Source organism: Heloderma suspectum, chromosome 1, assembly GCF_057233095.1.
Source record: "Heloderma suspectum isolate Gila_16-S chromosome 1, 16-S_ref, whole genome shotgun sequence".
NCBI classification, from domain to species: Eukaryota; Metazoa; Chordata; class Lepidosauria; order Squamata; family Helodermatidae; genus Heloderma; species Heloderma suspectum.
The window spans coordinates 266633692-266705780 of record NC_139458.1 but is presented as its reverse complement, the minus strand read 5'-3'; the positions used below and the strand labels follow the sequence as shown (position 1 = coordinate 266705780).

General features: G+C 43.7%; 1 protein-coding gene across 1 annotated transcript; it reads right to left on the bottom strand.

The window, feature by feature from the left end:
- Nucleotides 1-43751: 43751 nt before the first annotated feature.
- Nucleotides 43752-71729, bottom strand: SDC1 (syndecan 1). The gene is made up of 5 exons (XM_084826559.1): nucleotides 71460-71729; nucleotides 48644-48725; nucleotides 47849-48444; nucleotides 47442-47583; nucleotides 43752-46087 (listed from the first exon to the last, which is right to left on the bottom strand). The coding sequence occupies exons 1-5, from the start codon at nucleotides 71517-71519 to the stop codon at nucleotides 45921-45923; spliced, it is 1047 nt and encodes a 348-aa protein (XP_084682685.1). The 5' UTR covers nucleotides 71520-71729; the 3' UTR covers nucleotides 43752-45920.
- Between the last annotated feature and the right edge of the window lie 360 nt (nucleotides 71730-72089).

Genomic DNA, 72089 nt, shown 5'->3' with positions numbered 1-72089 from the left:
TAAAGTCTGCACTATAACAACAAGTTCTTAGGACAGCTTGATATAAAACAGAAGCAAAGTAAAAATTCAGTAACAGCAACAATAAGAATCAACCCATAAATATGATGCCACGCAGAACTTCAGTAAAACTCAATAGACATACTTGCATGATCATTTCTAATCTGTGTTTAACATCTCTTCATCTCTCCACCCCCAAAATGGTTCTCAAAGTGAAAGCAATGCACATTGAGTAAAGCAGTTCTAAATATATAACGCCTAAGCAGAAAAGGTCACAGCTCCAATTACAATCAAGAACGCTTAACAAAACTGAACATTAAAATATGGATCCCATATATAGAAGGTATATCTTGTATTTAATCAGTGTGAATGCACAAGATAAGTTCAAAACAAAAAGGCATCCATTCCTTCAACTTTACTCGTGGGACCCGACTCGTACAACCCATAACATTCCAGGAGTCGCTCATTGCTATCATAACTCTACCAAAGTTCAGAGCATTTCATTGTTGGAAAAGGAAGCACTTGTTTCAAGGGGGAGAGCAGTGCCTGACTGCTAACTGGACTGAGTAAACCATCTCTAGAAAAACAGAGGAGAAGGCTAAGAAAATTGGGATGCTTCCAGTCTGATACCTTTTAGGACCACCCAATAATGGCTCTTCCACTGTAAGCTACCTGTGGAATTGCAATTGGTTTTCCACACTTCAGGAGATTATCATGTATCTGGGGTGTGTTCATCCCCATATGTGCCATCCACAATGGGTTGGTACATGGCTGGGACAGTTCACTGGGCATACCCAATTTTTGAGCAATTTTAAAAATAATTTTTAAAATGTGCGCTGAAGAGCCTTCTAAAGGTCAGTGCTATTGTGCAAATTACTTCAGTAATGTTAAAGAGTAGAGGAATAATAAATAATTTCCAAAATCATGGGGGTAGGAGGGAATGGTGCTGACTGGAAAGGCAGATTTTTTTAAATCAAAATTTTAATTTGCAATAAATGACATCTGATTAATTCTAAAGTATCCACTTGGGCAAAGTGTAAGCCATGCTTTGTAACAACCATGCTTGTTGCTATTGTGTTGTGTTATGATGCTAGAATAAACCAATTCACAAAATATTAAACAATGAAATAAAATGCTATTTTCATTGTGCAAATATTTCAATGTTTTTTTAAAAAAATAGACAAAAAAGCAACAATGAAGAAACTGTTTTTAAAAAGAGATCCAGCTAAAATGACACTGACAAGAAAGGTAACAGAGAAGGTTTTCCAGCTTACAGGTATGCAGCAATAGACTCAGCCACATGATACATCAATGCATACATTAAAGCCACAACCCTTAAAAAAAAGGTGGAAGAGTAGCACTGAGGAGATCTACACCTCTGGAAAGTGCAATATGCTGTTCTTTCCGCACATACACAAATCAGATTTTAAAAATTTAGAAAAGGTGGAAGAGGCACAGGAGGAAAACAGTCAGTGAGCAAAGATGGCTATCCACAGTAAACACCTTGTATAAAAACATTCTTGGACAGCACTCTGGTATTATAGAAGGGTTAGCTTAACCCTTCAAGGCCCTCCAGACGTTGTTGGACTGCAACTCCCATCATCCTTCACCATTGGCTATGGTGGCTAGGGCTGATGGGACCTGCAGTCCAACAACAACTGGAGGCCCACACGTTCCCCCACCTCTGGCTTATATTTTCCTCCTGGTCCTTTGAGGTTGCAATCCTGTGCACATGTACATGGGAACAAGTCAGTGGGCCTTACTTCTGAGTAGACGTAAGAGGAGTGCAGTGTGAGTGAGCAGATTGTCTCATCCTAGTGAATTCAGTTCCCTTCACTAGTAGAGCTACATATGTCTGACCTAACTCATTTGCTCCATTGGGTGAGGTAGCTCTTATTTTTCTCTTCTAGGATCTTTCCTTATTGCAGGTCCCTCACCATTTTTAGTGGAGATACCTAAACTTGAACCTATTTCCATATTCAGAAGAAGATTTGCAGGCTGGCAGGGTGAACAGTTAGTTTCACAATGCATCTGGTCCATTAAAATATGTTACTTCATTATTTTGACAGAATGGAAAACATTTCTAGTTGACAATGAAGAACTGGTCTGAAATGGCAACAGTGACAGAGACAATAAAAGTTATAAACGTGTTTCGGATCACATCCTGCTCCCTTGGTTGATTATTCTCATCCTCCTTAGGAGACACTTGACAAGTTGCTCATAAAACCACAATAGCTGAGGGGCAGGAATCAACCAGGACTCATTTCTTTTGGCACTGACCACAATGTACACCTGGGTGGATATAGGTTAATTGCAGCCCAGACCTTCAAGCAGTTTCCAAGTGTCAGCAAAGACCAGCCATATCCTTCTCACCACCAATGAGATAGCAAAATGCTTTGGGGATAAAAATCGTTCACTCATTAATTTGAGCTGCTGAGCTGAGCTACCAAAACCATATGGTTGCAGTGTGCAAGGCCCCAGGTTCAGTCCTGTGAAAAGCATGCCAGTGATGCAGGATGAGGCAACAAGGCAAAAACATCTCCAATCTGGTCTCTCCAGATATTTTGGATGACAGCTCCCAGCTTTCCTGACCATTGGCCATGCTGGCTGCAGCTGATGGGAGTGGCTGTCCAAAATATCTGGTGGCAGGGCCAGCTCAAGACATTTTGCTGCTTGAGGCAAAGAACAAGATGATGCCCCTGCCCGCTCCACCTACAAAAGCCAATTGGACTGGCAGGTTACTCTGTCTTCAGCAATGAGGATGGGACAGCTTCCTCCACTGCACCTGATGGCAGCAGGCTAACTTAGGGGGTGCAGAACAGGCCACATGACACACAGGTCTCTTCTCCAACACCTTGCTGCCACCTCCCAGCATCTGCCACCTGAGGCAACTTCTTCACTTTGCCTAATGGTAGGGCCGGCCCTGTCTGGAGAGCACCAGACTGGCGAAGGCTGGTCTATGTAAATTGCAAACTCTTTAATTCAATTATGAATCTGTCTATAAACAAGACTGAAAAGGTAGATTATAATCTTATATATATAATTCAAAGTCAGAAGTTAGTTTGTCATCCCTTTTTAACTGCCTTCCCATTGACTGATTCTCATGAACCACACTTCATTGGAAAGCTCTTGACAAGCAGGTTCCATGAATAACAATGGCTTTCACTGTAATTCTAAGTTGGGAGTTTACTTATGTCCATACAGCTTGCTTTTCTTTTCTTTTTCTTTTTTAATAATTAGGCTATTTTTAAATATATTTCTATAATAATGTACTATAAAGTTTTGTTTTAAATATCAAAAAAGTCAAGTATATTTAAACAAACATAACTAATTTCAAATTGGAGCAAAATGAAATATGAACACACAAGAAGTCTCTGTACACCTTTATAATCACTAGTGCAAACCAAAGTACAATGATATGCCAGTAATATACAGCCTGTAAACAAATAATGAAGGGATTAAGAGACACCTACAGTTAAAAGTAACCCAGTCAAATTTTGCTGCACATCAAGAACATGGTATTTAAGGAAGTTTTGTAAAGATAAAAGATAAAAACACTTTGAATGTTTCAATAAATGCAGTTAGTTAAGTTAAACCTTTCATTAGATTTGATTTTTCAACATAAACTTTCATTAGATTTGGCCGTAGAATCCCTGTCCAAATGTCTGGAGATGGTGCGTGGCTGGATGGGGAGGAATAAGCTGAAGCTGAACCCTGACAAGACCAAGGTACTTTTGGTGGGAGACAAGAGGAGGCTAGGGGATGTTGACCTGGTGTTGAATGGGGTACAGCTACCCTTGAAAGACCAGGTCCGCAGCCTGGGGGTCATTTTGGACTCCCAGCTGTCCATGGAGGCTCAGATGTCAGCTGTGAGCCTGACAGCACTGTATCAACTCCATCTGATATGGTGGCTGCGCCCCTTCCTTCCCGACCATCTGCTCCCATCGGTAGTACGTGCCCTGGTCTCCTCTCGTTTAGACTACTGTAATGCGCTCTACCTGGGGTTACCCTTGAAGACGGTTTGGAAACTGCAGCTGGTACAGAACGCGGCAGCTCGCCTGATTAAAGGCAGCCGCCGGCGAGATCACATCACTCCAGTGCTGAAGGAGTTTCACTGGTTATCAGTTGTTTTCCAGGCCAAATTCAAGGTGTTGGTTTTGACCTTTAAAACCCTATATGGTTCCAGCCCAGCCTATCTCAATGAGCACCTCCAGTAGCACCAGACAGGCCGCTTAACAAGATCAGCCTCGGATGGCCTTCTCTCTGTTCCATCAGCCAGGACAGCTAGACTGGTGGGGACAAGGGAGAGGGCCTTTTCTGTGGTGGCCCCCACTCTGTGGAACTCCCTCCCTAGGGAACTCCGTCATGCTCCCTCTTTAATGAGCTTCCATCGTGCATTAAAAACGTGGTTGTTCAGGCAGGCATTTGGGGTGGGTTAGGGTATTTTAGAAAATGTTTTTATTGTAGAATTTTATTGTTTTAAACTGTTTTATTGTCTGTTGTACATCGCCCAGAGTGGCTGGGTGACCAGCCAGATGGGCGATTAATAAATTTAATAATAAATAAATTAATATTTTTTTCTCTGCAAATTGTGTTCGTGGGTAACCAACCAGTATTATAAATAATTATGTTGCCACATTTTGTACTTCCCAGCTCAGAAATATGATTTTTGGTGACTGCAATGAATTCTTCTTCAACTTGGATTTTAATCTGAGCTGGAGAAGAAAGTAACTCCTCCCAACTGCCTCCCTCCTATCCATCCACCAGCTTCCCCCACCCATCTGTTAGTCACATGGGGAAAGCTACATTTCTTAGTATCCCTGGAGCCTGGTTCACAGCTGCAGCTGCATGCCAGGTGCTAGAGGAGTGGGGAGGGGGCACAGACCACCTTCCCTGCCTCCATTTCACTGCTGGACAGCCAGTCAGGTAAAAGGGGGTGGGAGGCAGGCAGTGTCAGGAATGAATCTGAGCTGCCAGACATCTCCACACACTCAGATTCATTCCGGACAGGCAGGTTGGATACTTACGAGTTGAGCGCGCATGACCAGACCATGTCACACTCCAATTGACATAATTGTGGGGGAGTAAAGGTCCAATTTGCTCTGAATTTGATATCAGAATAAACTGAAATATTTTCCCCATTTGGGAGGAAATGGTTTGGTTCTCTGAGCATTATTCTGAAGCTGACCAGAGCCATTCACCCCATTGCTAATTATGAAGCCCTTCAGTCCACAGTTGGAGCTCAATGAAATTAGGTAGATCAACCAGCCAAAGCTTTTGCTGATTAATCAGTGAAAGCCAAATATAATTGGCAAGGCCAAATTTCACCCCATTTGGACCACAAGTTGAAGGCACTTTTTATTTGCTGTGGCTGTTTGGGTTACTGTAATAGTGAATGAAAAAGATAAGACTCCCTTTCCATCTCACAATGAGTGATGCCTTTTGTTTATTAAATTGCAAACTATCTCAAAAAAGCATCTATACTGACTGTTTGATAATATGAAAATTGTAGTAAGATACAATTTAAATTGAAAGGCCAGCATTGGATTAACAAAATTCACCCGGGAACTGGGGAGTTAGAGTCAAAGGAGGCCAAGGGCTCCTGGGCTTTGAATAGTTATGCCAGAGACAGGATTTCAGAAGGTGCAGCATTTCTCACCCTTGCATGACCAGCAGCACTTGCAGAAATTCTCGCTTCTGTATTAAATAGACAGGAGCCCCCGCTCTTCTTTGTATGTGACCACCCTATCCAAAGACCTAGACAGAAACTACTGGTAGATTAAACAAAACAGCCACTAAAGACTGCAGCCATGCATTTCATTCCCCCCATTCCCACCTGCCAAATGACTTCTCGGAAAACCTATTCATGTCCTGACATTGTGCATTTGTTAATTTCCCCTCTCGCCCAGGTCCACCAGCTAAGGAGGCGGGTCTGTGGTGGAAACATACAAAACCCTGAAATAACTAGACACAGGTAAGTTACCCTATATATCACTCTGTGTGTGTGTGTGTTGTGTAAAAAAATGAAAGATACCATTTGGAGCAGTAACCATCTGCTTAATGTTACACGGCTCCCTCTTAAGCGACAGGCTGTTTGTAAAGGGTGCTGCCTTCTGCAAGCTATTGCTAATTGAAATGAGCCTGCCTTGCTGCCAGAGTAGGCACACCCGGAGCATGTGTGGGCTTCATCAAGGAAGAGACACAAAGAAAGGAAGCAGGGAAGGAGCCCAGATGCACTGGGATATAGAGGTTAGCAATTAGGTCCATGCAAAATTGCAAGATGTTTGAAAGTAGGCTCACTTGAGGGCAATGCCCCAGACTTTGCACTGTGTGGTCCTGGCAGGCAGAACTAAACAGTCATTTTCCCTGTGTACCTTGGCTCCAGTCATACAATTATCTCAACAGTAAGTGCTATAGCAACAGCCTCAAACACACACCCATTTGCCTATATGAATGCTTCCGAGTGCAATTCAAGGTGCTGGTTTTAATCTATAAAGCCCTCCATGGCTTGGGATCACAATACCTGATGGCATGCCTCTCCTGAAATGACTAGGGTTGGCAGAGAATTTCTCCCCGAAACTTCGGGGGGCCGAGCGCCAACGTGTTCGGCCCCCCGAAGAAGTTTTGGGGAGAAATTCTCCGCACCCCCCCGCCCCCTGCACACCCCCCCCCCCCGGGATGGGACTTACCTTTCCCGAATGTCCCTCCCGGCGGCGGGTCCCGGCAGCGGTTCGTCGGGTCTTCGTCAGGGGCAGGGGCGGCAGCCAATCTTTTGACCGGCTGCCGCCGCCGCCATTCCAATAAAACTAAAAAAAAAACCACGCCCCCGTGATAGGCTACATGACGATTAACGTAGCCTATCATGGCTAGATTTGCAAAGTCAGCCGTGATAGGCTACGTGACGATTCTATGGAAAGTGCAAAAGGCTGATGAGTCTCATTGATCTTATGGCAGTTCTGGATCAGGTGAACCTGGCCAGGAGCCAAGATCAAATCAATGAAAATTATGTAATGAGTCTTCCAACCCCTATGATTTACCAAGCAAGCAGGAGAGATGGCAGGTATATCAGGCTTCTATGGAGAGTTCTCGGAGACCTGATTCACACATAATGTTAACCCATGGTTTATTTAACCCATGGGTTGTCTGGCAGGTGATCAAACAAGCCCTGGTTTGTTTTTTCAATCCCTGGGTCGTTTGTTTCCCTTGTCCTTAGCCTGCTCCCTCCCTCTTATTCGAAATGCCTACAGTGCTGTAGTATTGACATATAGAGCAGCTGGGTTTTTTTTTTTTACCATTCTTGCCCGCCATCTCTGTAGCCTGGCGAAACAGCCAATGAACAACTCACAATTCTGGGTTCACACATAATGACAACACATGGTTTAAACAACCTATGAATTCACAACAAACCATGCCTTCTCTTTCTGGGTTGTTTGTAGTTAACCAACTATGATTTGTTAGCCTGGCTGGGTTCGCACACCACAACAACCCAGAATTCTCTCAGGCATTTGGCAGCATATGATAAGTTTTAATTAGGCCCTGGATCATCTTTGGCTGATGGTTTAACAAATTGTTTTTAGATATATGTTGTCTCTCCTTGTGTTATCTGTTTATATGGTTTTTATGTAAATACTTTTTTGTACTTTGTATAATGTGTTTTAATGTTTTTTTAATTATTTTTGTGAACCGCCCAGAGAGCTTTGGCTATGGGGCAGTATAGAAATATATGAAATGAAATTCAACAACCAGTGAGTTAAAAAGAAACCATGGGTTAGCGTTATGTGTGAACCAGGTATCGTTTATAATATATGTGTGCTTTGCAATCTCTAGAAAGAGCAGGCCACTGCCACCATTAGCCATACTGCACTGGATAGGTCCAGCATCCTCCATGTACAAATGGCCATCTGTTTGTCAACATTTCTGGTCCCTCCCATATGTGTCAGCCTTGCCATGCTGATTTTTCCATTTTCCTTCCACGTGGGAACATACCCAGCATACCAACTTCTCATTCTCTATAAATCACTGATAACAATCTTCCATTTATTCTCAAGGGAAATCCGCAGCTATCTGAAGCAATCACATCCCACAGCCGTATCTTCCCCTGAAGAATAACCTACACATAAAACATGTTGGAATCCCCAGATGGCTTTTACATCAGAAAAGACAGAGCAGGAATTGACATGACACATTGCCACCAGACATTTCAGAGAATATTGTGGCTGCCAACATCCACAATTTATCATGAGAGTTTGGGGACTCAAAGGACAGTGGCTGCTGAAATTTCATTCTGAGAAGAAACTACACTTCCAAGAGGAATGCACACCAGAGCGGAGATGTAGGCCCAAGTTAAAGGGAAGGGACTGAGTGGATCCCCCACTCCCTAGTTTACCGTTACCTTCCATGCTGGGAAATATTTATTTATCACTTCCATTTATTGGATGGCTTATAAAAGAGATCATCCTGGCATCATACATGTCGTAAAATCAAATAAAACATAATACCATAAAATCCAACATGCAAATCTTTTTTAAACAAATCTTAAGACTTGGCACAAAAATACAATTATCAGCACAATAGCTAATACACAAATCACAGGAGCTAAATGTAGCATCTTGAAAGTGGTCATTCTCAGTAGCAGTGACCACCTTCTGGAACACCCTCCCTGGCACAGTTTGGGAGGCAGAAAATGTGATGTATTTTAAATACCTCCTGAAAACTTTGTTTACACAGGCTTCCCTTGGCTTGTATCATGACGCTACTCTGTTTTATTGTTCCATTTTTGTTTATTTATCTTTGCTGTTGTAGCTGTAATTGCTTATTGAAAGTGCTTTATAATATTTTGTTTATTATTTTATTTACAGCCTTTATATACTGCCCCATATGTAGACAGATTCCGGAGCAGTGAACAATAAAAGAATAAAACTCCATGTTAAAAAAATATTATTCTTTCTTTCTCTTTCTTTTTTAAAGAGAATTCCAATAAAAAAACATGGCTGGTCTGTCAAAGAAGGCTTCCTGAAATAAAGATGTTTTCAGGAGGTGCCGGAAACAAAACAGTGTTGGTGCCTGCCTGTCATCCAGAGACAGGGGTCCCATAGAAGGAACTGCTGTATGTAAACCACTTAGAGTGCAATCCCATGCATGTTTAGACAGAAAAAGTTCTTACAACTCCCAGTATTCCCCAGTCAGCATGGCTGGCTGGGGAATGCTGGGAGTTGTAGGACTTTTTTCTGTCTAAATATGCATAGGATTGTCCCTTAGAGATTTTATTAGATAGAGTGTTATTCAAGTATTAATAATAAATAAATAAACCAGCATATAACAGGAGCTAAAACCACAGAGGCAAAGAAGATGAATCTACAGCCCATATGCACTGTATGCAACAGTGGCAGACTCACATCTCAGAATACAAGCCTGCCTCTCATGATACCCAAAGCAAGGGGTGGAAGGCAATTATTATGTTGCAAAGGGAGTGTCGGCAGGTGCAACTGGTCATACAAGGGTGAGAAAAGCTGCACCCACTGAAATTCCCTGTTCCACACAAGTCTCAAAAATATAAGAGCCCCTGTCCTCCGTTGCCTCTGGTCAATCAAATAATGTCCTGGTAAAGATGCAAACAGATGAAAAAGTGGGTGGCTAAGGGTACAATCCTATGCAGAAATAAGTCCTACAATTCCCAGCATCCCCCAGCCAGCAATGCTGGCTGGGGAGTGTTGGGAGTTGTGGGATTTACGTTTGTCTAAGCACACATAGGATTGCACCCTAAGTTTGCCAAAAGTACAGGAGCCCCTGTCCCTCTTTGCCTCTCGCCAAACAAATGATGTCCCAGTAGACACCAACAAGATGCAAATGGAATGAATACGTGGGTGGCTAAGCTTGATTTGCCAGAAGCATTCGTCAACCCGTCCAGCCCTCTCCTCATTACCTTACCTCACCACTTTTACAAACCCTGAAATTAAAACAGGGAGAACGTTTGGCAAGAATTATATCCAGTCAGCAGGCAAATGAAGAGAGACTTCAAAGGTCCCAACGATCTGTACTTACACTATGCTTGTAACGTGGCAGGCCATCACTGAGGAAACAAGCCGTATGGGAAGCCATTTGGGTGAACTGGTTCTGGCCATTCTTAGCCGTGCCAGCAAAACTGATCTCCAAAGAAGGGTCTTCTGGATGCAGTTAAAATCACCCGAACTGCATGGGCAGCTGGCTCTCACACACGTCTTGCCATGTCATCGGGAGTCCATGACGTCTGCGCTCTTCTCAGCTGCAGCCAACAACGGGCTGTAAGACGACACAGGAAACGAACAACTCCCCCAAACCAGCTAAGCCATCCTAACTGTGAGTGCCTCCACCTGCCCCCATCTTGCCCTCATTTATCAAAATACTTATATTTAACCCTTCTTTTGTGAAAAAGACTGGTGACAGATTTAAAAGTGAACAAAAAATCATTTAAAGACTGTAATGATGAGGGCATGTGCTCCCAGCCTCCTGTACTGTAGGACAGGCTGCAAGGCAGTTTTTATGTATGTTATCCATCTGGGAAGGGGGATAACTTTCCCTAATGGGAAAATGAGCACTTGGAGATTGAGAGCAAAACAAATGGGTAGCCAGTGGAGATGAAGAAATATCAGAATAATATGCTGTATACATCTTGCCCCAATTAATACACTGGTAACCAGATCCCACACATTTAGGGAAGGGCTATTCCTTTGTGCTGCCTCTCTTCCTTCCTTTTACAATTAGGAATTCTGCAAATGTCAGATTTATTTCAGCTCCAGTTGGGCATGTGAGTTTTTGTTTCCGGCAGGAAGAGCCCACAGCATGGTTGTGTCACTCAGTCGGAAATCACATAAACTGTCCTGACAGGCTGCACCCTTTATAAACATGCTTTAGAAGCATTTGTTTTGATGGGGAAGGTTCCACAATAACCAAGATCTCATTTTCCATTACGCTATGCATTTTAACTGGGTGCCATCATCCATCAGAGTTTTATGACTGATTAGGGTATCTGGTAGAACCCTTGGGATATGAGGAGACAAGGGCTGCTTCCACACTAGGCATTTACTGTGGAATAACGATCCTTTGCTCACTCATTTTTTACAGGGCCTCGATGAGATGTCATCATTTCCCCGTGATCCTTCCATCTTTTTTTTAAGACCACAGAAAATCTGACTTCAGGGGTAAAGAATATAAGAGTATCGTGATCTCTGGCAGTCTTTCTGTTCTTTAACCAGTTCCAGATCCCACAGAGGCCCTGACCTCGTATCCCATGTTTGCTAAGTTTTCTTAGGAGTCTTTGGTGAGGGACCTTGTCAAATGGCACCTAAACAAAATAAATATTTACACACACACACACACACACACACACACACGGTGGCATAGTCATGCGCATTGTCCCTTCCCTGCCCACATGGCTATGCCATGCCCACTCGTGGAGCTGGAACATAGCAGGATGAATACAAACACACATGCTATGATGCCCTCCAAAGTACAGAGTTGTTGTTGTTCAGTCGTTCAGTCGTGTCCGACTCTTCATGACCCCATGGACCATAGCATGCCAGGCCTTCCTGTCCTGCGCTCTCTCCCAGAGTGTGCTCAAGTTCATATTCATTGCATCGGTGATGCTATCTAGCCATCTCATCCTCTGCCGTCCACTTCTCCTTTTGCCTTCAATCTTTCCCAGCATCAGGGTCTTTTCCAGTGAGTTTTCTCTTCGCATTAGGTGGCCAAAATATTTGCACTTCAGCTCCAATATCTGTCCTTCCAATGAGCAGTCGGGGTTGACTTCCTTTAGGATTGACTGATTTGACCTCCTTGCAGTCCAGGGGACTCGTAAGAGTCTTCTCCAGCACCACAGTTCGAAAGCATCGATTCTTCGGTGCTCAGCCTTCCTTATAGTCCAGCTCTCACAGCCATACATTTCTACTGGGAAAACCATAGCTTTGATTAGACGGACCTTTGTCGGCAAGGTGATGTCTCTGCTTCTTACTATGCTGTCTAGGTTTGCCATAGCTTTCCTCCCAAGGAGCAAGCGTCTTTTAATTTCATGGCTACAGTGACCGCCTGCGGTGATCTTGGAGCCCAAGAAAATAAAATCTGTCACAGCTTCCATTTCTTCCCCTTCCATATGCCAGGAAATGATGGGGCCAGATGCCATGATCTTAGTTTTTTTAATGTTGAGTTTCAAACCAGTTTTTGAACTCTCCACTTTCACCCTTTCAACAGGCTCTTTAGATCCTCTTCGCTTTCTGCCATTAGGATGGTATCGTCTGCGTATCTGAGGTTGTAGATAATTCTCCTGGCAATCTTAATTCCGACCTGTGATTCATCCAACCCGGCGTTTCTCATGATGTACTCTGCAAATAAATTAAATAAGCAGAGCGACAATATACAGCCTTGTTGTACTCCTTTCCCAATTTTGAACCAATCGGTTGTTCCATGTCCGGTTCTTACTGTTGCCTCTTGACCCTCATACAGGTTTCTCAGGAGACAGGTAAGGTGGTCTGGTACTCCCATCTCTTTAAGACTTTGCCACAGTTTGTTGTGATCCATACAATCAAAGGCTTTAGCGTAGTCAATGAAGCAGAAATAGACGTTTTTCTGGAATTCTCTTGCTTTTTCCATGATCCAGCGAATGTTGGCAATTTGATCTCTAGTTCAACAGCCTCTTCAGAACCCAGCTTGTACTTCCGGTAGTTCTCGGTTCACATACTGCTGAAGCCTAGCTTGTAGGATTTTGAGCATAACCTTGGTGGCATGTGAAATGAGCGCAACTGTACGGTAGTTTGAACACTCTTTGCATTGCCCTTCTTTGGAATTGGCATGTAAACTGACCTTTTCCAGTCTTGTGGCCATTGTTGAGTGTTCCAAATTTGTTGGCATATTCAGTGCAGCACTTTAACAGCATCATCTTTTAGGATCTTAAATAGCTCAGCTGGAATACTGTCATCTCCGCTAGCTTTGTTGTTAGTAATGCTTCCTAAGGCCCACTTGACTTCACTCTCTAGGATGTGCAGCTCAAGTTCAGTGACCACACTATCATGGCTATTAGGGACATTAAGATCTTTCCTGTATAGTTCTTCTGTGTATTCTTGCCACCTCTTCTTAATCTCATCTGCTTCTGTTAGGTCCCTGCCTTCTTTGTCCTTTATCATGCCCATCTTTGCACAAAACGTTCCCTTGATATCTCCGATTTTCTTGAAGATATCTCTAGTCTTTCCCATTCTATTGTTTTCTTCGATTTCTTTGCATTGTTCATCTAACAATGAAAGGCTCTCATTGTTCATTTAACAATAAGAGCCCTTGTCTCTCCTTGCTATTCTATGGAAATCTGCATTCAGTTGGGTATATCTTCCCCTTTCTCCCTTGCTTTTCGCTTCCCTTCTTTCCTCAGCTACAGCCACTTGGCTTTCTTGCATTTCTTTTTCTTTGGGATGGATTTCGTTGCTGCCTCCTGAACAATGTTACGGACCTCCGTCCATAGTTCCTCAGGCACTGTGTCTATCAGGTCTAATCCCTTAAATCTATTTGTCACCTCCACTGTATATTCATAAGGGATATGATTTAGGTCATACCTGAATGGTTTAGTGGTTTTCCCTATGTTCTTCAATTTAAGCTGAAATTTTGCAATAAGAAACTCATGATTTGAGCCACAGTCAGATCCAGGTCTTGTTTTTACTGACTTCTCCATCTTTGGCTGCAAAGAGCTTCTCCATCTTTGGCTGCAAAGGACATAATCAATCTGGTTTCGATATTGACCATCTGGTGATGTCCATGTGTAGAGTCACCTCTTGTGCTGTTGGAAAAGAGTGTTTGCTATGATCAGCATGTTCTCCTGGCAAAACTCTTATTAGCTTTTGTCCTGCTTCATTTTGTGCACCAAGGCCATGCCTGCCTGTTATCCCAGTGATTTCTTGACTTCCTACTTTAGCGTTCCAATCCCCTATGATGAAGAGGACATCTTTTTTTGGTGTTAGTTCTAGAAGGTGTTGTAGGTCTTCATAGAACCGATCAACCTCAGCTTCTTCGACCTCAGTGGTTGGGGCATAGACTTGAATTACTGTGAAGTTGAATGGTTTGCCTTGGATTCGTACTGAGATCATTCTATCGTTTTTGAGATTGTACCCCAGTACTGCTTTTCCCACCCTTTTGTTGACTATGAGTGCCACTCCATTTCTTCTAAGGGATTCTTGCCCACAGTAGTAGATATGATGGTCACCTGAATTAAATTCGCCCATGCTTGTCCATTTTAGTTCACTGATTCCCAAGATGTCGATGTTCAATCTTGCCATCTCATGTTTGACCACCTCCAGCTTACCTTGATTCATTGATCTGACATTCCAGGTTCCTAAACAATATTGTTCTTTACAGCATCGGACTTTCTTTTCACCACCAGACACATCCACAGCTGAGTGTCCTTTCGGCTTTGGCCCAGCCACTTCACTCTTTCTGGCGCTACTTGGAAATTCCCTCTGCTCTTCCCCAGTAGTATATTGGGCACCTTCCGACCTGAGGGGCTCATCTTCTGGCGTCATATCTTTTAGCCTTGTGATACATTCCATGGGGTTTTCTTGGCAAGAATACTGGAGTGGGTTGCCATTTCCTTCTCCAGTGGACCACATTTTGTCAGAACTCTCCACCATGACCTCTCCGTCTTGCGTGGCCCTGCATGGCACAGCTTATGGCTTCACTGAGTTACGCAAGCCCCTTCACCACAACAAGGCAGTGATCCATGAAGGGGAAAGTACAGAGAGTCAGTTGCAAATCTGCACGTAGCTTACAGCGGAAGAGCAATGATTGGGTAGTGCTAAGAGTATGGAGGCATCGATGGTAATCAGATGGGGGAAGGGGAGTGTTCCAAAGGGTTGGTCCTCCACTGTCAGAAGTGACCACAAGCTTGGAGACTTCAACTTCTTCTCCATAGCCAAGCAGTTTTAGCTTAGGTCAGCTGGACAGTCTATGGCAGCCTGGGAATTATGGGAGTTGTTGTCCAACATATCTGGGGCACACCAGGTTGGAGAAGGTTGGTCTACAGCCGAGGTGGGCAGAAGGTAGGTCTCCAGATGTTTTGGACTTCAGCTCCCAGAAGCCCCTACCAGCATGGCCAATGGTCAGGAATGCTGGGAGTTGAAGTCCAAAACATCTGGGGATCTACTTTCTTGCCAGCCTTGGTCTATGTTGGCAGATGCAGAACAGTTCCTTCCTGCCAGATTGTGCACTCTGGAACAGCAATATTTCAGGCAGGAAGTATTGTAAGCTTCTTCTCCCCCAAGCAGAACCAAAAGGCAAGCTGAACATATGAGAGGCCCTGATGGATCAGACTGAGAGTCCACCAAGTTGAACATCCAGTGGCCAGAAGCATGAGCAGGGCAGGCAGGGAGGCCATAAACTTTGCCAGCTGTTTCCCTCCTCCCTAGCCACTGGCATTCAGTGGCATGCTGCCTCGGAACACAGGTTCAATTGGCTATCATGGCTAATATGGTAGGGTGGGCGAGCAGAGACGAGCCTTGGAGTTGAGATGTCGCACACAGGTTGTTTTCTCCATGCCCCAAGCCCTCCTTCAAAGTGCACAATTTGCAACTTTGGCTACGTAGTCACTCATTTTAGTTAGCCATACTTTAAAACAGGGGTGGGCAGAAAATATACCTCCAGATATGTGGATTTCAGCTCCCAGCATCCCTGGGCATTGGCCAAATCCCAAACATCTGGCGAACTCCCTTCTGCCCACCCCTGCTTTAAAACGCCGCAGTAGTGGCAACCTCTGCTTCATGCTCAGTGTGCAAAGGGGCCTTCGGCTGCCCATCCCTGCCCCCCACATAATTTGAGCGCAGCAACAGGTTTCCATGGCAGCCAAACATCTAAAGCTTTTCACAAGACTCTCAGGAGGTGCTCGGCACAGCAAAAAATAGATCGCTTGTTGACTCACACAATTGATTTGTTCACTCCCAGCCTTGCATACAATGAACACACGCCATTGTTTATTAATAATTCGTTAATAAGCACTCGAGGGTAGGCCTGTAGTTCTCCTCCTACTCATCTCTGGCTGTGTTTGCACATATTTTTCTTGACTTTGGATTTCACACAAGCTGTTCAGTTCTCCCAGCAGCATTCGTAGATTCCCTGGATGGTGTTCTGCTGTAAGAAATCCAATGTTTGAGAGCGCATCTCTGCACTATACATTTAAGCCAGCTAAAAATCTGGTGTTAGCAGCCATGGGACCGAGAAGTGTTGTAATTTTCTGAGAGTGCTGATAGTTCTTTCTTAGAGACCTATGGCCACTAGAAAGAATTACTATTCGCAGGCTTCTCTGAGATCTTTTAGAGCTGCCTTCCCCAACCTGGAGACCTCTAGATGTGTTGGACTACAAATCCCATCATCCCCAGTCAGCATGGCTAATTACTGTAATGGCTGGGAATTATGGGAGTTGTCATCCAACACATCTGGAGGGCACCAGGTAGAAGAAGGCTGTTCTATAGCAATCCTGTGCATGCCTATTCCAACGTAAGTCCTGTTAAGTTCAACAGGACTTATTCCCAGGTCAGCACATTTAGCATTGCAGTTTCCGAGGTAAGATTGCCAGGCTGTAACCTGGACATTTAGGGCATTTCTACATGAGGCTTTTATCCTGCTCCTTTACCGAGGCTTCTGCTTCTGGATTATTTGCGGGACTAAGATCAGCTCCTTTACAAGTGCTTTTTTCTGGGGGGTTTCTTTCTCTGCCTTTCTATATGTTTCATTACACAACCACTAGATGGTGTTGTGGTATAGGAGAATTGTGCAATTACACAAGACTCTCATTCTGCCATTTCTAAATAATACCAGACTTTCCTTGTTAGGGAAAAAAAACCCGCAATAATGGTTGCAAAGCATGAGCGAGTAGGCATGGTGGAGAATTCCGCCACGGATCTCAGTGAGGCCAAATGCCAGCACATTCGGCCCCCAAAATCCGTGGCGGAATGAAGCCCCCCGCCCCCCCCCCATGAAATGGGCCTGAAATGGAGCACCTATCTGCTGCCGTCCACACTGCACTGCGAATGGCGGCCGCATCTGCGGCCACCATTCGCTTCTTCCATATAGCCGTGATAGGCTATGTAGCCTATCACGACTAATGCAGGGACGCCATTTTGCCTATCATGGCAAAAAAAAAAAAAAAGGAACGCAAATGGCGGCGGCTACGATGTTCCCATTTTTTTCCGCCGTGTTTTTGCGTTCCCTTTTTTTCCCGCCGTGATAGGCTACGTAAATATTTAGGTAGCCTATCACAGCAAAACAGAGGGGTGCAAATGGCAGATGCCATAGCCGCTGCCATTTGCGTTCCCTTTTTTTTTTTTTTTGCCGTGATAGGCTATGTAAATATTTACGTAGCCTATCACGGCTAAAGAGGGAACACAAATGGCGTAGGGGACGCCATTTGAGTCCCTGCTTTAGCCGTGATAGGCTACGTAAATATTTATGTAGCCTATCACAGGCCGGCGTAGGGACGCAAATGGCGTCCCCTACACAGGATGCCATTTGCATCCGCACCAGCCCGGCAGCGGCTAGAGGCCCCGCTGCGGGTTGGCCTGGCCGGCAGCTCCGCAGCTTGGCTGCGGAGCAGAGCCAGCCAGGCAGGATTCCAGGGGGAGGAACGGATCGCCTCCCCCCACCTGCGGAACCCGGCAGAGCCAGGTAAGTGGGGTTTCGTACACCCCTTTGAGCGAGGCCCTGGAGGATGACGTTTGAAGTTTTAAATCATAACACATCCATGCACTGAGGGGATTAACAAATCTGTGATGTGTTCTGCTGCTTGCACCCTGACAGTTAAAAGTTGGCATAGGCTGGACAGGTTTGGTTTGTTCTATTTTAAACTGCATTGCACTGTATCAGAAGACATATCTATACCATCCTCATTTGGTCCAAGCAGCTAAGAAGGAAGCAGGGAGCTGCCATGATATCTCCAGAATCATTGAGACAAATAGACTGGGTTCAGACAAATGATAACCCACACTCAAGGGTTGGGTATGGGTTGAGTGTGGGTTGTCATTGAACCATGGGTTGTTGTTGAAACGTGGGTTATCATGTTGTCTGAACCCAGCCGTACTAACAAACCATTTGTTAACCATGAACAACCCATGAAGAGAATCCATGGTTTGTTGCTGGGTTGTGAACTGTGGGTTGTTTGTGGTCAAAAACCATGGTTTGTTAGTATGGCTGGGTTCAGACAGCACGATAACCCACATTTCAACAGCAACCCATGGTTCAACGACAACCCACACTCAACCCATACTCAACCCTTCAGTGTGGGTTATCATGTTGTCTGAACCCAGCCACAAAGTCTGAACCCAGCCACAAAAGGCTCTCTGCTATTTATGTATTTATGTATTTCTTTATTTCATTTCTATACCGCCCAATAGCCGAAGCTCTCTGGGCGGTTCACAAAAATTAAAACCAAACAGCACACAATAAAACAATTTAAAATATATAGAACATTAAAGCCACAATATAACAATACAACCACAATAAAACCTAGCAGCAGTGCAGGAGTTTAAAATACAGATTTAAAACAGCAAAGCTAAAAGTTCAGAAAGCTAAAATGCTAAAATGCCTGGGAGAATAAAAAGGTCTTCACCTGGCGCCGAAAAGAATACAATGTAGGTGCCAAGCGAACCTCGCTAGGAAGTTCATTCCAGAGCTGGGGTGCCACAGCAGAAAAAGCCCTCCTCCTAGTAGCCACCCGCCTCACTTCCTTTGGCAGGGGCTCACGGAGGAGGGCCGCTAAGGATGATCTTAAGGTCCAGGCAGGCACATATGGGAGGAGCCGATCCTTCAGATAACCTGGCCCCAAGCCGTTAAGGGCTTTAAATGTTAATATCAGCACTTTGAATCAGGCCTGGAAATGGACTGGCAGCCAGTGCAGCTGGAAAAGTACTGGCGTAATATGAGCTCGCAGGCCAGTCCCTGTTAACAATCTTGCTGCCCTATTTTGGACCAGCTGAAGTTTCCGGACCGTTTTCAAAGGCAGCCCCATGTATAATGCATTGCAGTAATCCAGACGAGAAGTTATCAGAGCATGGATCACTGTAGTTAGGCTATCTCTGTCCAGATAAGGGCGTAGTTGGTATAGCAGCCTAAGCTGATAAAAAGTACTCCGTGCCCCTGAGTTCACCTGTGCCTCAAGTGCCAGTTCTGGATCCAAGAGCACCCCCAAACTACGAACCTGATCCTTTAGGGGGAGTGCAACCCCCTCCAGAACAGGTTGAATCACCTAGCCAGGCAGACGAACCACCCACTAACAGTACCTCCGTCTTGTCTGGATTGAGTTTCAGTTTATTGGTCCTCATCCAGTCCATTACCGTGCCCAGGCCCTGATTCAGAACAGCCACTGCCTCACCTGGATTTGATGAGAAAGAGAGGTAGAGCTGGGTGTCATCCGCATATTGATGGCACCTCAGCCCACACCTCCGGATAACCTCCCCCAGCGGTTTCATGTAGATGTTAAACAGCATGGGGGATAAAATAGAGCCCTGTGGAACCCCATGGCACAATTGCCATGGCACAGAGCAATAATCCCCCAGCACCACCTTCTGGAATCGGTCATCCAAGTAGGAGCGGAACCACTGTAGTGCAGTGCCTCCAACTCCCAACCCAGACAACCTGTCCAGAAGGATACCATGGTCGATGGTATCGTAAGCCGCTGAGAGGTCCAGGAGAATCAACAGGGTCGCACTCCCCCTGTCCCTCTCCCGGCAGAAGTCATCCCACAGGGCGACCAAGGCAGTTTCCATTCCAAAACCAGGCCTGAAGCCCGATTGAAATGGATCTAGATAATCCGTTTCAAGATAATCCTTGCTACTGCTTGCAAGGACCCCATAGGTTTCAGACAAAAGTCTTTTCCAGCCCAACTTGGAAATGTTGGAGGTTGAACCTGGGAACTTCGACATGCAAAGCATGTGCTCTGTCACTGGACTAGCACGGTGGGAAAGACACATTTCCCAGGGCCATTTCAACTACACAAATACGCTAGAGGTCTCCTTGGGGCAGAAAAATTCAAGAGGTACCTGCCATACTAAATTCCAAGTGCCTCTCATGTCACTTCTCCTTGTGCAATCTGAAAGCAAACCCAGAATCCTCTCCCACATCACAGGGAATTCTTAGGTTGTGTAGGAAACCACCAGCCATGCAGAAAGCAGTGCCCTATAAGTCCAGGCTTGCTGTTCATGTAGAGACCTCCATGCCCATCTTGGACAACTAAAAACTCTGAGCCAGCCCTGTCATACTGAAATTGCAAACTGGGGCTGTGAAGGCCTGTTGAAACAAGCAAGGTGGAAAGATACAACCCCAAATCGTAAAAAAGACACTAAATAAGAGGAGGTTTAATCGTGTTTTCAACTACGGCAGCCTCCCCCAAGCTGGTGCCCTCCAGATGGGCTGGGCTACAACTCCCATCACCCCAGCCATGGACATCTGGAAGGCAACAGCTTGGGGGAGGCTGAACTACAGTTCCTACATTCCCTCCAGCAGAAGCAGCTAAAATTAAAAGAGGAGGGACCTACAACTAGATTGTGGTTTGGAAGTTCCCTACCCCTTTTTAGGCCTGAACAGGCCTTTGGAATTAACCTGGGAAAATGACAGAGGTAAAGACATCCAGTTTAGGTGTCATCACACATGAGTCATGCTCCCCAAAGGAAAGACACTGCCTATCTGCCTGACATCCTTGAAGTACAAGTAAAACAAGCAGAAGAACCTGCAAAACTTAACACTTCTCAGACCTCAGAAGCCATTGACAACACTCTACCACTAGACAGAAATCCCCACTAAGTAATATGTCTGCTGGTGCTACAGATAACTGAATACTGCTGTTAGCACCTCCACTGTTGCATCAGACTCATTTTAGCATTAACACTAGCAAGTCCAGGCACATCCCTCTCTCTCATTTTCTACGTTCCTGTAGAAGATAAAAAGCACAGCAAAATGATGCACGACACGCCTGTTAGATGTTCAAAATGCTTATTGGGGCCAATGCAACGAAAGAGTGTCAGCCACACAAGTAAGCAGCCGCCTAGGAGAACAATTCAAGAGACACCTCTTGAGTTGCTGTGCAGGGCCCTCATTAATCCCCTCCCCATTAATCCCCCCCTTTCTTGTTCCTGAAGAAGAGGGTGAGCCAACAAGTGTCAGGGGTTGCAAAATTTCTCCAGGGGTGCTTGAAATTCAGGATAAATTTGGTGCCCCCCCCTTCATTCAGTGACTGGGTTCAGACAACATGATAACCCTCACTCAAGGGTTGAGTATGGGTTGAGTGTGGGTTGTTGCTGAAACGTGAGTTATCATGTTGCCTGAACCCAGCCGCGCTAACAAACCATGGTTTGTTAACCACGAACAACCCATGAAGGGAACCCATGGTTTGTTTTTGGGTTGTGAACTGTGAGTTGTTCGTGGTTAACAAACCATGGTTTATTATCGCAGTTGGGTTCAGACAGTACCACAATAACCCATGTTTCAACAACCCACAGTTCAATGGCAACCCACCCTCAATCCTTGAGTGTGGGTTATCATGTTGTCTGAGCCCAGCCAGTGATGCAGGTATAGTGAATAAGAGCATGAGCTCAGAAAGCCTCATCTTCCATCCCCTTCATATCATGGGTCACCTGGAATTCCCTGGATGGCCCTAGATAAGCCCCTAGGCATTTTTACACATGTTCTCCATTAAGTTATTTTGTCATACAAATGTGAAACCGATGTCCCTGGAATACTCATTCATGGTACAGATGGCTCTCTCCCACTTTTTCTTCAGTATCTACAGTAATCTGATATTAATATAAACCAGGGGCATGTTCCCACACTATTGGCTTCACTTTGTTTGCAACTTTGTTGCTATGTTTCCCCAATCGCATCCTCTCCTTTTCCTGTTTCCGCAGCCCTTAAAGACCTGGCTTGTCATCACTGTAGCCTGGAGCTCTGTGCTGTTTCCACTGAGCTCTATCCGAATTATTTTCTTGATGGCTGGGTGGCATCTGAGTGGAGTCTGGGGCTGTGTTTCCACCAGCGACTTACTCCAACCTGGCTGCACGGTGAGGTCTCTGCGTTTCCACGACTTCATGGCCATTCAGCACCAGCCCTGCATTTTAATGCAGAAAAACCACTTCTTCTAGACTTGTTATATTCTGACTTTTCCAGCTTACTTTGGCTCCATTACTGACCTGTTTCCACAACCACACTGGGTTTGGTATCATAGTCCTGCCCATGGGGCATGTAGCCTGGCTTTTGTGGGTGTGTGCCCTCAGTGACCCAACCCTGTCCCTCCCTGTTTTCTGGAAGTTTCATCGCAGTTTTGGAGCAGGATGCTGAGGGACCATCTTTTAAAACATCATTGAAAATAAGCACTAGAACATAGCCCATGACCCCCATCAAGGGGCGTTTTTTCCCACTGATATCCAGCCATGCTGTTGGACCACTGCAACTCCCATCAGCTCTAGCACAGCTAATGGTAAAGGATGATTGTAGCTGCATGATTTTAGATGTATTGTATATACTCCTTTTCTCCACTGCCACACTGGGGGAGGTACTAGAAGTCAAAATGCAAACTAAATGGTTTCTGTAGGGGCAGGAAGCAGCTCTAATTGAGCAAAAAACCAGTTGTCCCAAGGCATTTTTCAAGTGATCAGCTCTTTGTTGGAGGAAAAATGTGTGCTTTAGGAGTCTCCCTTCCACAGCTCCACAAGTAGCTGCTAACAGAAGCTGCTCCTGAATAGCAGAGGCTATTTATGCAAGAGGCTAGCATGCATTAACGACTGCTTTGGAGCTGAAAAACAGAGTTTTAAAATTTACATCCCCCCATTGAGCTAATTGCTCGATACAAGGTGTTGGTACAATTATTTCCCCTGCATCAAAAGATGCTTCTTTCCCCCACCGTCCTATACTGATATGTGACTGCATTTAATCTGCAGTAGGTCACAGAGTCTGACTAAGGCTGAATATTATTACTAGTCATACTTACTTGAGAGGTATGTCCGGTGAAAATCAATCCTGTAACATGGGGGTGCAAAGTTCATCTCAACTGCCAATAAAATAATTCTGGAAAGAGTATTAAGATCACAGTAGTCATAGTTTCCTGTGATTCTAGGTAAGATGTACTAGGCTGGACCCACACAAAGTCACACTTTAGTCCCAATGGAACAATGGGACAAGTTAGTCATGACTAACTTAAATCCCAGTAATTTCAATGGGATTAAATCATGACTAACTAATGCTGCAATCCTGTATTCACTTACCTGGAAGTAAGTTCCATTGAACTCAGTGGGAATTCCTTCTGCATAGACATGCACAGGCTTGCACTGTTACAGCACAATCCTGTGCATATCTACTCAGAAGTAAGTATCATTGAATTCAATGGGACTTAGTTAATTAGGAACAGGATTGCACCGGTAGGGTTGGATCTAGGGTGGCCACTTAATCATTGCCAGAAAAGAGGAAATGCATCATCAAAAAAGAGGACAAAAAGATTGTACCAATTTGCAGAACATCTGCATATGCTGATGTATATTTATACATGCAAATTTGGAAATAATAATTATAATTACAATAAAAACACAATACATCTCACCATAATGGGTAAGACTGTGACCAGGTGACCTGCGTGCCTGCTCAGTCTGCTGTCCTGGTGTGAACTCTTGATGGGAAACTTCAAGGCCCCGCTCTCCTTTCGTGTGGTACTTTCACTTGACACCAGACTTGGACTAGACAGCCCATCAAATAAAGGATAACTTCAAATAGAGGACTGTCCTCTGTAAAGTAGGATACCTGGCCACCCTAGCTTGGATCCAGGTGGAGGGAGCAATCCTATGACCGCTAGTCAGTGGCTAGACGGCCATAGGGCATCTGGTTTTCCGGGAACTGACCTGAGAACTGACCTTCCCCATCTTCCGTGCTGCTTCGCAGGCAGCACGGAACAACTCTGTGAACTGCGCTCGCAAGAGGAGTGTGGAGCGGCCAAAACAGGGCGTTCATGGAGGGCGTTCCAGGGCAGGGAGGCATGACACATGCTGGCATGACACATCCTATGTGTCATACGGCAGCCTCCTCCCCTGCTCCGCCCTCCCGTGGCTAGACAGCCGATATCGGCTGTCTAGCCAAAAATGCAGGGCAGGGGAAGCATGAGGGAACGATTGCCTGCATAGGATTGTGCCCTTGGTCATACTTAAGAGTAGACCCAAGTATGTCATGACTAACTTAAGTGTCATTGATTTCAATGGGTCTACTTTATGACTAAAACTCAATCCAACCCACTTTATTTTACCATGTTGTGCAACCTTCCACTACAAAAATTGCTGCGGGATGGCAAATGCTAAACAACCGTAAAAACCAACTCTATTTTTCTGGCCTTGACTGCTAAAAAGTAATACACATGGTGTGTATAACAATTTGGGGTTGTGACTGTGTAACAGAAGAGGCCGTATATGGTCATATGCAAACAATGTGAGAATGGTCTGAAGCAGCCCTCAAGACAGAGTGCCGGATCAGACAAGGCTCTAATTGGAGTGAGAATGCAACCAACCCGTCCACCGGGATCACCTGTTCTCATTGCTGGGAATAAGTACGGCACAATTGAATTTCTATGCTTGCTTGTAGCCTCTAATGGAGCTATCTTATATTTAAATGGTTTACAGACTGTTATTAAATGCCCTGAGAGATAGAAGTGGTTGTAAATTTAATGAATATCTTCTGTCGTACATAGATCACAACAAGAAAGACTGGGGAATTTTCTAATCGAAAAGCAGGAAACTTGACACTTGAGAATTCTGTAGAAAAAGAGCTGTAAGGGGGTTCGGCCCAAGAGCAAAACCTTTGTAAAGCAAGGGTATGGCTCGATATCAATGAACAGACATCTTCCCCCTGGTAGAACATCAAAAAGCAGCCATATCACTGTATCAGCTGTATGACAGCAGGTATTGCTGAAAGGGGCCCTTCTCCTTGAAGGAATTCTTATTAAATATGTAGGATAGATACACAGAGCTGATGTAACATTTTAGTTAAAAGTGCAAACCTAGGAATTCCTATTTCCAATCCCATGGTGACCACCAATTCACCAGGTAACCTTCGCCAAACCACTATTCTCACAGGTGCAGCCTTTGGTCTGCACTATGGGGATATGAACATGGGCCTGTTGCAAGGATGACTGAAAGGATGTATATGGCAGACTTGCACAGGAAGGCCTAGGTCTGCAGCCATATCATTATGAGTAGTTCGGGCCACACAAAAGGACTCGGCCAAACTCAAAATATATAAAGATCAAGTCCTTGGAGCTCATTGAACATTTTGCTGCTCCTAGATACATAAGCAGTGGTGCAGTGGAGCCGGGGCCTGCAGAGTCAAAGGGCCAGGACTGTGATTAGTGGGGATCCTGACATCATCTGCCACCCCCTTCAGGCTTCCCTGTTCCCTCTGAGCTTAGCTGCAATCCTCATAGTAGTTGGGGGGAAGTTGATTTTCCCAGCAATAATGTCTTGTTGTGAACTATATATCCACAATTATATACTATTATAACATTGTTATAATGCAAAGTATTTTGCAGAGGCGTGGCCTTGAATGGGCAATTAAGGCTCATTAGCTGTAGATGAAAACTGCTACAACTGGTTTATTAACTTTGGGATGAAATGTGTATCCCCAGTGCTGGGAAAAGAAACTCCTGAAAAATCTTGAGTTGGTGGCCTTACACTGTCTGGGGATATGTTGTGTCTGTCTTCCTTTCTCATGCAGTCTCAGACTTCTCCAGCCAAAGTCCAACATGCTAACTACTACACTTCCCTTTGCCAACTCATTCTTTTATGACTGCCAGCTAATCCTCATAAATGGCATATTATGCTGTGTACTACTCTCTAGGGTGGGGGAGTATACACAGAGAGGTGGGGGGTGCATTGATACCACTGCCGGCATTTCTGGACTCTCTTTAACTGTGTGGTTATAGGGGTTGTCAGGATGAGCACCCACGCTTCAAAATGTACCACTGTACATAAGATCAACTGAATTGGTGTTAACATGCCTCAATTTATTGATATCATCCATCAGTGTGTGTGTGTGTTTTAAAAAGGACTCATTAACTGTGTGCATTTATCTGGAATGGTCATATATGAATCAAATATGCAGATTTTAAAATACTCCACATTATTCCTAAAGCCTTGTCCATATGAACTTGCCAAGCACATTCCAGAAACATTTCCCTCCTTTCTTTGTTCAACAAACTGCCTTGTCAATTACAAAAGGAACTACAATAAGTCCACATGGGATAAAGACCAGGAAGTCACCTTGCTTCAGAGAGTAGACCCAACTTTCCACTGTGGTGGTGGAACAGAAAGTAGCTATCCTGCCATGCTTTGCATCCCTTCCCCCCCCCCCCCAGGATTCAGTGAATACTCCAGCAGCACTGGAGAGGGAGAATGCATCACAACCAATTCATGTCCTGAGGACCTTTCAAAAAATGCAGGTTGCAAAGGGTGAGAAGGGAAACTGAAGCAGAGAAATGAGACAACCCGCCCACTTTTCCTTTTTGAAGAATTTCCTGGGGTTTACTCTCATAATCAGGGGGAATGACACTGACACGCCTCAACAACAGTCCTGTGGAGCCAGTGTTGGGTGAAAGAAACAAGATGGAGAGAATTCTGTTAGAAGGAGAAGACAGAATTTTTTTTAAAGAGAGGGCTATTTTAGAGGAAGCAACAGATGGGTAGGGTAGCAGTGTAATTTTGAATGTTTCAGTGTAGCTGTATTTGGTCTTTCTGTATCTACACAGTGGGTTGTATCTGATGGTGTCATTCCACTGACACAAAGCTCCATTTTCATTCTGGTGCGAGTGCCCAATCCAATACTTCGATTCCGCTTGCAAGTGGAACTCATTGCAACAGATGTTGCTTGAGCTGGTTGTTCCAGTAGTGCTTGTGCCCACTGACAGTGGATCACACAACTGCTAGCAGAACATGCAACTGCTGGCATTTTTTAGAAATTAATCTTTTATTGTGAATTTTTACAAAACAAACCAAACTGAAAACGTTACAAAACCTAAAAAGAAAAATAACGAAATAAAAATAAAAATACAACATCATGTTCAAAATCCTCAGTTTCTAACATTACAATATTCAAGAGAGAGAAAAGGAGTGTGTGTGGGGGGAAAGGCTACACATAAACTTCAGTAAAAGCAGATCAAATATCTGCATATAAGTCCATTTGCAAGTGACGCCTACATACCACTCTTTCAAATATTGCTAGTGTTGTTAAGTCTTCAGTCCATTGCGTTATAGGCAGTGAGCTTTTATCCTTCCAATATCATAGTATCAGTCTTTTAGCAACCAAAAGAGCACAAAAAATCCATTTACACTGACCATGTGTTACATCCCAAGAAACAGGTAATTAGCTTAAAAGAACATTTACATCAGTAAATATTAAAGAGCTTTCCAATACAAAATTTATCCATACAATAACTTCCTCCCAAAAGGAGGTGGCCATTGGGCATTTCCAAAGCATATGAATAAAAAAAACATTGACTGCATTACACCTCCAACGATTAGCCGAATTTGATAAGCCTTTACTAAAAAGACATTGTGGTGTCCAACAGACCTGAAACAAGAGCTTTTGCTGAATACGGCATAACCGAAGATCCATTGAAATGTCTGATACAGACGCTAAAATGGCAGTCCATTGATTAAGCAAAATAGGACATTCCAATTCCCTGTTCCATTCCTGCTGTAAACCACTTGTATCATATTTATTCACTGATAATAAATGTTTATAAACATGAATGTAGGTCGATACATCTGATTAGCTTCAATAAGTATTTCTAACAGCAAAGGAGACTCTGAGGCAGTAAAAGCAGCAGGACCCAATCTAGATACCAACAGATGTTTCAATTGCAAGTACTGCCATTCTGCTGAAGCCGGCAGATCAAATTGATCTCACAAAGTTGAAAATACCAAAAACTCATCATCAACCCCCACTAACTGATCTAAAGTAAAGATCATCTTATCTGTCCAGGTCCGTCACACAAAAACATTTTCTTGCCAATTCTTAAATCTGGATTTCCCCATAAAGTCAATTTAGCATGGGAAAATGGATCACACTGTAATTGACGTGGGACACACAACTGCTAGCAGAACATGCAACCACTAGCATAGGGGTGGGCAACTCATGGCCTTCCAGATGGTGTTAGACAAAAACTCTCATCAGCCACAGCCAGCATGGCCAATGGTCAGGGATGGTGAGAATTATAGTCTAGCATGATCCCTGATCATTGGCCCTACTGGCTGGGGCTGATGGGAGTTGGAGTTCAAGAATATCTGGAGGGCCACTGGTTGCCCACCCAGTAGTAGCGGAACAAATCCATCTTTTGTTCTTTTTCTGCTAGTGTTACAGTGAATACAACACAATGTCTCTAAATTCTGAGTGAAATTGCTCTCTTCATTATGTCTTCCTTCCTTCCTTCCTATGTTCAAATTATATTACATTGAAACTGGTTTTATTAAAAATTGTTTATATTATATTTAATATGATTTTATTAATATGTTTGTTGTGTTTCTTTGATGCTGTAAGCTGCCCTTGGGAAGACTATGGTCTTGGAAGACAGCTAAGAAATTGAATGAATGAATGAATGAATGAATGAATGCCTTGAGAGAGATACTTTTACTGACAGTAACAAGGATTGCATTAGTGGCTGTGGAAGGCCTGTTTTGTATTTCTAGTACATAAAACCTGTTCTGATAATGCTGACATTAGCCTGGAGGGAAAATCTTTTCCTTATGCACATGGAAGGGAATTTGATGAAGAAAACCTACAAACACTTATGTAGAGTTAACATTATGGAGAAAAACAATTGTCATTAGCTTTCTGTTTAGAAAGGACAATTTTGTCTACAGAACTGTCTACAGACCTTTAGTCAGAATATCAATTTTGCCTGAGCATGGTCATGAAATCAGGTAAGTGACATGGAATCACTGAAGACAATAGATTTGGCTCAAGTGTCACCAAAGATTCAGGTAAAAAAACCTGAAAAAAACCATATGGCTGAACTGGTTGAAGACCAAGATTGAAAGCTTCTGGTTAACACTGTCTTGACTGTTACATTCTAGTTTCAGTGAATATAAATGCTGCTGTTGACTGCAAAGCAATTCTGAAATACTAGAATACAATAAATATTAAGAATTCTTTATAGTTTAACATTGAAATTAAAAACTAGCCTGTGAAATAAATGTTTGCAGGATTGCCTGAAACATCAAGGAAGAAGTTTAGTTAAAACATAAGACAGATTTTCAGGATTGGGGGGGGGAGCATAATGGGTCTGCTAATTTGCCAAACACACCCATAGAAATTCAATCAAAGAGGCTGAAATCTTTGAAACCCCTTTCCCTATTGGCTGCGGGAGCTCTGACTTCACTTTATAAATCATTGCCTGAAGTGCTGGGGCATTGGGTTGTATCCAATTTAGTCTAACTTAAGTCCTATTTATTTCAATGGGTCTACTCTAAGGAGGACTAATGTTGGATACAACCCATTGTAACTTCTAAAATGTTATGCTAGCAGCACTAAAGGCCTAAGGTAAGCACAACTGATAGGAGAGAGTGCAAAGAAGTGAGGAGGGGGTATTATTGCTGAAGTGATTACCTGAAAACCTACAAGATGGTGCTTCCAGGCAGACGGCTCCGACGGCTACCAGTCGAAGGGCATTGTGCAGCTATTCCATCTTTTCCTCCTTAATCAATTTTTTTCTGGTAAGAAAAAAGTGGGAAGAGGTGGGAAAACACAGGAGGGTTACAAACAGAAGACCCTGTGAAATCTCATGAAAGAGGACGGGCGATTGCACCTGGCATCAAATATGTGTGAGAATCATGTGTGTGCAAGAACAAAAAGGAGGGATGCAAGTAGTGTGAATGGGGTATTCAAGTGGAATGCAAACAGAAAAAGGCATAACAAAAAACATGCCAATTAATTTTCAAGGTCTCCATTTGTCATTAACGCATCTCTTTGCAAACACAATAAAAGAATCCTTACCACCCAGTAGAACAGCAAGTTTCAGGACAGCTCCACATTCAACCCACATTTTAACTTTGCTTACCTATTTCAGAAGGTAGTTATGAGGATAAAATGAAACAAGGAATACGAAGCAGGTAAGCTGGTGGTTTGAAAGAGTGCATGCTCCAGGATCAATCGGCCCATTACACAGGAAGAGAAGACTGTGTCAGCAAGGTTGGGTCTTCCCAAACTCTACACTACTGCTTTCTGCCAATTGTTCACATTTGGGACAAGTTGCAGCAATCAGTTATTGTATTTATATACTCCCACCATGGAGATGAATGAGCTCACACCACTAATCACAACTCTACTACCACCAGAAACTAACCACATCACCAGTCGTGCATGATGATTAAGTAACAGTTTATGCCAGTCCAGTGCTTATCTTCACAGTGACAGTATCAGATTACAAATAGGTCTGCAATCTGTACCCAATTCAAACTGTGCTGAGCAGTCCTGTGCATGTGTACTCAGCAAGGAGTTTCCATGGAGTTCAAGAGGCTTACTCCCAAGTAAGTGTGAATAGAATTGTAGCTTTCATTACAGGTTGGGGGAGGGGGCAGAAATCTCTGCCAGCCCAACCTCTGGTGAATCAGGGAGGCCAACAGTGGGCAAAAGATCCCAGGGCCTGAAGGGCCGTCTCCCTCTTTCCTTAGCCAAATTACAAATGTAAACATAATTTTTCTTTCCTATTTGTAGCCAAATGAGTTTTGTTTTGCCACCAAGGTAAAGCAACAATTATTTTTTCTCTAAGACCAACCAACGTGGTGACTAAGGCTGCAGCACTCCATTCAACTATGTGAAAGTATCTTTTAAATCTGCATCTTCCACAGAACTTGTCCCATAACCACAACTTGTTTTCTCTTTGAAGCCAGTAGGGAATATTCCACTTTCCCAAATTTGGCAAGCAGGGCCTTTCCTTCTAAATATAAGTGTAGCTTGTTATTTGTTAACTTTCCCCTTCCTTCAGTTAATGAACGGATTAATCAACAAATACCAGAAGTTAAGCCATTAAATAAATCTTTGACCAGTTGGCACAGTATGAGATCATGATGTGACAAGAGCAAAGAAAAGCAGGCACAACAGCAAGCAGCCAATAAGGGATGTGGGAAAACCTGTGGGATATCAGCATTACAAGGTTGTATTGATTTTTATACCAACTCAGCAATGATGCCTTCCCAGAGAATACTGGAAACTGTAATTTGGTGAGGATGCTGAGAATTCTGTTAAGAGATCGCTGGGCCTCAGACAGCCTTCCCCAACGTGGCTCCCTCCAGATGTGTTGCAGCATGGTGGCTGGAAATTATAGGAATTGTGGCCCAGCACATCTGGAGAAAATCAGGATGTGGAAAGCTGGCTTAGGCCCTCCCACAGAACTACAGTTCCCATGATTCCATACAGTGGCGCAGCTGGGGCTGGACCATGGGGCCAAACCCCACAGCACAGCTCCCCCCCCCCAATGAGCACCCAGAGAGGGTCAGGAGATGGGGGCATCCTAATCAAACTCCATTTTATCCCTGTAGTCATGATGGTGCTATAATTTAAGTGCGCTTAAAATGCACAACTACACATGCTTGGAGTTTTTCTCCACATCAGGGTTGGCAAATGATCTAACATAGCATGAATGTTGAAGCAACTGTGAAGCATGGAATGGTGGTTGGGGGCGTGTGCAAAGAGTGGTACGCTTCACAAATGAAGTGATACACACGGCCATCTAAAGGGAGACACCTTATCTTGGGGGTGCCTCCCCCACCTTCTTCTTCTCTCTCACCAAGTAGGAACTTGTTCTGCATAACCCAATCCAGCGCAGTACAAGCCCCTGTCAAATCCTGTTCCACCAGCCCAAACTTCCACAGGTCTCTCTTGACTCTGAACTCTGTAGTCCGCTCAGCTCACCCCACGGAGCTGTTTAGTACCAGACACAATGGGGAGGACCTCAATTGCCTCTTAATGCCCGAAGGCTCGTCTTAGCCAGAAGACAACAGAGAGAGAGCTAGGGTCAATTTAACAGGTAGTCTTGGGGAAGGAGGGAAACAATTTGGAACAATATTTGCCTGAAGGGGCTGCCAAGTAGCACGGTGGCAATGATACCTAACTTACCTACTCTTCAAACGAAGAAGAAGAAAAGACCAGATTTCCCTCTTTGCATTTCAGTAAACCCATTCCAGAAGTCTGACGGTTGCCTTGGCTGAGCAGGTTGACAGGATGGAGGAGGGAACTCGTAATGTAGCTCTGTTGAGGTGAACCACAGTTTGTGGTAAAAGAATGCTGGATAAAAATGTACTAGTCCTCATTTCGGACTGTATGGAACACATGTTGGGGCAGGCAGGCAAAGAGGGCCTGAGACATTTTGCTGCCTGAGATGGAGTAACAAATAACAAGTTATTCTGAAGGAGCAAATCCAACAAGTGCCATCCCCCCCCCCCCCCCGTGGTGCAGCTAAGTAATTTTAGACCCTGGACCTAATGGTATAAGGGGGCAGGTGGGGGGGGGGAAGGAGCCATATTTAAATACACGTATCCTTTCACCCACAACTGCTTCTGATTATCTTTTCACAACAAATTCCTGATATATCAGAGCAGAGGCCGAAGGTGGCCCTCCCGGGGACTGAAAATGCCGTGGGAGGTTCCACAGATGGCCACTCCCCTGTCACCTGACCACTGATCACATGATCATTTGGTGGTTTTCCAGCTTCTGTGCAGTTTTTTCCCTGTTCTAAAAGGTTGAAATGTCCCTCCTATGGCTGAGTTACTGGCGGTAAATTTAAGCTTTAAGCTACAACATGCTGTTATTTTTGTATTTTCTTTTGTATTTTGGCCACACCCCTTTTGCATCCCCACCCCCATCTCCTTTGCCATTGGTTCCACCCACCACTGGAATGTAGCCTGTGAGATGTTCTCTGAAATTGAATTTGGCCCTTGGGCTGAAAGAGGGTCAGTGCCCCTGTATTGGAGAGAGACACACAGAGAGAAACCCAGTTTGCTAATCCTAATTAAAAAAACAAATACCCTGAGTACATGCACTTTTGCATTTTAAACTAACTGAAATCATATTACCACCATCATGTCTACAGGAATAAAATGCAGTTTCCTTCTGCTGCGCAGATTCTTAAATACATTTACTTGGGAATGAGCACCATGTTGTTGTAGAAAAGGATAATATATATATTTAAAGTAACAATCATAAAATGAGCATCTGTAACCAGCCACCCCCCTGACTATAAAATGGCTTTTAAAATAAGAAGAAAAAAGGGTGCTGCGGTGAGCAGAGCCAGCCCTAGTGGGCTTCGGCCTGCCTGTTCTGGCCCAGGTTCTGACACCAAGTCCGCTTGCCATTGTCTCGTCAGGTGGTGCTCTGGGAGCCCTCTAAGCTGTGGGGCTTTGACTTTAGCCCCGAAGTCCAACCCTAGCTGCATCACTGCCCCTCCCTGGCAGTAACAACCCAACAATCATAAATTAAGTATTTCATTTGAATATTAAATGTGCTTGTGGTATGCAGGCAGAATTGGGGGCATAGAAATGGCTAGTTCATGTGCAAAGGACTTGGGCCTCAGATTCTGCCATCCCTCCCACTTGGAATCCAGGTCACTCTTTGCCTGTGAGAACCTTCAATAAAAAGTCTATTATGAAAATGAAATACAAACCCCTTGCCTCAGGGCAGCTGAGCATATTTCTGAATTACTGATTAATATTTTCTTTTATCTCTTTCTTCTGCATCGGATCAACTCCAGACTTGGCTTTTATTGAATAAGCATAGATTTCCTTATCTGCTGCCTAGAGATAATTATTCCCCGAAGGCTTTAGTCCTCTAACCGCTTCTCCCGAGTTTTTCCATTAAAGCCAGTGGGCTACTTGAGAATTAATGCACTAAGAACTGAACTGGAAATTGGTTCTCCCAGCACGTGTCTGTCCGACTTGAAGGTCTGGGATGACCCTTCATCAGAGTTCTCTTTTTGTTCCCAGATCCGTAGGTAATGTAATTTCAATTAAACTAAAGGTGGGAAGGGGCCTTGCATCTAAAGTCTATCCAACCTCAGTGTTTTCAACAGCTAGGGTGGTAGCAGAGAGGCTACCTCAGGAACTGAAAAGGCCAATCTTCAATTATACCCCCAGCTTGCTTGCTCAAATGGCAGCTGGGAATGACACTGTTTATAGAAGATGAGACAAAAGATGCATCTTGTGACATGTCTACACCACAAACTTATATATCAGTTTTATGCTGGTTTAATTGTTGTGGATTCCTCCAAAGCATCCTGGGGATTGTATTCTGATGAGACTGCTCAGAGATCTGTTTTATAGAGCCTCCGTGCAAAACAGTCCGCAGGCCTCACTGCAAAGTGAGAATGACTATTAAACCAGTTTTAGGTTGTGGTGTAGGCATGCCAATGGACAAGTGTATTGGGGGGGGGGAGAGGAATATATACCTGCCTGGATCATCTTCAAGGGTCCTTCTTCAGGAGCCCCTGCCAAAGGAAGTGAGGTGGATGGCTACCAGGAAGAGGGCCTTTTCTGCTGTGGCACCCTGGCTGTGGAATGCGTTTCCCATAGAGGCTCACCTGGCACCTGTGTTGTGCTCTTTGCAGCACCAGGTGAAGACCTTATTTACCCAGCATTTTAGCACTGTTTTAGCTGTTTTAAATCTGTATGTTAAATCTTGGCATTGCTGCTAGGTTTTATTCTGGTTGTGCTTTTATATCATAGTTTTAAGCTTTTACATTTTAGATTGTTTTATGTTGTACCATGTAGTTTTAATTTTTGTGAACCGCCCAGAGATCTTCAGCTATTGAGTGGTATAGAAATGAAATAAATCTAGATAGTACACCTGCAACCTCTACCCTAAGTATGTTTCCATCTTTTATTTTGTTCCCATTAATGTTTGTACAACCTATACCTGAGTAAGGCTGCAATGTGTGGCCCCCCACAGCCCTAGCCAGAACAGCCAGTGGTGAGGAATGATGGGGATGGCAGGCCAAAACATCTAGAGGGCCACCCCTGGTCTACACTGTCTGGCAGTGGCTCTCCAGGCTTTTGGATAGGACCATTTTACAGCCCCTACCTGGAGATGCTGTGGGTTGAACTTGTGACCTTTTGCAGCCACAGCCCTTTCCCACTTAGCATAAAACAGCATAAAAGGAAAAAAAGCAAATGATCCTAAAACCTGTGTTCCATAAAACTAGCCCAAAGGGCAACGTGAATTTGCACTAGCATGTCCAGCAGCAGGTCACATCCCAGTGGTTGCTTTTCATATAATCAGGGGGCTGCAGTACTGCTGGGAGAAGATTCCAAGTGTGATCCTGGCTACCAGTTCGCTGGGCCCAGTGAATGGTTTGGGACCATCAAGCATTGCTGTAGCATCACTGAAACTTGCTAAGCAGGTACCTGATGACTCTCTGGATGGAAGAACATTAGGAGCCCTATGGAAATTACTGTGAGCCTTCTAAAGGAAAAGATGGATGTAAATATCTGTTGCTTCTGTGATACAATTGCTAATTCTCCATGGCCACCTCAAAAACACCTAAATCATGCGATGGTGTGGGACAGACGGATTGTGTTGGAGATAACTAAACCAGCAGCATATTTCTGTAGGAACTGGTGGTGCTGATATTGGCCACTAGATTTGGGGTGCCTCCAGATGAGGCTTTTATCATGCCATCACCCTGCCTCATTCACAGGATTTGACCAGGGTGGTGCTGATGTCCAGACAACATCAGCTTCCACTTGTAACCCTCCTGTGTTTTCCCACCACTTTTTCCATCTTTTTTTCCCTTACTGCAGAAAATCCATTCAGGAAACAAAAGATGGAATTAATTGCTGCACTAGGCTAGGAGCCCTTTGTCTGGAAGCACACTACCGCTGTACCATGGGGTCTGGTCATGGAGAGGAGGCAGCCAAACTGCAGAGCTAATGTATACATTGGATCTCAGTCATGTGTGCATGTGGTGGAGCAGGTCCCATCAGTCCTCACCATAGGCTATGCTGGCTAGGATTGATGGGCCAAAACATCTGGAGGGCCATAACTTGCCCACCCTGTGACAGAGCATCCCTGGCAGAGGTAGGTATCCCCTCCCCCCCAACACACACACACACACTTGGGAAGCCGCCACATTCCCCATGGCAAGCTAGCCTGTACTGGTTTTGCCAGTTGCTTTGACTTTCACCAGTGATGCAAATGGATGACTTGGTTTCTTGAATCTCCTGTAATGTTATCTTGGTTGAGTGATCAATGTAGATTAAACACTTTCCAGGAACTCTGTAATGTTGAGGTAGTCCTCCTTACCAAAGGAGGACACTGTATACCTCAATGCATACTTTTTCTGGAGGAAAAGTTAGTTTCATACATAACTAAAGAAGGCAATCGTCCACACCTATCAGTTCCTGTCCCCTTTCACAATTGATGAGCATGGCCCAAAGTGCCCCCAAACATATGTGGAGTGCAGGAATCAGATGTGCTAAGAACTGCATGCCTGATCTCTGAACATGGAGCTGTCTGGGCATGCCTTATCTCATGCCCTGAGTATATTGGACCTCCTCAGTGCAAAGTGTCTGTGGCAGAGCCAACATCAAATACACTTTTGTCTTTTTGTATGAGATCATTCATGGCCCTCAACCATCTGCTGCCACACTTGATACATCATCCTCACTTACTTGAGATGGGAGACTGATAACAGCATAAACAGGGAAATAAATAGAGCCAGACTCCACACCCTTGCAGCCAGGTATGCTCCTGTGATCTACAGATTTTAAGTTGGGCCATAACTGCTCTAGATTCTCTCCACAGAAGGGTGGGTGGGGAAAAGCAAGCAAAATGGTCATTTGTGACAGAGAGGACTGCCGTTTATATAGGTTTAATTTAAAGCATAGAGTTGCATACATTTTATCTTCTGGTCCCAAATCTACCCAAAGGAGGAGTTGGATGTATCACTGATTTGCAAGTCCAAAGGCGGCCGGGGGGGGGGGGGGATGGTGAAGCCAACACCTTGCTAATATACATCCTGACAAGTGAGACAAAGCCCTCTTTTCATGGAGGGATCCAGCTCAGGCATGCTACTACTTCCCTTTGAAAGGAGTATCAAAGAAAAAATACCTGGCAGATTGAAGGCAAGTACCTGCCTGTTTATGACAAACAGAGACTGAACATTAATAAGCAGTTTCAGGAGAGGCAAAATGGAAGAGGATTCTGACACACATACTCATATCTATTTCTCCAGCCTTTTGGTGCAGATCCATCCATCTCTGCTCAGATTCTGAGCACCAGTTTCTGCCTCTCACGGGCATCTCTGAAAAGACTTCCTTTTCGAGCCTTTGAGAGCCTTGCTCGAGACCAAAGGTTGCTTATGAGTACAGTTGCCTTAAATCTGCTTTTGGCACAAGTTTGAAAAAGGAGAATTATCAATGCAGTGGCTTTCTTGCATTTGGAAGGGAGTTTGTTTGGGGGTCAAAGCAACATGTTTAAACTTGATGTTGATCACCCTGGATTTCATCTGGCAAAATTGTTATGTCTGCTTGCTTTGCTTTTGACATCTGTTGGGGATGTTACAAGTTGAGAGAACTTGGTATAGCAGGGACAGATTCTTCTTTTTAAACAGATGAATTATAGGACAAAGTGCACAAAAATCTGGAGTGGGGGGAGAAACAAGGATTTTGTGCAATGTCCTGCCAAAAGCCCTTCTAATGGAAGAAACTCAGAACTCTAGGATAGAATAGCCTGTTTTCATTTTACTTGACTTTACTTGGGTTTCTTCACCTAGACATAGCAGTTCTGGTGATAATCATATCCCCTTCCTCATTTCCACCAAATGCTTAATTTTCCTACACAAGAACAATCCTCAATAGATTTTATCAAAGGAACTCCTTGATGTTTTCCAGAAATATGTTTTTACAAAAGACTGTTAATATTGCTATGTTTGGATTTATTGCCACCCTGCACATATGGGTCTGAGGTGGGTAACCACAGAAAAACCCATTTATTTCACAATAATGTAAAACTATAATTTCAAAATATATCCCATAGCCTCAGGCCAGCGTATAACATTTTTAATGTTTCTTTCCCTTGTCCTCTGTCTTTAAAACAGAGAAAGTGAGTGTGATGCAGTGGTTAGACGGTTTAAGGTGCAATCCTATGCATGTTTAGACAGAGAAAAGGCCTACAACTCCCAGCATTCCCCAGCTGGTTGGGGAATGCTGGGAGCTGTAGGTCTTTTCTCTGTCTAAACATGCATAGGATTGCACCCTAAGACTAGGATCAGGGATATCCAGGTTCAAATCCCCACACAGTCACACGGACCTTGCGGTTGTTGTGAGGCTGAAAAAGAAACATGTATTCATTACTTTGAATTCCTTAGCAGACGGACAAGTTGAAAACATGTAATACACCTCCCTTTCAAAGTCAGGCTTTTCATGTACCATCTAATCTAAAGCAAAAGAAGTTACACATTTTCCGATTAACCCAAGAGCATAGTTGTATGACAGGCCCAGCTTTCTTCTCTCATGGATTGAGTTGCTTAAAAGAGGATTTGTTGCTAGTTTTTATAAACATACGACTTACCTTGTTGACTTTTGTAAATCTCCTTTTGAGAAAAGCTTCTGAGATGCCATTATTAGCTCTTTTAGATGTTACAAACCTGGCTACTGTATTTGTGGAAACTATGACTTGTTTCGCTGCCTTGTCTCTGAGGTTCCTTGGCAGAGATTTCTCTCTTGGTGAGTGGAAGGATGAGATTATTGGTCCTACATACAAACAAACCTGGACCATCTGCTTGCTAACAGTGACAAGGATGCCACCAAGGCAGCTGCAAAGAGCCATCAGTGTTTCTTCGGTTATCACATATAAGACAATAAATCTATAAATAAAGCCTGTTTTGTATCAGGCTTTATCGTTATACTTTTTAAAGAGCCACATTTTAATATAAGTTGTTTTGATGCTCCATTGTTGTGGCCTATGGCCAAAATGAAATGAAATGAATCTAAATTAGGAGTTGCAACTAAGTGTGCGCGTCATCCTGCTTGCTTAGGAACTGGAGGCACCCTTCCTTATCCACTGGTTGCTTCCATGTTTGTCAGGGTAAACTGGATCGATCCCAAGAAGTTATTTGCTAAGGGGACATGCATAGTGTTAGTGCTGACCTTTATGTAGCTACTCTTGATCTGGCGTGTGCGTGTGGTGGGGGGGGCATGTTTGACAAGATCATATTGAAAATTCACAGGACTGTGCGAGGAACAACCAAAGTGTTAAGGGTTGGGTATCCTCACCCTTCTTGTGTGTCAGGACGATAGACAAAGAAAAGCGTTCTACTCACAAGTGACACAGTCCAGCATTACTGTGGGGTTCCTTTCTCAAGTCCAGTTTTATATCAAAATAATTTTTAATAGAGAAATTGAGCCCTCACTGAAGTAAGAGGTGCCTATCAAATTCCATCCATTTTCCAGAAGTTTACATCTGCATGCCTCCATATGTGTTCTCAACTCTAAGATACAGAAAGGTTGTCTCTAATAGATCAGACCAGCCCTACAAAGTCTGTTGCCTTTGCAAACCTGCTTATGCTACAATATTAATTCTTCTAAGAAGCCACCAGACTTTGTTGCTTTTGCTACACTGCTGAAATGTCTGAATTCTGATTCCATTAAAGGCAAAGCAGTTCCATTTATCCATTCCAAAATAACTATTATTTCATTCTGAATTATCAGCAGTCATTTTTACATAGCTGGCCATGCAAAACTGTGGTGATTTGGGATTCGGGTGACTGATCTGCATGAAAAGTATGGCCTTAATCAAGACCTCACTGAGGTTCAGACACAATTCAGGCTGGGAACAGACTTTGGCTGGGGAATACTTACCACAGCAAACAAGCCATGGCAGAAAGGTTGCACAATTTGAGAGAGACTAATCCAGAAAGTTGCTTCTTAAGGTAATGAGCTTCAGCATTACAGCTTGGGTGCAATTTTCCCATAGACGTGTTTTTAAAGCTGCAGTTAACATGTGACTAATGCTTACTGTGGAGTAACCGCATAACCACTCCTTTAAAAACTGTGCAACTCTGTTAGTACGTTGGGAGCGGGGCGGGGGGGCATGAAGTAGAACTGTCAACTTCTGAATATGTCAAATTTATGCTTCTCAATTATTTTTTACTGTCTTCAGCTGTGCACATTTTACTATGAACCATTACATCTGGCTACGGATACTTTATGACAAAAATCACGGCAGTAGAGTACGGAGAAGCCTTTGACTTATGCAGGGAAATGCCATCAAATATTAACGGCCATAATAAAGCCAGCTTGTTTCTTAAGCTGATGTTATTTCAAATAACAACTAAAAATTCAAGGGGTCTAGCATTGCAAGTGGACCACCCAAATCCAATAATTTTGCTACTTGTCTTAGTGCGATGAGGAAAAAACTAGTAAACCACTCAAGCCTGCATTACATTTTCAGTACCGTAGTTCACAACATTACTCTGTCGGTGGGGAGAAACTGACATATCAATGTATGAAATGCCAGCAAGATTCAGCTTGAGTCAAGTACTACCCCCAGCATCTGGGCTTATGCACAGAGACTCCCTGAAAACTGATTGCTACATCACAGGACATTTCACATATAACGTATACAGATAACTGAAATGGGATAAGGGAGGAACCTGCCCCCTCCATACACAAGACATGTAAAAGCCCTGTAAATGTCTCCTTTTTTGCATGAGGAAAGACCAGCACCACCCTTTTATTATATATGAAGCCATGCACACATTTGCACAGATGTGTATGCAATACACTGTAGGAAAGTCGCATCACATACTTATGCTCTAGCCACCATGTACATGTATATAACATGGTGTCTAGATATGTGTTGGCATGAGAGGTGCAAGTTTTACCCCCTAATTCAAGGAAGAACTGAGCACAAGTTGCGGCAATCCACACAACAAAGCACATGTGTGTGGCACTGAACTTTAAAGGCATCATGACATAGCATGCACAACAGAGGCAGGTGTCAAGACGCACCATCCTTCTGCATTCAGCGCTCTGTATAAACACTATTGTGAACATATGTGCAACGTTCCAGCATAGCACTAATATGGAATGTTTATACCACAGTAAGAACTTGTTTGGGGAATAACTTGTATTAGACAAATGGATTTTGTTTCTTCCATTTTGATACCACGGCTCAATATCAGACTATGTTGGCCAGTCTACTTAAAGTACCTTGGTGATTACTTCATAGCTTGCATTCCAATAAAGCCATACAACCACACACACATGAATTCCATCAGATAGAGAAATTAAAAGCCAACACAGTAGAAGCTCCATCAAGAAATGTTGCCATGAACTGAAAGTCCCAATACAGAGAGGTTTACATGGAATCATGCAGCTATGTGTACAGAACTACTAAGGTTGCCTCCAGATGTAGAGCTCCTAGCACTGTTAACCAAAATATGTTGTGCAACTATACAGTCTTTTCTTCCTTAACAGATATTTTGTGGAAAGAGGCCAGATGGAAGGAGCAGTGGGAAAAGGCAGGATGGTTGCAAGCAGAAGATGTCATCTGGATCCTCCCTAAAACTCTGTGAATGAGGCAGGGTGACTGCACAATAAAAACCTCATTTGGACACGCCCCAAGTCTCAGTATTAAGGGGAAACAGTTTTGCCCCATAGGTGGTGTGTTACATCAGCAGTTACTATTCAACTATTATAGTTCTAGACTAGAAGGGGGCAACCAGACAACCTCCACTAAGGAATGTGACTGAGCTAGTCTTGCTGTAACAAAGAATTTTGTTTACTACCCACCACAAAACCCATCTAGAAAGCTGATGCTTAAACAGATCATACTGCAAAGTTCTCCAAGTGCAGAGAACAAGTTGTTTTCTGTGCAAAAATACTTCTAGGTTCAAAGCCATGGGTTCACAAGCTCTGAAAGTTTTAGAAGTTACCAGTTAAGTCTACCACATGGGAGACAAAAACATTTTCCACAGCTACTGTACTACCATCAAACCTAAAATGAGTCAGATTGGCATGGGCTTTTTTATAATAAGCTAAGAGTATTAGTACTGTAGTTATGTGATATGTTTTATGCTGCTGTAAACCACCCCAAGATCTAGGAAGCGCAGTATAAGCAATTATTTTTTATAAAAAATCATTTTCATCTACCGAAGGGTTGTATCCAATGTTAGTCTCACTCAGCCTTCCCCAGCCAAGCCCGGTGCCCTCCAGATGTGTTTGACAATGATTCCCAGCATCCCCCAGCCAGCATGGTCTAACTTAAGTCCCATTCACTTCAATGGGTCTACTCAAATTAGGATTAACATTGGATACAATCCTAAGAGTAAGACACAGCATAAAGCAATTGTTTTCTCTCATTCCACATATACTTCTCTACTCCCTAAACTAAATAGGCTTTAAGAAGCTGGAGCTGCTGCTATAGCAACTAGACAATTTACATACCCAATTTTCCCAGGACTCTGTGCAGACTAAAAAAAGGGGTATGTCAAATCCCACATTTACTGGTCAAGTATCAGTGAGAAAGCAGCAGGTTTGCCTTTGAAGTAAATGCAGGTAGGACCATGCTCCATGTGCCCCAATTCACTTCTATCTTGCTACAACAGAGCAGGAAAACATGTGCTGGGCTGTCTGGATAAAGACTGGCTTAACATAAGAGCAGCCCTGCTGGATCAGACTGAAGGCCTATCTAGTCCAGCATTCTGTTTCCACAGTGGCCAACCAGATGCCCATGGGAGGCCTACAAGTAGGACATGAACACAGTAGCACCCTGCCGCTTGTGTCCCCTGTAACTGGTAGTCAGAGGAATACTGCCTCCAATACTACAGGCAATATATAGCAATCATGATTAGTAGGCATTGATAACCTCAGCCTTCAGGAATTTACCTTATCTCCTCTTACAGCCATCTAAGTTGGCAGGCATCACTACATCTTATGGTAGGGAGTTCCAATTATGTGCTGTGTGAAGCAATACTTCCTTTTGTCTGTCCTGAATCTTCCACCGTTCAGCTTCACTAGATGACCCCATGTTCTAATATTATGGGACAGGGAGAAAAATTCTCCCTAACAATTTTATCCACACCTTACATGATTTTCTCCACCTCCTTATATACATCATGTGTCTCCCCCACCACACTGCTCAACTTTTTCCCCAGCTGAAAAGTTCCAAAATGTTGCGATCTTTTCTCATAGGGGAACTGCCCCAGCCCCTTGATCACTGAAATAGCCAGACAAATGCAGCAGAGCCGTAAATCATAGGACCATAGGAAACTGTCTTATACCAAGTTGGACCATCAGTCCATCTAGCCCAGTATTGTCAAAACTGACTGGCAGCAGATATCCAGGGTTCCAGGCAGGAGATTTTCCAGTCCTACCTGGAGATACTGGGAATTGAACCTGGGACTTCCTATATGCAAAGCATGTGCCCTAGCACTGAGATTCGCACTCCACTATACTACCACTGGCACCATAACTTGACATGTGCAATGGCGACTAAAGCCCTACACAGGACTAACATAGAGTGGGCTTCCTAGGGTATAAGCTTTCCATATGGCATAGCTCACTTCAGCCCATTATACATGGCTTAACCTCCAGACCACCCAGACCTGAGTTCTGCTGAAGTGTGGTACATAAGTCTTTTAAGGGTGCAATCCTATGCATGCTTCAACAGAAGAAAGTCCTGCAACTCTCAGCATTCTCCAACATGCATAGGATTGTGCCCTAAATCAATAAAATTAAGGACACCAAGTTAATAAGGCAAGGCAGACTTTAATACACAAATTTAGAACCCTGCTTCTCAAGTGGATTGTTCCAAGGAAATATTCCTTGCAGCTCAGAATATGCCAAAAAATAATTTGAGTAGGAAAAGGTGGTTCAGGTAATGACATCAGACAATTTATTTTGGCAGACTGCCTTTTTATTGCGTGTGTACGGTTGTGGAATACAAAAAGAACCAATTGAAGTACTTGCATTTGGAAAATAGCTGTTAGTTCGTACCATTTAAAGTTACAGGATTCCAGTTTCAGCTTGACCATTAAAAAACACCCAGTTTTAGCATTATTCTTGCCCAGTAGAAGTGTTTCCTGTATCAGAGAAGGTCAATGACAATCTTTTCATACATAAAAAGGACACAACACCACTTAAAACCTCATAGTAAAAAGGCAGTTATGTATAGTTGCTTTGCACTGAATTTAAGTCAGGAGTTGACAGCCAGGTTTCACACTGGAAAAAAGTGTTTAACCCGCCAGTATAAAGATCAAGAGTGTTTTGGCAGGGAGAGATATGGAAGGCACCAACTGCGTGATTGGCATCTCACAATTATGCTTTAGCTGAAAGATGTACTCCCCTGCCCCCAGCTTGGGACTATATATTTACTTACAGTGTGCTACTGTCAACTCACCCTTTTGCTAGAAACAGAAGGTATCTTTGCAAGCCAAGAAGTGTAAATGGTGAAATAAAGAAGAGCCTAAAGGTGGATGTATGTGTTTTTCTAAAACAAACTAGAGCCTTTACAGAACACTTGTTTAGCATAGATCATTCACATCCATGTCATCCTGTACATTACAGAAATCATACATCTACACTTACTTTACACCAGCTACCTGTTTTTCAAGAGAGCTTTTCCTTCCCTCCCCTCCATACACAGTGTACTTAAAACACATTTAAATACTGCTTTGGAAGTGCTGACATTCATTGATTTGGTCCCATTGATACACAACCTAACAAGACCACTAACATTACATTTTGGACACACAAAGGAGATGAAGGCACACGATCCATCATTAACTCCCTCTTCTACACAGAATAGCTTCTGAAGAAATTTGATCTTCAAACTTTGTTAACGCTCTAACACAAGTTGGACTGAGATAAAAGCCAGCCATGTACATAACAGATGCTCACCCCCCTAGGCTCTGCATGTTGAGCCTCTGCTCCCTGAATTCCTACTACAAACACCAGTCTAATATGATTCTAGTCCCTGGGACTTGGCAGCAACAGGGGCTCTCATTACCCCTTAGCATGCTCTGTCTTGTATGCTGCATGCCACACCCAGCATCCTAGGTAGTGTGTGGCAGAGAGAGGAGAGAGAGAGAGAGAGAGAGAGGGTTTGAAAATCCAGTGGAGAAATAGCCGCTACCAAAAACGCAATGCAGAAGAGGTAGATAACAAGTGGTGGCCCTGGGACTACTATGTGGACTTTGTACACAGTGAATAACAGGGACACCACAGTCAGTAGGACCAGAAGAACTGGAAAAGGGTGCACATCCCAAACACCCGCTGCTCCCCATGTGTCATCTCGGTGTTGCTTCAGGTTTTGAAGCACAGTGTATAAAATTTCTCCCATTGGATTCTAGAAGAATCACACGTCTAACCTGGCAAAGGCTGTGGTTTTTAAAAAAACGTAACCACTTTGGACAGATCATTAACTTTAGGGGAGGATCTTCCTTCTCGCACCGTTCTCACATCCGGCTTCAATATAGTGACTTAGTGTTATCATTGAAAAGGAAAAAGCAACTGTTGAAAGCCACGTAATAGTCTTAAAAGAAAAAGAAAGAAAAGCACACATTTGTGGCTAGTAAATATTGGAGAGGCGGGAAGCATCTTTAATACACACACATTGTACCTTACTAATTTCTTGGCGCTTTCGAAAGACGTCAAGACTATATACAATCGGTTCCTTATCTTCCCCCAGGAGTCCTTAGACAAGACAGAGGTCCCACTTTACAGGTAATCTTTGTGCAAGAAAGCAGGTAAGGGTTTTATTCATCCAGACTGACTTTGGAAAAATATAGTAGTTCCCAATGGCAAGGAGGCAGAGGCTTAAACTCAGTCTTATGGCTTATAGTTTTTTCCCCCTTTAAAATGCAGCGAGAACTCATGATGTCCAGAGACAGAAGAAAAGTGTCTTTAAGTTCAGTTCGTTCATGCATAGAATTCTTCTTGTTTATGTGGTTTTTGATAGCCACCATTGGATTGTTTTGGCTCATCCAATGAATAGCTTCCTTCATCTTTTTTCTTCATTCTGTACAGCATGAACCCAACTAGGAAAGCAGCAAACAGCAAGCCTACTAATCCACCAGCAATGACCCCTGTGGAAAAGGCAAGGATTAGGTTAACATTTTCAGACTAGAAACAATGAAGTGATGAGACATTCTCCTCCTCCAAAAGAGACCAGAGCTTCATCAAACACCAGAGAGGTGCCACTAAGAAAGCTCTTTATGTGAAAGAAATCTACAGACTAAATCTAAGGTGCGGAGCCTGTGGCCCACCAGATATTGGATTTAAACTCCCTGCAGCCCTAGCCAGCATGGCCAGTGGTTAGGGATACTGGGGGTTGTAACTAGTCAACATCTGGGAGTCCACTGGTTCCCCACCCTGGGGTAGATGAGGCAATCCAAATAGTCATCCATGAGGTCTAATTTTTCCTTTAAGTTGTCAAGAATTGGGTTGTGCTTAAAGTATTCTCAGTTGATCTTGGCCTTTTGTGCACACTCTTAAACTCCTCTTAAATGTAGCCTCTAGACCAAGGGTCAGCAACCTGGTGCCCGCCAGGACCCCCAGATGTGCCCACCAGACCCCTGTTGTCCCCTCCTCACTCACCCCCACCCCTACCTTCTGCCTTCCACCTTGCTTGGCAGCTGAGAAGCAAGTCAGGAGACATCTCACCAACTGCCTGTTTCCTCACTGCGGAGGGGAGCACGACAGGAGGCAGAAGTGGCAGTGGGGGTAAGCATGGTGGAACGATGGAGGCGAGAAGGGAGGTAGTGGGGGAAGAAAACCCCAAACAGGAAAGAGAGGAGGAGGAGAAAGAAGGGAGGGGATCAAGAAAAATGGAAATCCTGGAGGGGGGGGGTCAAGAAAAGCAAGAATCCCAAAAATAAGTGTGTGCGGGCCCAAATGAGCACTGAACAAATGCGTCTTCAGACCCCCACGAAAGTGTGCCCATGGGTCCAAAAAGGTTGCCTACTCCTGTTCTAAAGAAAGTTCCAAGACGTTTTAGCATGCAAGTCAGTGATGTGAAGGGAATGCTATTTGTCTCATATGAATGGTTGGCAGAATGCAGTTAATGACTGGATTATCTTCTTTGCAAGGAGAAAAGACACCCACCACACTTTCATGCGCTTTACAAGAACTGGATTGCCAACAAAGCCTATGCTTGACTTATGTATAAGACCTTTATCTAGCCATTGGTACTGAGGCATCCAGCTCCTTGTTACTGGGTTCCAGCCTGTAAGATTGTGCACAATTCCAGCTTGCACAACCATTAACTCTATCATGATGATCAGCTACACCGTAACAAATTTGTGCTGCAACACTATAATATAGTAATGTACATTATGCAGAAAAACATACTGGCAGTTCAGCCAGAGATGTTTCTGCACAAGCTTTAGGTATGGGGAACATGTATGTATGCAAAGACAGACAGAGTCTACTTTTACATACCTCCTAGAACTTCTTTCCTGTCCAATATTCCTTGCGGGGCTCCTTCAGATTTTGCATCCTTTGCTTCTGTATCCAATGCTCTGTTACGTGGTTCAGATTCCTCTGGTATTACTGGTTTCTCATCAATAAATACAAAGTCTCTCTGTAAGGAAGAATGAACACATAATTCACATTTCTCATCCCTCATTTCAAGTGTGAACACATTTTCATACAACTTGTATATTCTGAAAGAGGTGGCAGTTGTACTCTACTTCACAAACTTCCATCACATCATGCATTCAAGGTCTGCATTTAAACAGTTTAAGTCATAGTACAGGTCAATAACTAAGCTAAAAGCCCAAGTATTTGCATTTCAGCATGGTTAACAGATGAACTTAAAGAAGCATAGCTAACTATCTTATCCTCACCTCATCACCAGAACCATCTTCAGATTCAGCCAGAGAAGAGATATCCTCATGGACACCAATGGATGCTGTAGAGGACGCTGTAGAGGACGCTGTAGTGGGACTGGTGATATCCAGACTTGTCTTACTTGTTGGCACAATGTCAAAAGCAGGATTATTTTCATCAATGCTAGATAGGTAGTGCCTGTTATGAGATTCTTCAGACTCAATAACTTTGGCTGTACTAGAAGCTTGTGAGGTTGTAATTCTGACTGTGGAAATATGATGATCAATGACTGGGATTTCTGTTGTCATGACTGTGGACCTTGCTGTTGCTTGCTCAGAAAATGAGTCCAGGTCATCAACTTCAACAGCTACTGTTGTTGAAGCTACTGTTGAAGCTTCTACTGGCTTGTCAGGTACCACATCAATAACTGGGAATACAATTCTGCTCGTTGGGGATGCAGATACTCTTGCATAGTCTTCTGTAGGGCTGCCTGTTCCCTGAACTTCAGGCTGGTTATCTCCCAAGTCAGTAGACACTTCAGGCGTCAACGATGTATTTGTGCTTTCTTGTAGTGGAACATTCCAGGCAACCACAGAATGAGCTGATAAAGGACCTAAACATCAAAATTTGTTTTAGCCAATATTCTAAAAGGGTGTTGTATAAAAGGAAGTTCAGCTACATGGTCCAAGGGTTTGAGAAATCCCATCCCCTGACACGTCAGCCCCACCCAACAGCCATCATGACATAAATCTGCACCCCTCCCTTGAAGTAGATCATTGTTCACAGCTAAGCAAGCACAAAACTAAGCATACCTGCACCAGAGCCAGAAAAAGAGTCATCGTCGTCACCAGATGAGTCCAGGTCTTCAGGAGGGAGACTTGTGTCACTTGGTTGCTTTAGAATAGAAGAATAGAAATTTTAGGATGGGCTCAGTTGATTGTACAGAAAGCATATTACTAAATAGTAGCAAACTGCCCACTATTACACTGGGTGAGGTGCATGTGGAGGGAAGGCTTTTATATTGTCCCACTCATATTTCTTTCAAGGGGGCACAGTTAGGGATGGCGGAGAATTTCTCCCCAAATCTTCGGGGGGCCGAGCGCCAACGCATTCGGCCCCCCGAAATTGGCGGTGAAATTCTCCGCCCCCCCCACCCGGGACTTACCTTTGGCGAATGCCCCTCCCGGCGGCGGGTCCCGGCAGCGGTTCTGCGGCGTTTCGTCGCGGGCGGGGGCAGCAGCCGGTCTCCTGACCGGCTGCCGCCACCGCCATTGCAAAAAAAAAAAAAAACCTAAAGTAAAAAACAACAACACACCTGTGCATAGGCTACGTAACGATTTACGTAGCCTAGCACGGCTAGGTTTCCAAAGTCAGCCGTGATAGGCTACGTAAATCTTCACGTAGCCTATCACGGGGGTACGCGCTTTTTTTTTCCCCCCCAAAGTCACCCGTGATAGGCTACGTGACGATTTACGTAGCCTGTCACGGCTGACTTTGGAAATCTAGCCGTGATAGGCTACGTAAATCGTCACGTAGCCTATCACGGGGTCTTTTTTTTTTTTTTACTTTTTGTTTTGCGGCTGGGGAGACGGGGCGCTTCTCCCCGGCCTGAATTTCGGCCGGGCGAGGCGGGAAGCCTCCCCCCCTTCGCCTGAACTTCGGGGGGAAAAGCGAAGCGCCTCCACCCCACCGCAAAGCCAAGCTGCGAAAAGGTAAGTGACTTTCGTACATCCCTAGGCACAGTATGTCTGTGCTCTCTGCACACAGATGCAAATACACACCCATAGGTCCTTCCTGGCAAGAGCTGAGCCCTCCAGCATCCAGGATGGAGGGCAGGTTCTGCTACCAAATGCAGTGCTTTATGTCCTCCTCTCAACAGGGAGTGGAAGTGCTTGGGGACACAACTGGAGTGACAGCTAAACCTCCTAGACCCTGCTGACCTCGGCCACTGAGAAATCAAGCCTGCTCTTATCTACATAGACCCATGCTGGAGACTACAAAATGAAGTTGCTGCACACATATATTGAACAATAATTACACACAGAATAGATTTTTGAGGTGCTATAATGAATTTTTTTTTTTTTGCACAGAAACCAGACATCAAGAAGATTCAGAATCATGTAAGGGAGACATGGGGAATTGTGCCCAAGGATTCCATTCGCACACAATGTACCAAATGTGCCCTTTACACATGACAGAAGAATGACAGGAACCACTTTCCATGGGTTTGTTCCACTATTGGGGTAGAGACCTTTGAATTTGGTCTTCTCATCTGAAAAGCCTTTGAGGGGGCAAGCTTATGCATGTTTAGACAGAAAGAAGTCCTACAGTTCCCAGCATGCCCCAGCCAGCCATGCTAGCTGGGGCATGCTGGGAGTTGTAGGACTTCTTTCTGTCTAAACATGCATAGGATTGCATCCTCAGTGTTATAAAACTATATGGAATGACCCCCATGGTAAGCAGTTCCCATGCTGTTGCTGCAGCCTTTATGCCTAAAAACCACCTCAGGCGTCATACAATTTGAGTTTACTTACTAGAAGTATTGCATAGCAGTGAGAGGAGAAACATGTTTAGTTATAAGTACATACACACAGTCAGAGAAGAAAGTACCTCCAGGCCATCAAGAGGGTATAAAGAAACTTCTCCTTAATACTGGTGCTTATTGTTGGTGCTTAACAAGGTGTGCACATTTTCAGAATCTATCCATGAAATTTTGGGTAGTGTTGGATCAGTTGAGGAACTCACACAGCATCTTTATTGGTGGGATAGAATCAGAGATCACCTAGTCCAACTCCTGGCTAATGCAGGAAATCCACTGTTATAGCATCTGACAGGTGGCCATCCAGCCTCTGCTAAAAAAACCCTCTAACAAAGGAGTCTACCACCTTCCCAGGCAACTGAACAGCTCATACCTATTAGGAAGTTCTTCCTAAAGTTTACCTGAAATCATTTACCTGTTGATTCAGCTCTTAACCTATGAAGCAAATTTGCTCCATCTTTAAATATTTGAAGATGTCTATTGTATCATCTTGTAATCATCTCTTTTCTAGGATAAATATACCCAAGTCCCTCAACTTTTCTTCAGGACTTGGTCTCCAGGTCTCCCACTGTCTTAGTTGACCTCCTCTAGATGTGCTCCAGTTTGTCAATATCTGTCTTAAACAGCAGTGTCCAGAACAGGGGACAGCACTCCAAGTGAGGTCTGACTAAAGCATAATTAAGCGGTACAATAACGTCTTATATTTGTTGAGGGTCTTTAACACTAACCTCCCTTATAAGAACACAGCATTTACTGGAAACATGCCTACAATCTTTGCTAAATAATACAAGTTATATTTATTTACAATATTTATATACTGTTCCACATCTAAAACACCGTATTAAAAATGTGTTTTTAAAAAACAGATTATTCCCCTTTCTTTTATGTGCCTCTCTGCATGATGCTCTTCAAAGAAACACAGGGTGCTTCCAGATGAGGTTTTTATTGTGTAATTGCCCTGCCTCATTCACAGATTTGGGGAGGGGGGACAGGGGTTGACAAATGTTGCCTTCTATCCATAACCCTCCAATTTTTTCCTACTGCTTTTTGCACTTTTTTCTTATCAGAAAAAAAACTGCTGGGGGGGGGGGAGAGGGAATAAAGTTGCACAATGTACTTTGCTTGGTAGTGCTAGGAGCCTTCCATCTGGAAGCACATACACGTAAAGCTCTCCTGCAGGGCTATTTTATCTATATTGTTTGATTGCACTTTTCCACTTTGTTTCAGCAATGCCGGCATGTTGTTTAAGCAGCTTTTCTACTCTTAAAGGAACCACATCAGGAATAATTGGTTTCCTCCAGGGAGAAACCAAACTAACTCCAAATGTTTTAGCCAGTAAAACAAAAGAACCTAAGTTAGGGTGAACTGTCATGCTATCTTCATAAAATCATTTCCAAATGAGCACAGTAATAGTTTTGATCACTCCCATTTCTATTGACTGTATGTCCCAGAATCTGCTTGGATAGTCTCAAAATAGGATTTTGAGACTAACAGTTCCAAGCTATATTTTCAGATGCTGGGAAGGTTTACAAGTTGCCACAGCCTCTGCTCAGTTTATATTGAGTAGGTCAACCACGTCTCGATGCAGCAGTCCTGAAATAGCAGCTTCTCACTCACTGACACACAAGTGCATCAAATTAGCAGCGTCAACATCTCAGACAAGGATTAGGATGCAACAAATTGTGTGCATTATCTTATTCCTGTGTCCTTACCCTACAGGGTTCACAATGCAAGTTTTTAAACAGGGGACAGGAAGGCCTGGCGTGCTATGGTCCATGGGGTCATGAAGAGTCAGACACGACTGAACGACTGAACAACAACAACAAACCAACATCTTGCCAAATGCTTCAGGCAATTTACATGCATACACAATTTACATGCATTCTGCTTCCATCAGAATGAGCTAGTTACTGCTTTGGAAGACTAAATCTGTCCAGATGGGAAGAGCAAGCACAGTTCCCAGGAGCAACATGTAAGAAAACACCTTACACACAGTACTGAGGCGTTCAGTAGTTCCAATTCCTAGCAGAAAGTGCGTTGAGAGCCGTTTTAGATTCTAATGACTCATTCATCCTCTTTCCCAATATAATAGTTATTATGAAGAGTTTTAAATACTAGATGACTTTACCCATACTAACGATGCAATGTAGATTCTATTCTGAACACACTTTCTTGTAGAAGCTTGTTCTATGCAGATGCACAATTTGTTAAACTAAAAGCCCATCTCAATACCAGAAGTAGATAGCTACAGGGGAGACCTCTGGTAGAGAGCATAGGCGTACAGTTTTCTCACGAGACAGAGAGAAATGCCTGTTACCATGCACCACCAGGCAATTTGACTGTACATGCATACCTTAAGAAGGTAGTGTTATGTGGCTCTAAGATGGCTTGTCAGAGGCTGACGTAGGGAACCTCAGGAAGCCTCTGCCATCGGACAGCCAATTTTCCAATCCTTGGCTCTCCAAGGCCTATATTTCATTTCTTGTACAAACCCTTCCATTTCCAGTTGTTCACAACTAATAAGCCAGGCTTTGTTGTTGTTGTTCAATCGTTAAGTCATGTCCGACTCTTCATGACCCCATGGGCCATAGCACACCAGGACTTCTTGTCCTCTGCTCTCTCCCGGAGTGTGCTCAAGTTCATATTCATTGCATCAGTGATTCTATCTAGCCATCTCATCCTCTGCCGTCCCCTTCTCCTTTTGCCTTCAATCTTTCCCAGCATCAGGGTCTTTTCCAGGGACTTTTCTCTTCGCATTAGGTAGCCAAAATACTTGAGCTTCAGCTTCAGTATCTGTCCTTCCAGTGAGCAGTCAGGGTTGATTTCCTTTAGGATTGACTGATCTGACCTCCTTGCAGTCCGGGGGACTCGTAAGAGTCTTCTCCAGCACCAGTTTGAAAGCATCAATTCTTCGGTGCTCAGCCTTCCTTATTGTCCAGCTCTCACAGCCATACGTTACTACTGGGAAGGCAGGCTACAGTCAGGCTAATAAAGTATAGTTAGGCTATTCAGTACTTGCAAACACATAGCCAGCTACCTTACACTGACAGCGATTTTTTTAAAAAATGATGATTTTAAATACAAATGATGGGTGTTCTTAAAAAAATTAAACCAGACTTTTAAAAATGGTAAATGCCACATTTCTCTTAAAGAACTAAGAGAATAATCCAACTAAGAGCTTCTGTCAGTGGGACTCATAGCGTGTGTGCACGTGTGTGTTGGTGTGTGTTGGAGTGGGGGATAGATGAGGCAAGAATCAATGTCTGAAAGTGCAGCAAGACCAAGTGCTGACCCTATTTGGAAGGTGGAGATTTGGGCTCCACTTCAGGCTATAAAATACCTTGGGCCAGCACCAATTTAATCACTGCTAGAGAATCAAGAACATCTTTTGCTGAGTTCAAGTACTGGCCTGTGACATTTAGGGTGCTTCCAAAAAATGCTTTTACTGTCCTGCCTCATTCACAGAATTTTATCATTGGGGGGGGGGGGCGTTCAGATGAGGTCACCTTCCACGCATAGCCCTCCTGCATTTTCCCCACTGCTCCTTCTGTCTTTTTTTTTTTCTTCTTACAATGTATAATCTTAGGCAAGAAAAGACCCAAGAGCACACAATGCCTTTTGATTGCTTGAGCTAGGACCCCACTGTCTGGAAGTACTCTTAGATTGTGACACCAAAGCCCTATTTTCAACATCACTTGCCATTTTAAGAGACTCTGGCAGCAATTCTGAGAGGCATTAAGACCAATGAGTCCAGCTATTTCTGAGCTCCAGTGAAAGACAGCTGGATATGTCAACCACTATCTGCTCTTTTTAGCTACAAATGGTTTTTCTAAATTCTGAAATTGAAGAACAGGTAAGGAGATAAAGAAGCTTGCAAGCTTTACTACTTGAACTCTGTGATAACTATTTTTCATTCTAGTTATGCTTGATTTGTTAATGAGCTTTATGGAATTGGGTATTGTACATGTTACTCAACTATAGCCACTTGTACTTCAAGCAGTTTTTCCAACAACTTAGACAAATCCATGGCTCTTCATTTACATCACTTATAAAGCAGTAGCTGGCCTTGAAGTAAAAATGGCAGACTGACTGCCATTTGAGGTTTTAAACAGATTGTCTAGCCAAATCCTAACCTTTTTCAGGTGAATGGCTGATGGTTCCACTCCTGTAAGAAACAAGTTGGGTGGGAGTTCTAGACTGGACAAAGATCTGCCTACTGTTGTTTGTGTGAACCCAGGCAAGGCAGCAATGCCCAGACTATACCACCTCAAACCGCCTGTATAAGATTGCTTGGTTGAAGGCTGCCCCATTGGGAAAGAAAGCCAGTGTCTACAAAAACTAGCACATCAGGAGGCAGCTCAATTAGAACTCCTCTCCACAGTATCCAATTTTCTAGTCAAAACAATTTTAATACAGAGGTGCCTTCAGTCATGAGATTATACACCTGCAGTTTAAAGTCCAAAAATAGGTTTTATAATCTAATCAGCTATTAGTATAAAACAAAACCTATGGTAGGTGCACCAGTCCAATTTATACACCGAGGCTACATTACCAAGTAGAGGCGCAACACTAGCATGAAGCCAAGCACGCTACGTGGGCAAGCCATTTGAATCTCTCTGTGTGAAGACTCAACATACTGAAGCTCTTTGAGGGGCTACAATCAAATCAAGATGAAGTAGGCAGATAAGGAATACTCATGGCCCAGTGGGCTGGGCTTCAAAAGAACAGGAGTCATCATGCTTGTCATTTAACTTTCCTTTAAAGTGTCTGAGTTTGCCAAGACTGGTTTCTATTCCAGGCAGTTGCTGTCTTTTTAGATTGTCACTGCACCCTCTTTGCTTTGCTGTGACTCTGCTAGACCTGCCTCCCACATGCAAAACCTTTGGGCATGTGTCTGATCAGACACTGGGATGTCCTTGGCAGGGAGACACAAGGTAGAGTTTGCATGCTGACTCACTGCTAGCTCTCTCAGACACTGCAAGGTAAACCTGGATATTGGATATCAGGATGCCTGTTGGCAGACAGGGGGACTCTTGTGATCAGTGCCTGATCAAGGAGACGGATTATGTTGTGCAGACAACACCCACCTCTCATGGTCAAGGCTTTGCCATGACTTTAAATCTTCTAAGGTATTTCCCAGCAGAAGGCTTAACCCCACTGCTTAGCCAGCTGCAAAGGACAAGTAGTGTAACCTACGGAAAAAGGAAGTCTGTCACAGCAAATGTTTTCTGTTCAAGGCAGAGGGAAGTAAATTTTTAAGCCGAGTTAACTGGTAGCATTCAATACCAACAGTTCCTTAGAACCATAGCTTTGATTAACATGATAAAGGCACCAGAAAGCCAAGAATGTAAGGTTGGTCCAAGACACTTTGCTGCTTGAAGTGAAGGGCAAGCGTCTCCCCACCGCATGCCATGCCCTGAAGGTGATCATACCAGCACTTGAATCTTAGTTCAACACTGGGGATGGGATCGCATCGTCTGCCACACCTGAGGGCTGTAGGCTGGCACAAGGGAGAAGGCAGGCTGGTCAGCACACACAGATCTATCCCAACACCTCACTGCTGCTGCTCCTGGTGCTGCTCAAACAAATGCTGCAATACAGCAGCAGCAGCACATGTCACATGAGCAGAGGAACGCAGGCATGATGCCTACTGGAGCACAGGCCCAAGCTGCTGCCTTTCTCCTGCTAACTTAGTCAGAGGGTTTTCCCAGCAGCACTGTCTGTGATGCTTTGGGAGAAGGCAACTAGGTGGGACAGCAAGGCAGCCCAAGCCAGCAACAAACAAGCATCAGGGGCTCAGGAGGAGAGGGCCCAGAGGATGGCCACCACTACCCCACAGCAGCCACTTCTGAAGGCAGCCGCCTCACTCTGCCAGCCAGTAGGGCTGGCCTTGCAAAAGTGTAAAGCATGTTGTGCACTTCTGCTATGACAAAGAAGTATCAGGAAAGGCAGGTACCTCAAAGTTTTGTCTCAATAACTGTGAAGGCACAAGCCAGAAGAGCAAGAAAGCATCCTGGGGAGAGATGCAACCCTTTTCCTTGGAACACCTCCACCTATGATGAAGCCTACAGTTGCACAACACATCCCACTGCCATCATCCCTACGGCTGACGAGGCAGAGAAGCAGATTTACGGACTGCTGAGGTCACAAGTACCAAAACAGTACCACGTCTCTGAAATTAAAAGCTAACTGGGACCACGCAAATTAGGTGAAAAAGTGGTTTTGTTCATAATAAAGTCTGTACACTTCATGCTGCCACTAATGAATACTTGTAAGCTCCCCACTTCCCAGTCCCTATATTCCCTCTGAAATATCCCAAATATTTTCACTTATTCCAGTGTCCAGTTTGGTCCAACAAGTACCTATCCTTCTGTTAAGTGGTTGTCAACAACATTTTATCTAGACAGTAGAGGCTAGAAGGATTATTTGTTGGAAAAATAAGGAAAGTTATTGATCACATCAAGTGACCAGGTACCACTGAGGACATGTTATGACAGCTTTGCAAAAAGGTTTCAGAAGTTACTAGCTCATAGAAGACTTATCTAGTCCATGTGGCCACATATACCTATGTCACTCACATTTGGTCCCAAGGGGCAGGGGAGAAGATACAGCTTTTGTAAAGCTTCCATCCCTGGTCACCTGGATGCAATTCTTACTCACCAAAGGTGACCATGAGTATGCCTAATTACAAGCCTGTGTTACGAAGAGGGGGAAAAAAGACAGCTAACTATATTGCCAGTTCCTTACAGTAGGCATATAGCATTCGTCCTTTACAGGTATCTGTTCCAACTTACCGTTACAGAAGTACCACTCCTGGGCTTTAGCAGGAGGGAGCTGCATGTTAAAAAGGACTGTTAAAACAGTGCCATTTTCTTCTCCAGACCTCTGTCAGGGTGACTGGACAGCTTAGAGAGAGGATATGGCATATTATAGGCCAAGAGCTGTGGATGTCAAGCATCTTCCCCTTCAACGTGGATCATGGGGGGGCGGGGGAGGTAGTGTTCTTTAGTTTTGCCTGTTTAATAAATGCTGCTCTTTAAGTATATTAATTGATGCTCTTTGAGGAATACATACAAGGGCATTTCCAGACACACACACCCTCCAGCTTCTGAACACAGTCCAACAGCGATGGAATAGGTAACACAGCTTATCTCACAGCACACGGAAAGCGATGTAATTCAGTTTAACCTGATTTTATTTGTCAGTGTGACTAAAATATCTTGTGGGGAGGGGATTGCTTGTAATTTAGCAACAAGTTCTTCTTTATAAAAAGAAATGTAAGTATGGCCACAGAAAGAGCAATTAAGCATTTCAAATGAACAGAACAGGGCATGACTGAAACATGCCACATAGAACAGCATGGTAGAAGGTAATGTACCACTTGAGACTACAGGTGAGGGAAGCCTTTTTTTTTTTTTTTTAACTACATCCCCTGTGTAAAAAAACCCCTCCCCACGAGAAGAAAACTAGCACAGAAAGGAGTGCAGTGGGCTAGAATCTAATTTATCTGCATGCTAGGTAATGGTATAAAGAGGTTTCTTTGTTTTAAAAACAGTATTTCCATCTGTAGTCTGAAACAATGCAGTCCATTTTACAACTCATCTTTCTTCATGTGTAGACCAGACCCGAGAAACAAAGTCTTGTACTTTGATTCAAGTAGCAAAACAGACCAGAATCCATTATTCTTGGTCACTGGTTTATAGCAATGTTGCCCCCATCCCCCCCACAACTACCAGCTGAATTATTCTGCTCCATATCAGGTTCAAGAGCTTCATTTTGAAATGTTTACTTCTGTTATCTCCTCCCAACTTTGTACTAGGCATACAAGTTGTATGGCCAAACCAACTCATTTGCACATAAGAAATGTATTAGTAACCTCCATATAGTTATCCAGAGTGACCCAAAGATAGAAACAGATGGTTAACAGAAACCCAATTACAGTAAAAGGATGACAGACTAGGGCAGACCTAGCCAGCATCACCAATGGTCAGGGATTATAGGAGTTGTATTCCAAAACATCTGGAGCCAACCCTAGACTAGGGCATCAGAGCTCAATTTAGTAATCTTGGGGAAAGTGCTACGTGAATGCTCAACACTCTTCACTTATTATCTAAGAAATGCTCTTCACCATTCTGGAAAGTATGCCAGCATTATTCCTATGTTACAGAGACCGAAACAGAAAGACAGAGTAGTTGGCTAAGGCTATGCATCGAGTTTATGACAGCCTAAATATGAACCAAGAACGTTTATCTCTCCCCTGGGGAAGAAGCAAGCATTATGCTCATGCAGCACATCCATTTTGTATCAATCTCCTGCAAACAGACTTGGCAGCTGATCAGGGAGCTTCCGTTCAATCAGAGAACACACAGAGATGTCCTTTCCACCACTGCCACCCACAGAGGGGGAACACCAACATGCCTGTGTGCTGCACAGAACTGCAGATTATCTTTCACCTCTGGAAGGTGCGCTGAACTGTGAAGGTTATCTGCTGATGCCACGAATCTGAGCACAGCAGTGCCATCTGCGTGACATTTAACAGTCTAGCAAGCTTTTCACCTTGGCACAAACGCTGATGTGAAGACAGCGGTCCTCCTGCCAACGATTTCCATGAGCATCCCTCAAGGTTTACACTTAAGATTTTGATGCAACTAATTTTACAAGACATTGCCAATAAAATTGATAGTGGTGTCATCATGCTCATGGCAGACACAAACCTGACTCACGCTTGAAAGACAGACAACTACATGGGTGTACCTGTCTGCATATACTCCAAGGCCTCTTTCAAGGGAGAAGCAAGGTGGGTGGTAAATGGAAATAGCATTTTCCCGATCATAGCATCTTACCTTTGAAACTCCTTCCCAAGGAGGCTAGCCCGGCACTGTACCAGTTTTCCTTCTGGCACCAGCTGAGAGCTTTCTTTGCCCAGGCATTTTAGTTTTGAAATTGAACATCGGAGTTGTCGTTCCTACGCTAGTTTTAAATTGTTATGTAAGCTGCTCTAAAAGCAGCAAATAAAAACTTCTACATACACTCATACATGGCTGACGCCGCTTCGTAAAGCATGAGCAGAAATAGATTCCACTGGTAAAGCTTTTCCTGAAGTGTACTACTACAGCAGCTTTCAACTGGAGGCGATGCGAGGGCAAAGAGTCAAACTCCCTTCATGCAGGATACCAGCTTGTCTGATAAAAGGGTGTAGCCTAGCCTTTGCCGACAACCAGTTTTGCTGTGTGCAGGGAGGGGTTTTTTTTAAGCATTTCAGACATGGCACAGAGAAACTACCAACTGAGGTGTGAATATACTAATCTGGCTATAATCGCACAGAGACATCTGGCCAAACTAGACACGTAGGAGATGTCTACATGTCCGGATAGGATCTCCTGCACTTTTTTTTAGTAGCTGTGGAGTCATCATCCCCAACCCCATTGAGGCTGTTGGGGTGGTAACCCCGCTTTCCCTGATTAAAATTGCCCCAGCAGGACTAATGGTTTTGAGGGCAATTTTACGTCAGGAAAGTGTGTGAGTGTGCACGAGTGTGTGTGAGTGAGAGAGAGAGACAGCACGCGCATGGAGGTGGGGTTAAACAGTCCCCCCTTGCATGTAGTACTATCAGCTTAATCCAATTCAGCTCCACCCTGAGGCTATTAATGTAAAAATATCAACAGAAGGTCCTAATTGCAGCTCTCCCACATCTAGTCACACCCATAGCAAAAAACACCATTCAGTTTCTACAATGGAAGCAACTGCAGCACTCAGGTGTAATAAATGCATTCTTTTTTTCAGAGACAGAAATAGTCTTTAAACCGACCCCTATTGCATGAAGGCTACACATTGTGGGCCAACCTAGAAAAGGACAAAATATTATAGTCTGCAGTACCAGTTAGACTGGGAACTTGCCAGTTAGTTGATAGCAGCAGCTTCTGAGAGGGTCTCAAGTTACTTCCAAGTTGAGTACCTCCTCCAGCTTTATGGCAGTGCCTGCAATTGCAGCTGCCTCAGTGCCAAGTCTAGCCTCTGTGCTTTCATTACCTCCGATTCTCCTCTTAAATAAAACAGCTTAGATAGGCAAATTGAATGTTATACTTTTTGCGCTAAACTGGAGGCTTTTACTTGGTGAACTTTGGCTTAAATAGCATGACCACGTATACAACTATGGTCCATTTCAAATGGAACCCTCATCTTAAAATCAAAACATCTTTATTGTATTTTTAATTAACATATTTATAGGCTGCCCTTAAGGGTAAAACCCCATTAGAACCAAGATTGCAATTAATACAACAGAAGGTTGTACTGCAAACTCAGTTAATATTTTTATTTATTCAAAATTATTTATAAGCATAAAACCCTTATGTTTTAATTTAAATAACATGTTTTAATTAAGTTCAGGAATGAGCAGAAGACCGGTTTCAAAAAGACAGTCTGCAAATGTCCCAAAAGTAGTAACTACATTTACCTTGGCAACAGTAAATGTAATTACTACAGTAAAAGCTACCAGCTTTTTGGTGTGACTTGCTGATTGGACTAGCATTAATACCAGCCATGAACTCTATGCAAACATCATATTAAGGTTTTGATTTGCAGCATCGTAACTTGGTGTAGAACAACCTTCCCCAACCTGGTGACCTCCAGATGTGTCACACTACAACACCCACCAACCTCCAACATACTAGTAATGACTCAGTTTAATGAATCAGAGTTGCCTGCTAGTCACTCAAACCTAAACCTGTTAGATGTTCCTGACGTGCTTACAGACTCTAGATAAAGCATTGAGTAAACTAGAATAAGCCTAAAGAGTCACTTCTTGTTGTGACATAAGGAGGGATAAGGGCAGTTCACACATGACAGCCCATGGGTTAAACAAACCATGGGCTGTTGGGGACAAGCAGGAGAGAGCGTGCACACCGCCTCCGGTACGCCCACTTGCACTTTTTCTCAACAACCTATGATCGGCTCCTTCATAGGCTGTTGAGTATGACATGCAAACCCAGACCAATGGTTGTTTAGGGGCTAAACAACCCAGTGGCTAACCCAACAACAAACCATGGGTTGACCACTGGGTTGTTTAGCCCCTAAAAAATCCCATCAGTTCACATATCGCGCTCAACAACATACAATGAGCTAATCATAGGTTGTTCAGTAAAAGCGGAAGTGGCAGCCACATGGGAGGCAGCGCGCTCACTCTGTCCTGCTCACACATGACAACCCATGGGTTATTTAAACCATGGATGGTCATTACATGCAAACCAGATCACAGGCTCTATGATCCACAGTTGTAATTTCCCATCCACCAGCAGCAAATACATTTAACTTGGTGAGCGAGGTTCCCGGGGCAAGAGGACTCCCTGTGGTGAGGCCCATAAACCCAATCCTAAGCAATTAGTCATCCCTAAGCCCACTTAAATCAATCATGCATTTTTTTCAAGGGAGAGACCATCCATAGCTCATGCACTGGCAAAAAGAGCAGCACAAAGGTAATGAAGCACACATGCATGCATGCCCACCATTTCCCTTTACAAACGCATGGCTATGCATATGCACTCAGGGTTGAGTCCCACCAAGTCCAACAGTGCTTGCTCTTAGATAACTGCGCACTTGAACATATGAGACTGCCTTACAGAGAGCCATCTAGGCCAGCATTGCTTATCCACTGGCAGCGGATCTCAGGGTCTCTCCCAGCTCTGCTACCAGAAACTGTTTAATTGGAGAGACTCGGCATTGAATCTAAGACATTGTGCTACTGAGCTCATTGTGCTCTTCCTTCAGAACTATGGCCCTTCCGCTTGGTCAGGAAATTTTCAAGGTAAGGGGACTAATTTATGAATATTTTAGTCATAAAAAGAGACTAAGACTACATAGAACTTCTTGGTCTTGAAAGTTTATAATTCTTTCTTCACTTTTGTAGTAAGTTCTCTTGCATGGGAATAACTAGGCATCATACTAGCCCTTTCAACAGTAAATACATGGATTTTGCCCATAGTGGAACTATCAGGCTAACTACTCTTAAAATTATCTTCCGGTTGCAGCTGATATTTTGGTAGTATTGGTCTTTACAGCTGGTGAGAAGAACCAAGTCAAGCCATAGTTTGTGGACCCCTGAACAGGATATTGGCTAAAGAGGGGTTAGTTAACGAATAGTAGATGCCAAGGAGGACACCTTGGCATCTACTGTTGTTTTACATTTTCATTAAGATATATAACCTGCATTAAAAAAAACTGTTGTTTATTCGGTCAGTTGCTTCCGACTCTTCGTGACTTCATGGACCAGCCCACGCCAGAGCTTCCTGTCGGCCATCACCACCCCCAGCTCCCCCAAGGTGGAGTCCGTCACCTCCAGAATATCATCTATCCACCTTGCCCTTGGTCGGCCCCTCTTCCTTTTGCCTTCCACTTTCCCTAGCATCAGCATCTTCTCCAGGGTATCCTGTCTTCTCATGATGTGGCCAGAGTACTTCAGTTTTGCCTTTAATATCATTCCCTCAAGTGAGCAGTCTGGCTTTATTTCCTGGAGTATGGACTGGTTTGATCTTCTTGCAGTCCAAGGCACTCTCGGAATTTTCCTCCAGCACCACAGTTCAAAAGCATCCATCTTCCTTCGCTCAGCCTTCCTTATGGTCCGGCTCTCGCAGCCATAGGTTACTACGGGGAATACCATTGTTTTAACCATGCGGACCTTTGTCTTTAAAAAAAATACACCACTGGAATTTTAAGAGGTGGTTCTCAGAACAGTTTCTTTTATTTATTTATTACATTTCTATACTGCCCAATAGCCAAAGCTCTCTGGGTGATTCACAAACATTTATACAGGTGGGCCAACCAGCATTAGGACAGTTTGAGCAGATGGCAAAAAAATATTCTAGTCCATCATGTTAGAACCTGATAGAGAAGATCAATCTTTTATACTTTCCATCCATATTCTTAATAATAGAAAATGTACAGAGTTATGACTTTGAGATGACTGTGCCCATGGTACAGTGGCATCAAACACTCCCACACCCGCCTTTCCTGCTCTGGCAAAAAAACATTCTTCAATAGAAGGGGCAGGTGTGTATTTTCACCTGCCTCACTCTCCAATCAGTGGATGCTAGTCTGAGTAGCCAGTCTGAACTTCCAGAGATGGCAACAATCCAGCACTACCTTCTGAAACAAAATATTTTCATGTATGCTTTTTATTGCAATTACATTAATTTAATAATTATGTGTGGCCCTTGATTTTTTTGTGTTGGTCAATGGCCCTTGATAGAAAAATGGTCCCCCCACCCCTGTTATAGATAGCTGAGTGGTCACTATCTCTGCTTGCTCCACAAAAAAAGGTGTCTCGTGTTTGCATGTGTGTGTGTGCACACGCATGCACACACTTAGCCCCATCACCATCTTTTAGTGAAGTCAAACAGTTTATGAGACTCTTCCACCCTGACATTATATATCCTGTTTCTCTTGAGTCAATGATCTCCCTCTTGAAGCAACTTTGAAGCTGGCATTGTAAAATTCAATAGCTAACCACTAGAACACCATGTGGTCATTTCCAGAAAGTATTAGTTCTGTCTCTCAACAATATACATCCGTCATCCACATTTCACAAGTTGTGATCTTCGCAAAATGCCTTGATTTTAATCAAAATCCTTAGATTAGCATTTGAAAAGGCAAAAGCTATAGTATAAGAAGCAGGCGGGGAATAGAGAAAGAGTTCATCTGCTTTGAGCAATGAGTTAGGCTGGATATTCCTCCCACTCCCCTATAAAGAACCTTACACTTGGCTTTGACTAGCAACAATACACACTTCACAAAGCCCATCGTAATGTCAAGCAGCCTTCAGTATAATGTATTTTTCCTCAAAGGGAAAAACAGCTCCAAAGTTCTTCATAGAATAACTGTGAGGACCTGCTAATAGCAGCCAATACCACTTAATAAATAAGGAACACATTTGATGAGAAGTTCATCTTGAGAGCTATCTTATTGTAGGCCTATCTCCAGCATCCAAATTCTGAAGGTAGCATGGGCGACCTAGCCATCTTCATATCTGATTAAAGAGGCTTGCCATTGTCAAGTCTCAATGTGCTAGAGGCACATGCAAGATGCAAAGCACATATATGCTGCCTGTGTAAATTAAGGACGTTACTGCCCCAAGTAACTTTCCATAGAGCAGCAAGGAGAAGTTGCTCTATGGAAAGCATGTAGTACATCACAAAATCTACATCTATGGAACAAAACGAATTTTGGTATCAAGATCAGTAGATGAATTCTAAATACCAGGCAAGGTCTAGAGAGTTGCAAGAATTTCAATGAGGATGCAGTTATCAGCACATCAAGAAAGGTCACAGAAGCCTCTGAAGAGCCACAGATCCAAGACAAAAATACAAGTGCAAGAAATAGACGAATAGGATATCACATTTAAAAAGCCCAACTGGTTTCAGAAATCTTTATAACAATTATATACATGCCTCTTGCCAACTTATCATTTCCTATCAAATGTGTTGAAAGCTACTACACCGTTAACCAAAAGGTTTAGATATGCACAGAAAGCGCTTAGGTGTCATGTCTACACAGGAGTTAGAACAGGTACTGCCGGCTAGCCAGCGCCGAGATCATTCAATACCACCTTAGGCGTATGTCATGCCAAACTAGATCAGCTGAACTCCCACAATGCCTAGCAATCCCAGCTGTGGGTGTTTTACAGCCTGGAGTGGAGTTTTGGCTATTGGTGGAAACTGGTATATCAGTTTGCTCAGTTCACTAGTGTAAGTCACTGGCAAGCAATTTTAGACAAATATTTTTAAGATAAATGTTCTCTTAAAGAGTTTCCCTGACAAAGTCCCCAGAGAAGCCATGGTTTCGTTTCTTTGGTAGAAGCAATTAACCAGTTCTGGAAAGCTCTAAGTAATCTTTGGGGCAGGAGAGAAAGCTCCGACATCAGAAAGCTCAATAACAACTGTCTAAATAGCTTTCCTCTAATAGCTTTCCTTCAAGTATACCCTTTGTATACTTGAAGTTGTTGTTAGTATCATTTTTTTCCTCACTCAACAGCTTGAAGTTGAGGTTGCTTAGTCTGCTACTTGACCCTGAAGATACAAATAAAAGGCAACTCAAAATGGGAGATTTGCCACAGCACCATTTAATTTCTGAGCCTTTCTGTTCTGACACTTGAGTCAGTGTTCCTATTTAGAACCTCCTCACTGGCACTAAGCATGGCCAGTACAATTCTGCTTGCAATACATATTATACTTCCTTATTTCCCAATGTTTGCTGATCTTTCACCAAATGAGTGAGCAAGCAGATTCATTGGTGCGCTAACATTTTGTATCAGAGTACAGTCTGTAGGTGTACCTAGGAGCTTCACTTCTATGACTGAGGCCAGTATGTCTTTCCATAACTTAAGGAAATTATCTGGAAAATACATAAGGTCTCTGAAAATCTGTACATATAATAACGCAATTGAGAATGGACTCTAATGCCTAGACCACCAGCTTGCATTTTAATAATCATATCTTTCTTACAAGCAAATTTCTAGCCCACATGATTAGAGGGGTGGACCTGAAAACATCTCAGCAACTTCTGTCCCTTAAAAAGCAGAGGTATCAGTAGTTGGGTGTGAAAGTTTAGCATGTAGCAAAATTATCAGCCATTTTCCAACTATCTTCATGCGTTCCCAAAGCTGCCCTCCTCTGCGTTCTTGGGAGATGCACCACTTTCTTCGTTTTTGTCAAAAAAATATAGCTCAAAATTCTGTAGACCTCATTTGTTTTGCAACAACAAACTTAATTTATGCAAAGTTGTGTAAAACCTGAAGGCTTAGTGGTTGTTGCTATGTACTGCCCGTTCCACAACTTTAACATTATTAAAGCCTGATGCTGGGTAGAGAAGGAACATAAAATATAGTTATGTGTCTTCCCTAAGAAACATTAAAATACACCCAAATCTTTAATTTCCCAAGGGTGGCAGATGGAGCCTAACTTAGTTAACAGTTAATTAGAAAGGAGATCAAACCTGTTGAACTTAATTGGAAAAACAGTTGTTTGGGGAGTACTTGACTTTGACATAATTGTGATTTGATGCTATTATAAAGGATAAAGTGATATTATATAGGATAGCTTTTTCACAACTTGATTAATAGTCATGAAAATTTCAGACTATGCTTATGCCTTGGAATTTTCTATTTGGGTTTTAGAGGACGCTAAATGGTATGACAATGAAGCCACTATTATACTCGTTTCTAGACTCAAGAGAAATTCACCTACGGCAACTTATGACTAGCCAGGAGACTTCTAGAAATCTCTTCCAGTTCTTCTAGATTAACAGCTTCCTTCCCTACTCAAATGTGTTTATGTCATGGTTGGCATTTAGCTTAACCTTTTGTCTGTAATGAAGCAATATTGGGTAGATCTCGGATAGATCTCAGTTTTGTCTGGGATCAAACAATTTCAAATAAGCAGGCTTAGGGCTGCAGTAACTAATCTTTTAGTTTAGGATAGTAGTGAACTACCCAACCTGTAAGATTGTTAGTCACCACTACAGTTAAAATTCTGTTTTCCACAACACAAAAGGCAAGGCTAAATAGGGGAGGGAAGAGATGGTTAAGTATAAGGAAACTTCTACATCCAATTTCCAAGTAATGATACCACTAGAAAAAGCTGTCCCTTACTAAAACTCAGCTTTTTTCAACATACAGAACACTCATGCATGAGACCTCAGGCACAAGCTCATAGCGTTTTATTTTGTACACCCCAGTCCTAAAAAGTGTCACCCTGAAGCAAGTTACTTAACGGGGAAGTCAGTGGGGACTTGCGTAGCAGTACATTCAGATTTTAGCATAAGAATGTCTGAATATATGTATTGCTCATTCAGGAAAGACCATTCAGAGTCCACAAACTCCACTGTGGCATATTTACTGAACTTTTAAGATACATTATGAACATGTAAGTTTGCAAATAAACAATATACAAGGAAAAACTAGTTTGTGGATTATCTACCTTCCCAGTAAATGAACAAGAGAAATTTGATACCCAACACAGACCTGGTTTGCATGTAATGACAACCCATGATCATGCACAAGTGGGAGAAAGCAAGTGCAGTGTCTCCTCTAAAAGAGCAAGCCACAACCACCTTTACTCAACAACGATCGGCTCCTTCATAGGTTGTTGGGCGTGATGTCTGAACCCAGATAGATTGGTTATTTAGGGGCTAGACAACCCAGCAGTTAACCCATGATTTGTTGTTGGGTTAGCCATTGGATTGTTTAGTCCCTGAACAACCCATCTATCCACTTTCGGACATCACGCTCAACAACCTACGAAGGAACTGATCGTAGGTTGATTAAAAGTAGAAATGGCTGGCATCCTCCACTCTCTCCTGTTCACCCTCAACAGCTCATGGTTTGTTTAACCCATGGACTGTTACACATGAACTAGCCCACAGAGTCAGGAAGGTTCCAAGGGATTAGCAACAGCTAGATCTGCACTGCTCAGTCATCAAGAGCACTTGGTCAATTACTTGAATCTCCACTTGTATAGGCAGGAAGTCAACCCCTTGGACATGAATATTTATATGAGAAACAGCATGACATCCAGTGAACATACACAAGTTTTCAACAAGGCATATGCTACTCTTTGATAAAGTGCTTACAACCTAGCTAGAGATAAAACTAGACACCTTATTGTATGGATGATTTATAAGCGAGTCCAATCTAGCTTCAAAGCTTACTAGGTAATTATACATTCTGCATATGCAATGCACACAACTTTGAAAGATGAACTTATTCCAGATTTACATCTGTACAGATCCAACAGTTTAGAAACTTTCTCCAATTATGTACACTGAGCCTATGGTACTACAGTGTCTAGCTTGAAGCATTACCAATACCAATGGGCTTTAAAGCCAGTTAATGCATGCACGTTCACAATATGGCTTGCATGTGTAAATGAGCCCTGCTAGATAAGCCACCAGAGAGAAATTTCATACCACCCAACATTACTACAAGTTGAAGAATCAGTTCACAAACCCACCTGCAAGGTGTCAAGCAGCAAGCAATCAGAAGGTAGAATTGCAGAGCTGGAAAGTACCTTGGAGGTCATTTAGCTAGTGGAGGCTGGTGGGTCCAGCTCAGTGGGGTTGTGAATCTGCTCCAGGTTTCAGTAAGACTGTAACCAGAGCAGATTCACTGCCCCACTGATACCAGAGCCACCAGCCTCCACTGCATTTAGCCTAACTCCCTGCTTAATGCAGGATAACACTGCAGCATCCATGACAGATGGTAGTCCAGCCTCTACTTAAATACCTCCAGCAGAGAATGAAGATACATTGGGCAGTATCCAATATTGCCACTTGTCCAGTTGCACCAGTGGGACCAACCACTTACACAACAGAAGGTAGAACGCTTGTTTCCAGATCAGACAGGTCAACAGAGTTTCCTTCTGCAAGCATGAACCCTGTTCATGAAACAAGGGTTTTTTATTACTTTTTTTAACCGCTAGCCCCCTGATACTTTAGCAGTGAGTCCTGCTGACGTGCAGGCTGCCCATTCTGCATGCACATGTGAACCAACTGTTACAAATATGGTTATAATGATCAGCAAAAACAGAAACCCACATACAGTCCTTAAAGCTTTGGTACAAATCAATTTTGAGATGTTATCATTTATAAATTAGAGTCTCAAAGCTTGAGTGTTCAGTAGTTCTGCTGTTTTAGGCACCTTTAAATCAGAGCCGTACCTCAGCATGAGAGAGATGCATTTTGTAGTGGTAGTTACTCTGATGGACAGCTGTAAATCTGACACAGAATGTTCTAAATCAAGTGACTTATACAGTCAATTTGTCAAGAGACTCTGGGAGTGGCAATTAGGCAGGAGGTGGGCATTGTTTATTCAGTGGCAACATCTGCTGGTTGTGGTGCTCAGGAAAGAAACTAGTAATAAGGTTTACTATGGGCTCGAGTGTGAATACAGTCTGTTTTAACAAGATACAGGCTAATGCCTGTTTATAAGGATGCAGTAGCATCAACTCAGTATCTCAGACTATAGTTTTAGCTCAGAACACTACAAAAACCTGTCTTCAGATTTGTTGGGTGTAAGTAAGTATCTAGTACAAAGAGAGTCCAGAATTATTGAATTCAGCAGCCATAAAGTTCCAGGTGAAGTATGAACTCCCCTTTCTCATTTTAAATTATGAAATTCTGTGCACCCTTATCTGGGAATAAATCCCAATGAAACAAATGTGAAGGTGCATAGGATGCATAAGTTTCATATGGCAAGAACGATGCATGATAGTGAGCAGCAAGCAACAGGTTCTGTGAAAATGGGGGGAGAGGACAGTTTTGAATACTGACATCCAGATTTCATGTTTTAGTCACAAGAGCACAGAAAGAAAACAAGATATTTTAAAATCATACCATATTTTATTCACTAAGAGGCACCAGCACAGAAAGCGGCAGGCACCTAACAAGCACCTATGCCCTCCTCTGATGATATGTCGTGCAACAAAGTTAATGATTATGCTTAATTGTGAGGTTACCTGTAGAAAAACTGCTCTTGGAGAAACGTCCTGACAGCACTCTAGTTGTTGTTTTTTTAAAAAACTGTCCGTTTTAACAGCTGGTATCGCAACTATTTGATTAAGCAGCCTTGGAGAAAAAGAGCAAAAGCGACCCATGACTCTTGCTTGTGCAAGGAAAAAAAGGGGGGGGGCTCTTTGAAGCCCTATTAGTGTTCTGCCTCAAAACTTGGGTGTGCAGCAGTTATGTTGCTTCAGGCACTTTTAAATCAGAGCCGTACCTATTTATTTAGAACGTACAAAGAGCACCAAACTTTTTTAAAAAAAAAATTAAGCTGTTTTAAGAATTCATGTGTCTAGTAAGAAAACAATATGGGAAGCTCTTTCTCTACCCCTCATGGAAATAGAGCGCTGTCTGTTTTCCAAGGTGTATCGTGGTTTTCAAAGTTAGAAAATTAGCACAAGATTCTAGGCCTCTATGGAGTAAAGCCAGCAACCAGGAAAATTCATTAACATTTGTGTCAGAGAAGAACAATCATAATGTAGGGCTAGTAACTGCCGTGATTCTCTATCAGTGCCCCTTTGCCAGCAAATTATTCCCAAACTATCGTGGACAAGCTTAACCACTCTCTCATAAATGAAGTATAGAGCATCTTGTGGTGCAGCGGCTAGCAACTAGCAAACTGCACTTGCATCTGCATGACCTGATTTCCAGAACACAGGAAAATCCCGTGCTTTACACGTGTGTAGGACTGGCATACATGTCACAATGTACACCCAAGGCGCACTCTCTACTGCCTCCCATGCAGACATTTTGTAACATGTGAAATGGCACTCAGCTCCTGGAGCACGTAGCCGACCACTCTGCTCGAGGTGGAACCTGCCCTTCAGAGTTAAAAGCCAGCGAGCAACAAGGGCACACCGCGCCACAGAAGAACAAGGCAAATATCCGGCTTACTACAAGGAGGTTGCCAGCAACGAGGTAGCGGGGGAGAGAGACAGCTCAGCGCGAGGGCGGGAGTGGGGGAGACTTCGAGGCTGAGAGGAGAAAAATTCCAGTCAGGTTATGAGACTCCATGGTCTGGTTTGAATTAAGCCTTCGGGGGCAGCCTCGGCTTGATTCCCCCAGCCAACACAATAGACTATTATGGAGTCCCCTCAGCTGAACTTTTAAAGTCGCTTCTCGTCCCTCAAGAACCTGCTGAACAGTGTGTGTGTGTTGGGGGGGGCGTAAGCAGCAACGAGGCGGGAGCTCCCCCCGCCCCCGAAAAGGAAACGCTTCTCGTGCGCTCTGCCCCACAAGACACCAGCTGGAACCGCTTTACAGGCACTGACTGGGGGAGGTGGGAGAAAGAAAGCGCGCGGGGAGGCAGGCGGCCGCCAGGCTCCCCCTTCCCTCCAATTCAGCTGTACTGGGGGAATTCGGACGTCAGGGTGGCTTGGCTCTTTCCCGCGGCTGCTGAGAAAGAAAAAGAAACGACTGCCGGGCTTGCACGGGACGCCTTTCCCTCTCCTCCGACTTGACCACGTGCAGCCGTCCCTTCCAGCGCGCCGGCAAAGAGCCAAGCCGCCACGAGAAAGCTCCCTCCTCCCGCTCGGGGGTCTACTCACCGCCAGCACCGCCTGGAAGCAAAAGAGCACCACGCACAGCGCCCCTGCCGCGCTGACCATCTTCGCCGTTTCGAAGCAGCCGCCTTCCAAAGCGCACCCGGTAGCGAATCTGATGCGCCTTCGTCGTCGTCTTCCAATGCTGCTGCTGCTGCTGCTGCTGCTGCTGCTGCTGCTGCTGCTGCTGCTGCTGCTCCTTTCCTTCCGCGCCTCGCCACCAGCGACTGCTGCAAAAAAAAAAAAAACGCCCTGGACGAAGCAGGACTGAACTCTGCCTTCTAATATAAATCGAAGGCAACAACTTTCACCTGGCCCCGCCCTCGCCGGGAGGCAGGCACGCCCCCTCCTCCCCACTCGGACCATAAGCAGCGCTTCCTCCTCCCGCCAGGGTGGTGTCCTCCCCGCTTCTCGAGGCTGACGAAATCACTCGCTTCCCGTACATGCATCCTATTAAAAAAAAAAAAAAAAAAAAGCACCCTTCGTCTTCACGGCCACCTCCACGAGAGGGTGGTTCAACCCCCTGATTTCACACGGCCCTGCCTGAAAGCCATCGGAGGGTGTTGCGTTTGTTACGCTCTGCCGACATCCCTCCCTGGGGGCTGCGATTCCTACCCCACCCCTTCTCAAAACCTG

Bases quoted from the DNA above. Each gene is read 5' to 3' on its own strand.
- SDC1 (XM_084826559.1), bottom strand. From the start codon at position 71,519: ATGGTCAGCGCGGCAGGGGCGCTGTGCGTGGTGCTCTTTTGCTTCCAG. The intron at 47,584-47,848 runs GTGAGGATAAGA...TCTTCCTTACAG, and splicing joins AAGATGGTTCTGGTGATGAG to AGAGACTTTGTATTTATTGA. The intron at 46,088-47,441 runs GTATGTAAAAGT...CCTTTTCCACAG, and splicing joins CAGGAAAGAAGTTCTAGGAG to GGGTCATTGCTGGTGGATTA.